Raw genomic sequence first — 72,089 nt, 5'->3', positions numbered from 1 at the left:
AAAAGGAAACTAGAGAGGGCACACATTAGCAGCTTGACAACACACCTAAAAGCACTAGAACAAAAGGAAGCATTCACCCAAGAGGAGTAGACAGCAGGAAATAATCAAACTCAGGGGTGAAATCAACCAAGTGGAAACAAGAAAAACTATTCAAAGAATCAACCAATCAAGGAGCTGGTTCTTTGAGAAAAGCAACAAGATAGATAAACCCTTAGCCAGACTCACTAGAGGGCACAGGGAAAGCATCCTAATTAACAAAATCAGAAATGAAAAAGGAGACATAACAACAGATCCTGAAGACATCCAAAACACCATCAGATCCTTCTACCAAAGGCTATACTCAACAAAACTGGAGAACCTGGATGAAATCGAGACGTTCCTAGACAGATACCAGGTACCAAAGTTGAATCAAGATCAGGTTAATGATCTAAACAGCCCTATATCCCCCAAAGAAATAGAAGCAGTCATTAATAGTCTCCCAACTAAAAAAAGCCCAGGACCAGATGGGTTTAGTGCAGAGTTCTATCAGACCTTCAAAGAAGATCTAATCCCAGTTCTTCACAAACTATTCCACAAAATAGAAACAGAAGGTACTCTACCCAACTCATTCTATGAAGCCACAATTACTCTGATACCTAAACCACAAAAAGACCCAACAAAGATAGAAAACTTCAGACCAATATCCCTTATGAATATTGATGCAAAAATCCTCAATAAAGTTCTTGCTAACCGAATCCAAGAACACATCAAAACAATCATCCATCCTGACCAAGTAGGTTTCATCCCAGGGATGCAGGGATGGTTCAATATACGGAAATCCATCAACGTAATCCACTATATAAACAAACTCAAAGACAATAACCACATGGTCATCTAGTTAGATGCAGAAAAAGCATTTGACAAGATCCAACACCCATTCATGATAAAAGTCTTGGAAAGATCAGGAATTCAAGGCCCATACCTAAACATGATAAAAGCAATCTACAGCAAACCAGTAGCCAACATCAAAGTAAATGGTGAGAAGCTTGAAGCAATCCCTCTAAAATCAGGGACTAGACAAGGCTGTCCACTTTCTCCATACCTATTCAACATTGTACTTGAAGTCCTAGCCAGAGCAATTCGACAACAAAAGGAGATCAAAGGGATACAAATTGGAAAAGATGAAGTCAAAATATCACTCTTTGCAGATGATATGATAGTATATATAAGTGACCCTAAAAATTCCACCAGAGAACTCCTAAGCCTGATAAACAGCTTCGGTGAAGTAGCTGGATATAAAATTAACTCAAACAAATCAATGGCCTTTCTCTACACAAAGAATAAACAGGCTGAGAAAGAAATTAGGGAAACAACACCCTTCTCAATAGTCACAAATAATATAAAATATCTTGGCATGACTCTAACTAAGGAAGTGAAAGTTCTGTATAATAAAAACTTCAAGTCTCTGAAGAAAGAAATTATAGAAGATCTCAGAAGATGGAAAGATCTCCCATGCTCATGGATTGGCAGTATCAACATTGTAAAAATGGCTATCTTGCCAAAAGCAATCTACAGATTCAATGCAATCCCCATCAAAATTCCAAATCAATTCTTCAACGAATTAGAAAGTGCAATCTGCAAATTCATCTGGAATAACAAAAAACCTAGGATAGCAAAAACTCTTCTCAAGGATAAAAGAACCTCTGGTGGAATCACCATGCCGGACCTAAAGCTCTACTACAGAGCAATTGTGATAAAAACTGCATGGTACTGGTATAGTGACAGACAAATAGACCAATGGAATACAATTGAAGACCCAGAAATGAACCCACACACCTATGGTCACTTGATCTTCGACAAGGGAGCTAAAAACATCCAGTGGAAGAAAGACAGCATTTTCAACAAATGGTGCTGGCACAACTGGTTGTTAACATGTAGAAGAATGCGAATCGATCCATTCCTATCTCCTTGTACTAAGATCAAGTCTAAGTGGATCAAGGAACTTCACATAAAAGCAGAGACACTGAAACTTATAGAGGAGAAAGTGGGGAAAAGCCTTGAAGATATGGGCACAGGGGAAAAAATTCCTGAATAGAACAGTAATGGCTTGTGCTGTAAGATCGAGAATTGACAAGTGGGACCTCATGAAACTACAAAGCTTCTGCAAGGCTAAAGACACCATCAATAAGACAAAAAAACCACCAACAGATTGGGAAAGGATCTTCACCTATCCTAAATCAGATAAGGGACTAATATCCAATATATATAAAGAACTCAAGAAGGTGGACTCCAGAAAGTCAAATAACCCCATTAAAAAATGGGGCTCAGAACTGAACAAAGAATTCTCACCTGAGGAATACCGAATGGCAGAGAAGCACCTGAAAAAATGTTCAACATCCTTAATCATCAGGGAAATGCAAATCAAAACAACCCTGAGATTCCACCTCACACCAGTCAGAATGACTAAGATCAAAAATTCAGGTGACAGCAGATGTTGGCGAGGATGTGGAGAAAGAGGAACACTCCTCCATTGTTGGTGGGATTGCAAGCTTGTACAACCACTCTGGAAATCAGTCTGGCGGTTCCTCAGAAAATTGGACATAGTACTACTGGAGGATCCAGCAATACCTCTCCTGGGCATATATCCAGAAGATGTCCCAACCGGTAAAAAGGACACATGCTCCACTATGTTCATAGCAGCCCTATTTATAATAGCCAGAAGCTGGAAAGAACCCAGATGTCCCTCAACAGAGGAATGGATACAGAAATTATGGTACATTTACACAATGGAGTACTACTCAGCTATTAAAAAGAATGAATTTATGAAATTCCTAGCCAAATGGATGGACCTGGAGGGCATCATCTTGAGTGAAGTAACACAATCACAAAAGAACTCACACAATATGTATTCACTGATAAGTGGATATTAGCCCCAAACTTAGGATACCCAAGATATAAGATACAATTTGATAAACGCATGAAACTCAAGAAGAATGAAGACCAAAGTGTGGACACTGTGCACCTTCTTAGAATTGGGAACAAAACACCCAGGGAAGGAGTTACAGAGACAAAGTTCGTAGCTGTGATGAAAGGATGGACCATTTAGAGACTGCCGTATCCAGGGATCTATCCCATAATCAGCTTCTAAACGCTGACACCATTGCATACACTAGCAAGATTTTGCTGAAAGGACCCAAATATAGCTGTCTCTTGTGAGACGATGCCGGGGCCTAGCAAACACAGGAGTGGATGTTCACAGTCAGCTATTGGATGTATCACAGGGCTCCCAATGGAGAAGCTAGAGAAAGTACCCAAGGAGCTAAAGGGATCTGCAACCCTATTGTTGGAACAACATGATGTACTAACCAGAACCCCGGAGCTCTTGTCTCTAGCTGCATATGTATCGAAAGATGGCCTAGTCGGCCATCAATGGAAAGAGAGGCCCATTGGACTTGCAAACTTTAAATGCCCCAATATAGGGGAATGCCAGGGCCAAAAGAATGGGAATGGGTGGGTAGGGAAGTGGGGGGCGCTATGGGGGACTTTTGGGATAGCATTGGAAATGTAATTGCGGAAAATATGTAATAAAAATATTAAAAATCAAAAAAAAAAAAGAAGATTCTTACCTGGATATTGGTATGGCGATCTTTAAGACAGCTCCCTGTTCAAGATCATCTGGGATTAAAGGTGTGGAGCCTTTAATCTGGGCTACACCTTCTGCTGAAGACTATATAAGGACATTGGAAGAAGGGAGTCATGCTCTCACTCCTTCACCTGCTTGCCATGTGGGACTGAATAACTGCTAGATCCTTGGACTTCCATTCACAGCTACTACTGAACCATAGTTGGAAATTGTGCTGCAGACTGTAAGTCATCAATAAATTCCTTTACTATGTAGAGACTATCCATAAGTTCTGTGACTCTAGAGAACCCTGACTAATACACTTGCTTTTACTGTAGTAGTTAAAGAGGGAAATCGGGTCCTCAAGACAAAGCACCTTGTCAAGGGGAGATTAATTCACAATTGTGGTAAAAATGGCAACAACAATAATAAACTCAAAGTGAACACGCACATGAATAAGAGAATCCCAAATAATAAGACCTAGAAGAACAATGAATAAAATAGAAAATGAGGTATGGTATACAGACAGAAACTGTTGTAGCCATGGTGTCAAGTAATTGATATTAGAATTAATGATAAAGCTCTGAAATGGAAAATGAGACAATTTTACATGTGTTTGTTTAAGCACACCATATATACATGAATACACATTTTACATATTGACACATGCAAATGTGTTTATATATCATATATGTATATATATGAACATGAAAATATAATTACATACACACATATATTTTATACATTATTCATATAGTTCATATATATTCACACAAATATTCATGAACAAATACCTAAGTAAATGTAAATAAATGAAGATAAATTAACAGTGATTATATTAATGATATGAATAGCAAGACCAAAGCCTTGTGGGTATATTAGCAAGTAACTACAGTCCCAGCTATTTGAACGCCAGAAACTGGGGATTTTTTTAAAGCCCAGGGGTTCTGGCCAGTAAGATGAGATCTTTCTTTAAAACCAAAGCAAGACCAAAAACAATAGCCAACTTGAGTCTAGTGAGATCCTTACAAAGGAGTCCTGTCTGGAAAAGTTCTGGTAACCTGTTGGTATATACACCTGAAAAGCATATTGGGAGCAGGTCTCCCAATCACAGGGCATCAGAAAACATACTAAGTCTAAGATATTTTAAAATGTTGATTATTACTGTAAAGATTAGTGTTAATTGTTAAATTGGTACACCCTAGACTCTACCTGGGAAGAGTCTCAATGAGGGATTGTCTACATTGGTTTGGTTTGGTTTGTGGGCATGTCTGTGGTAGATTGTTTTATCAATCTAATTGATGTGAAAAAAAATCTAGCCTACCATGGGCACCATCATTCCCTAGGTGGAAGTCCTGAACTTTGTAATAGTAGAGAAATCAAGATGGATACAAGCAAGAAACCAAGTGATAGTGCCCACTTTCATTTCTCTGTGCTCTTGACTGTGTATGTGATACGACTAGCTATTTGAAGTTCCTGCCTTGATGTACCCCAAGCAATGAATTGAAACATGGAATTCTAAGGTGATACAAACTTTCTTCATTAGATAGGAAACTAGACTATTAACACAATTTTAAAACTTATGAGTAAACTGAATTGTAGCTTTTTCCCCTCTTTTTTTTCCTATACTTTGTTTGTGGGTTCTTTTTGTCTTCTAACAGTATCTTTTCAGGCTCAGCTCAGATTCTCCTGTCTCAGTTGTCACCAACTGTCTTTTCTTCTCATTCTGCTCTCTGATACTACTTCTTCTTGAACCTGAATCCAACCTCTCTTCTCTCAACTTCTGCTTGCTTTTTATATCCTGTCCTATTCCCAGAATTCCAAGAGGCAACTGACATCAAAGGACATAGGGTCCTTTAAAGGGCCAGGCACACAAAATAAATGATGCTATACTTAGTGCTATATTAATTAGTAAAATGAACCTATAAGTTAAGAATCAGACATTATGTTTCATTTGGGCAGGATTTACTGTAAGCCTAATATACCCGACACTGGACTGAACCCTGTGAGATATATGACCACAAATGAGAGTGGTAGTCTTCCTTAAACAAAGTCAAGCAGAGCACTCCTGTAAGCTCAGGATTGGGAGGTGGATACTAAAGATCATGGAGATTTACTGGCAAGCTAGTCTAGCAAAAATGAGAGCTTTGGACTCAGTGAAAGACCCTGGCTGAAAAAATAACGTATAGGTGAAAAAGACATATTACCTTTTGGCCTTTATATACACAAGCATATATATATATATATATATATATATATCCCCAAACATGAACACACACATACAAAATATATACACGCATGTATGCACACAAAGCCAAAATCTTAGGGAAAAAAGGAAGGCAAAAGTTTTCTAAGTGGCTATAATTTTAGATAGAAAGAAATGACCCTCTTAAAATTCTTATGAGGCTCAATGGAGGCAATCAATTCTGTGTGGCAGACAAAGACAAGATTTCAGGGAAGGCATGGCTTTGAGACAGATTTTATAGGTTTAGAAGGATTTGAACATGGACAGGAAGGAGGGCTTTCCAGGAGACTGGAGCCATGATACTAAGAATATACAGGGCTGTGCCAGCCACCAGCCCTACAAATACACTCTGATGGACAGCTAGTCATGTGGTAGTACTGTGACCCTGTGTGCTGGAAGCTCACCAAAGCCTCATGGTTTGCTTTGCTGAGCTTACTGATGAGAAGATGGAAGTAGGAATATGCACAAGAAGATGCACATTCCTCTGTGTAGGAACTAACTAACTAAATGCCTCAACTAGGTGCTGACTAGACCTGGGGACCATGGAAACATGAACAATGACAAACAAGCATCTGCCACCCTAAGGCAGTGAGCATTGAAGACAAGCAGAAGCCTCCCTTTGTCATAAATATATATAGTTTTAGATAACTGCTGTTTGGTAGCATATTATTTCTAGTGCATCAAAGTCAAAAAATACATATGTGCTTCAATGTGACATGTGCTTCAGATACAAAGAAACGTGAGCTCACAGTGACACTGGCATATGAATAATGACAGCAACTCTGAGAAAGCTCCAGTCACAGTTAGAGGTTCAAGATAGAAAGATATTTGCTGTATCACCAATAGGAGCACTAGAACACAAGATAGATAAGTGGAAAAGGATAGAACTAGAGGCTTACAGAATTTATCTTACTAGAAAGCTGATCAAATTATTGATAATGACAGAGTCTTAGATATTAAAAGGGTGATATTATCTGCCTACAAATTTAACAATGAAGTGAATCAGGGTTCTTCCATATTATCACTAGTGAAGAATGTAAATGACAAAATTTTCATAAGGTCTGTGTGTGTGTACATATACATACATTTACTTCAGCCAATTAACATCTCTGCCAGAAATGTTACCTACTTTATCTATTTTTTACTAATGTAGTTATTTTACTTCAGTTTAAAGTTGATGAAATCAACCAGATACAATGCATTGAGGAAGAGTATTTTCTGAAAAGATTTGGATGTGCATCTTAGACACACTCAGGAAGAGCTGGAAAGCCAGGCTTAGAGAATGGCAGGAATCTAGGCTTTCTGATGTCTTACTTAGTAGAACAGGCCTTCCTTTATGATGCTGCCAATCATGCAACTTAGCTAGAAATAACACTGTTTTTATCTCCTCTAGGTTAAAGCCCAAATTAAAAAAAAAAATAAATAGAGTTGTTTGGATCCAGAAAACCGTATCACACCGATTAGCTATGGTCTGAAGGCAGGATTCCACACCTTAAATATAAATATGGGACACCTGTTGGGGAGCAGGTGGTTCCCAGAAAGGAGTTCTTGGATGAGCAATTTGATATGTGTCCTAAGGGCATGTTCAGAAATGGGAACAAGGATATATGCAGAAGCTGTTTGTCTCAACATTATTTATAACTGCAGAAAAAAGAATACCTTTATCCTCACTGGAAATGGCAACTTAATAAAATGATGCCCAAATATTAATTAAGCCAGTTAAATTCCATTTCTACACAGTTTGGTGATGCAAGTAAGTGAAAGTAACATAGTTGCTTAATTAATTTTTTTATAATAATATTTAAGAAATTCTACCCAAACCTTCAACTATGAAGTCCAATATGAGTGGTAGCGAAGATTATCAAGTAAAATAATTCATTTTTCCTCTTTTCTCTAAGTGCACTACAGTGGGTACATATGCCTTTAATAATCATAATTTGGAATATTCTGGAGATGAATTTGATAGCAGCAGTGTTTTCTAGTGAATGAAATTCCAGAGTTAAGAGTTTTGATCATTTGGTTGGACTTACCATTTTCACCAAGAGATTTTACATATAATATCTGGAGAAGTAATACCTTTTATATTCTAGAGATTTGCAAGCTTTGCATTCATGTAAGCCTTTAGCCCAACACTTTTGAAAAGCTTACCAAAGGTGGCCCTTGTCTAAGTCTTTTCTATGTCTAGAGTCATACGTTCTGTAGGAGCCTTAGAGGTCCTCTTGAATAGTGTTTTCATTTGCAGAGGAAAGTAGACATGCTAGGTGATTTGTTCTAACCCCGTAGCTTGAATTAAGCTAAGATGAATTTCTGAGCTTCTGTTCACTTTATCATTTGCCTTGTCTTGAAAGTAAAAGGTGGTGCATTTATGTCTGGTTAGCAGCTAATGGTCTCCTGTAAGATCTTCTTAAGTCTATAAGCCAAGTGGGTCATAAACAGAAAGTAAAAAATGGGGCACAAATGGAATCTTTCTCATTCTCCTATTTCTCTAGTCCTCAGACAATGGTCCTCAGCCTGGGCTTCACATTAGTATCTTCTGGAAGGTTAGCTTTTATATATTAAATAAATATCACTGCAGTTCTTGTTCTTGGCATAGTAGTTAAGAATCTCTGGATAACTTATATTTTTAAATGTCTTAGAATTGACAATGCTGTGTGCAACTTGTTAAAGAAATGCCAGATTGTGTTTCCCAGTGGCTGCACCATTTCTCATTCTGAGCAGCAAAGCACTAGGGCTTCCATTTCTCTATGCCCTGAACAATGATTGTTAGCATCAGTTACTGTGATATTAGCCACCCTCTGTGCTTGAAACAGTATCTCACCATGGTTTGATTCACATTTCTCTAATCAGTATTGATGAGAATTTGTTTATGTGCATAATGGCCATTCATATGTCATTTTAGGTATATGTCTAGTAATATTACCTGCCCATTTCTAAACAGTCCCTTATCATGTACACCATTCGCTTGTATTGTCTTCCATTTCCTGAGTTGTATTTCTCATGTTTATGATAGTGAGTTTTGAAGATGAATTTTCAAAACTTCTGACAGACTGGCATTTATGTTTTGCCACTTGTATTTCTATTGTAATATCTAAGAATCTGTTTATATCCCAAAGGCTTAACATCATGTTTTCTTCTCTGAGCGTTATAGCTTTATCTGTTTCACTAAAGGTTTTAATTTATTTTGAGTCAAACTTGTCTGTAGTACGAGCTCTACTCCATTCTTTTGCTTCCTTTTGGCATAGGACAATATAATTCTTCTTATTAATTGAAAAGTCTAATCTTTATGCACTGGATAATTTTGATGCTGTTATGAAAGTATAGATTAATTCAGAAATCCACTTGTCTGGAATTAGATAGTAGTGTTGATTGAGAATGTAAATATATCAAAATGTATTTTTAAATGGATTTTATGAAATGTTAATTATATTTCAGCCAAAATATTTTACCCATTAATTCAGTTTTATTGACCTTCTTGAGCAAGCATCTCAATCTGGTAGGTTGATTATTTTTTGAATACTTATCCTTTAGTAAGCCTCTGTTATAGCTTCTCATATAATTATTTGTGAAGTTTTCAAAGGTTTAAAGGGTGTAAGTGAGATGGATGTTTTCTATTCAGAAAGTCTATTCACTAAGACTCTGTACAGGCAGTATTGCCACAGAGAATTTGCCCAACCCATGATCCCAGTCTCACTATTCAGAAATTCTTCCCTGTCAGTGTTCCAGAGTCAATGAAACCTGACATAAAAATCATAAACTCACAAGAGCAGGACTATGCACCTGGAATTCTATTATATTAATTTAGCGTGAGATCTGTTGACCAGTAGCCATGTGTGGTCCTTTTCCGTGTATGTACTAAGAAGAATAGTAAAAGACAAATTTGTATGGTCAGTGCAATGCTGTGATTCCAAAGCTTGACACAAAAGATATTCCTGTCAAAGAGGCTTCTCTGCAGGGCTACATCAGACAACACAATTGAATAGCCTTTGTGCTGGGCCTTCCTTTCATCTGAGAATCCCTTCGTACTCATCGATCTTGCTTCAGAACCAGGAAACGTTCTATCTATAACCAGACTTTTTACAGACTTCTGATCAGGCTCCTGGTCATCCCTCATGTGCTGATCTTGTACATTTATCCTAGAGAGCCACCTTTCAGTAGCCCCAGACAATGCTTGATTTCCCCCCTGAGACAGTGAACCCTATAAGACAAAGATTGATGAACTGATCTTTGAACATTTTCCAGGACCCAGAATAGACTTGCATGTTAGAAGTAAAGTGAGCCGAACCTTTTGGTCATTTATCATCTTCAGAAGGACTTTTTCCTTTGTGTTGGTTTGTTTTGACAATATCAGAGATATAATAGTTGAGCAATGTAACTAATGCAAATTTCCTGAATTAGAATGATAGTCTGTCTCTAAATGAAGTCCATTTATTCTGAGGAATGCACAATTGCCTTATGTAAAGCAATTCAAATAGCTGTGACTCAGAAGCAGTTAATACATGGGCACTCTTTTCTATTTGAATGATTGTAAATATAGGTCCAAATCCTTTCAGGGGGTTGATAATGTGAATACATGAGCCCCACCAGAGCTTCTTATTAATATATCTGGGATGAGAGACACAGGATTAAAAATCTGACAGGCTGGTTCTCAGCAAATAATGATATTGGTGGTTGTGCTCATGTGCAGAGAGCCACTACTTTTTATCTTTCTTAATCTTAGGCCACTGAATCCAGAGTGTGGTCTGTGGGTCCCTGGCACCGGCAGTAACTGACAGCTTGTTTGAAGTAAAAGAGGTTGGGCCTTACCTGTGCTCCTAGGTCAGGATCCTCAATGTAGATAGGTCTCTGGTGATTTATGTGCAGTCGTTAAAATTAGAGAAAGCACTGGCTTAGAACACTGGGAGAGGTCACTTTCAGGACATGACAGAGGGGACTAAAGAGAAAGATGATCTAATTAAGACAAACAGACACCATACAGGAGTGCCGGTTTGTGCATCTTTGGACAAAGCTGAGATGACTAAATTGGGCAGAGTCCTACCACGACACAGACAGGACTACTCAAAAGCGAACATAGAAAAAAAAATAAAACTATTTGCAATGGTGTGGGCAGCATCAAACTGAACTTTAATGAGCAGAAACACAGTTATCCACTAAGAACAGCAATAAGGGTCAGGAAGGGACAGGAAAATATCCAAGTTATTATATTCTTTCCCACTTTAAATATACCTATATGTCTTCTACTGTACAGACCCACCCGGAGCATCTAAGGCAGGAAGCCTAGCTTATACCATCTGTAGAATCCAGTCTATTGGGACCTACAGAAAAACATGGAGTATGGTGCAGACTCCTTCCTTTGAAAAGGCAACTTACTATGCACATGCCAGTCAGTGTAGGTCAGGTTGAAAGTCATGCCCTCTCTAAATTTCTCTAGAAATGAGAGCTTGTGGGGAAAAAAAAAGACACAGGAAACCCTAATGTCCCCTTTTCACTTTTTTTATTAGGTATTTTCTTCATTTACATTTCCAATGCTATCCCAAAAGTGCCCATACCCTCCTCCCACTCCCCTATCCAACAACTCCCACTTCTTGGTCCTGGCGTTCCCCTGTACTGAGGCATAGAAAGTTTGCAAGACCAATGGGCCTCTCTTTCCACTGATGGCTGGCTAGGCCATCTTCTGATACATATGCAGCTGGAGACATGAGATCCGGGGGATACTGGTTAGTTCATATTGTTGTTCCACTTATAGGGTTGCAGATCCCTTTAGCTCCTTGGGTACTTTCTCTAGCTCCTCCATTGGGGGCCCTGTGATCCATCCAATAGCTGACTGTGAGCATCCACTTCTGTGTTTGCATAGCTTAAGCTATATCAGGGTCGTTTCAGCAAAATCTTGCTAGAGTATGCATTGGTGTCAGCGTTTGGAGGCTGATTATGGGATGGATCCCTGGGTATGGCAGTCTCTAGATGGTCCATCCTTTTGTCTCAGCTCCAAACTTTGTCTCAGTAACTACTTCCATGGGTGTTTTGTTCTCAATTCTAAGAAGGGGCACAGTGTCCACACTTTGTTCTTCTTGAGTTTCATGTGTTTCCCAAATTGTATATTATATCTTGGGTATTCTAAGTTTCTGGGCTAATATCCACTTATCAGTGAGTACATATCATTTGAGTTCTTTTATGACTAGGTTACCTCACTCAGGTTGATGCCCTCCAGGTCCATCCATTTGCCTAGGAATTTCATAAATTCATTCTTTTTAATAGCTGAGTAGTACTCCATTGTGTAAATGTACCATAATTTCTGTATCCATTCCTCTGTTGAGGGGCATCTGGGTTCTTTCCAGATTCTGGCTATTATAAATAGGGCTGCTATGAACATAGTGGAGCATGTGTCCTTCTTACCGGTTGGGACATCTTCTGGATATATGCCCACGAGAGGTGTTGCTGGATCCTGCTGTAGTACTATGTCCAATTTTCTGAGGAACTGCCAGACTGATTTCCAGAGTGGTTGTACAAGCTTGCAATCCCACCAACAATGAAGGAGTGTTCCTCTTTCAACACATCCTCGCCAGCATCTGCTGTCACCTGAGTTTTTGATCTTAGCCATTCTGACTGGTGTGAGGTGGAATCTCAGGATTGTTTTGATTTGCATTTCCCTGATGATTAAGGATGTTGAACATTTTTTCAGGTGCTTCTCAGACATTCAGTATTCCTCAGGTGAGAATTCTTTGTTTAGCTCTGAGCCCCATTTTTTAATGGGGTTGTTTGATTTTCTGGAGTCCACCTTCTTGAGTTCTTTATATATATTGGGTATTAGTCCCCTATCTGATTTAGGATAAGTAAAGATCCTTTCCCAATATGTTGGTGGCCTTTTTGTCTTATTGACGGTGCCTTTTGCCTTACAGAGCTTTGTAATTTTATGAGATCTCATTTGTTGATTCTCCATCTTACAGCACAAGTCATTGCTATTCTCTTCAGGAATTTTTCCCCTGTGCCCATATCTTCGAGGCTTTTCCCCACTTTCTCCTCTATAAGTTTCATTGTCTCTGGTTTTATGTGAAGTTCCTTGATCAATTTAGATTTGACCTTAGTACAAGGAGATAGGAATGGTTCAATTCGCATTCTTCCACATGATAACTGCCAGTTGTGCCAGCACCATTTGTTGAAAATGCTGTCTTTTTCCCCAGGTTGGTTTTAGCTCCCTTGTCGAAGATCAAGTGGCCATAGGTGTGTGGGTTCATCTCTAGGTCTTCAATTCTGTTCCATTGGACTACTTGTCTGTCACTATACCAGTACCATGCAGTTTTGTTTTTGTTTTTGTTTTTGTTTTAATCACAATTGCTCTGTAGTGCAGCTTTAGGTCAGGCATGGTGATTCCACCAGAGGATCTTTTATCGTTGAGAAGAATTTTTGCTGTCCTAGGTTTTTTGTTATTCCAGATGAATTTGCAGAATGCCCTTTCTAATTCCTTGAAGAATTGAGATGGAATTTTGATGGGGATTGCATTGAATCTGTAGATTGCTTTTGGCAAGATAGCCATTTTTACTATATTGATCCTGCCAATCCATGAACATGGGAGATCTTTCCATTTTCTGAGATCTTCTTTAATTTCTTTCTTCAGAGACTTGAAGTTCTTATTATACAGACCTTTTACTTCCTTAGTTAGAGTCACGCCAAGGTATTTTATATTATTTGTGATTATTGAGAAGGGTGTTGTTTCCCTAATTTCTTTCTCAGCCTGTTTATCCTTTGTGTAGAGAAAGGCCATTGACTTGTTTGAGTTAATTTTATATCCAGTTACATCACAGAAGCTGTTTATCAGGTTTAGGAGTTCTCTGGTGGAATTTTTAGGGTCACTTATATATACTATCATATCATCTGCAAAAAGGGATATTTTGAATTCTTCCTTTCTAATTTGTAGCCCCTTGATCTCCTTTTGTTGTCGAATTGCTCTGGCTAGGACTTCAAGTACAATGTTGAATAGGTAGGGAGAGAGTGGGCAGCCTTGTCTAGTCCCTGATTTTAGTGGGATTCCTTCCAGCTTCTCACCATTTACTTTGATGTTGGCTACTGGTTTGGTGTAGATTACTTTTATCAGGTTTAGGTATGGGCCTTGAATTCCTGATCTTTCCAAGACTTTTATCATGAATGGGTGTTTGATTTTGTCACATGCTTTCTCTGAATATAATGAGATGGTCATGTGGTTTTGTCTTTGAGTTTGTTTATATAGTGGATTAAGTTGATGGATTTCCGTATTTTAAACCATTCCTGCATCCCTGGAATGAAACCTACTTGGTCAGGGTGGATGACTGTTTCATTGTGTTATTGGATTCAATTAGCAAGAATTTTATTGAATATTTTTTGCATTGATATTCATAAGGGAAATTGGTGTGAAGTTCTCTATCTTTATTGGGTCTTTCTGTGGTTTAGGTATCAGAGTAATTGTGGCTTCTTAGAATGAATTGGGTACAGTACCTTCTGCTTCTATTTTGTGGAATAATTTGTGAAGAACTGGGATTAGATTTTCTTTGAAGGTCTGATAGAACTCTGCACTAAACTCATCTGGTCCTGGGCTTTTTTTGGTTGGGAGACTATTAATGACTGCTTCTATTTCTTTAGGGGATATAGGACTGTTTAGATCATTAACCTGATCTTGATTTAACTTTGGTACCTGGTATCTGTCTAGAAACTTGTCCATTTCTTCAAGATTCTCCAGTTTTGTTGAGTATAGCCTTTTGTAGAAGGATCTGATGGTGTTTTGGATTTCTTCAGGATCTGCTGTTATGTCTCCTTTTTCATTTCTGATTTTGTTAATTAGGATGCTGTCCCTGTGCCCTCTAGTGAGTCTGGCTAAGGGTTTATCTACATTGTTGATTTTCTCAAAGAACAAGCTCCTGGTTTGGTTGATTCTTTGAATAGTTCTTCTTGTTTCCACTTGGTTGATTTCACCCCTGAGTTTGATTATTTCCTGCAGTCTACTCCTCTTGGGTGAATTTGCTTCCTTTTGTTCTAGAGCTTTTAGGTGTGTTGTCAAGCTGCTAGTGTGTGCTCTCTCTAGTTTCTTTTTGGAGGCACTCAGAGCTATGAGTTTTCCTCTTAGGAATGCTTTCATTGTTTCCCATAATTTTGGGTATGTTGTGGCTTCATTTTCATTAAACTCTAAAAAGTCTTCAATTTCTTTCTTTATTCCTTCCTTGACCAAGGTATCATTGAGAAGAGTGTTGTTCAGTTTCTGCGTGAATGTTGGCTTTCTATTATTTATGTTGTTATTGAAGATCAGCCTAATCCATGGTGATCTGATAAGATGCATGGGACGATTTCAATATTTTTGTATCTGTTGAGGCCTGTTTTGTGACCAAATATATGTTCAAATTTGGGGAAGTTCCCGTGAGGTGCTGAGAAGAAGGTATATCCTTTTGTTTTAGGATAAAATGTTCTGTAGATATCTGTTAAATCCATTTGTTTCATAACTTCTGGTAGTTTCAGTGTCCCTGTTTAGGTTCTGTTTCCATGATTTGTCCATTGATGAAATCGGTGTGTTGAAGTCTTCCACTATTATTGTGTGAGGTTCAATGTGTGCTTTGAGATTTACTAAAGTTTCTTTTTTTAAATATTTTTTATTACATATTTTCTTCAATTACATTTCCAATGCTATCCCAAAAGTCCCCCATACCGCCCCCCACTTCCCTACCCACCCATTCCCATTCTTTTGGCCCTGGCATTCCCCTATATTGGGGCTTATAAAGTTTGCAAGTCCAATGGGCCTCTCTTTCCAGTGATGGCCGACTAGGCCATCTTTCCATACATATGCAGCTAGAGACAAGAGCTCCGGTGTACTGGTTAGTTCATCATGTTATTCCAACTATAGGGTTGCAGATCCCTTTAGCTCCTTGGGTACTTTCTCTAGCTTCTCCATTGGGAGCCCTGTGATACATCCAATAGCTGACTGTGAACATCCACTCCTGTGTTTGCTAGGCCCCGGCATCGTCTCACAAGAGACAGCTATATTTGGGTCCTTTCAGCAAAATCTTGCTAGTGTATGCATTGGTGTCAGCGTTTAGAAGCTGCTTATGGGATGGATCCCTGGATACGGCAGTCTCTAGATGGTCCATCCTTTCATCACAGCTCCAAACTTTGTCTCTGTAACTCCTTCCATGGGTGTTTTGTTCCCAATTCTAAGAAGGGGCACAGTGTCCACACTTTGGTCTTCATTCTTCTTGAGTTTCATGCGTTTAGCAAATTGTATCTTATATCTTGGGTATCCTAAGTTTTGGGCTAATATCCACTTATCAGTGAATACATATTGTGTGAGTTCCTTTGTGATTGTGTTACCTCACTCAAGATGATGCCCTCCAGGTCCATCCGTTTGGCTAGGAATTTCATAAATTCATTCTTTTTAATAGCTGAGTAGTACTCCATTGTGTAAATGTACCATAATTTCTGTATCCATTCCTCTGTTGAGGGGCATCTGGGTTCTTTCCAGATTCTGGCTATTATAAATAGGGCTGCTATGAACATAGTGGAGCATGTGTCCTTCTTACCGGTTGGGACATCTTCTGGATATATGCCCAGGAGTGGTATTGCTGGATCCTCCGGTAGTACTATGTCCAATTTTCTGAGGAACCACCCTTGCATTTGTAGCATAGACATTCAGAATTGAGAGTTCCTGGTGGAAGATTTTACCTTTGATGAGTATCAAGTGCCCCCCTTGTCTTTTTTTGATGACTTTGGGTTGGAAGTTGATTTTATTAGATATTAGAATTGCTCCTCCAGCTTGTTTCTTCAGACCATTTGCTTGAAAAATTGTTTTCCAGCCTTTCATTCTGAGGTAGTGTGTGTCTTTTTCCCTAAGATTGGTTTCCTGTAAGCAGCAAAATGTTGGGTCCTCTTTTCATATCCAGTCTGTTAGTCTATATCTTTTTATTGGGGAATTGAGTCCATTGATATTAAGAGATATTAAGGAAAATTAATTTTTGCTTCTTATTATTTTTATTGTTAGACTTGGCATGCTGTTCTTGTGTCTGTCTTCTTTTAGGTTTGTTGAATGATTACTTTTTTGCTTTTTTTAGGACATGGTTTCTGTCCTTGTATTTTTTTTTTCTATTATTATCCTTTGAAGGGCTGGATTCATGGAAAGATACTGTGTGAATTTGGATTTGTCGTGGAATACTTTGGTTTCTCCATCTATGGTAATTGAAAATTTGGCTAGGTATAGTAGCCTGGGCTGGCCCTTGTGTTCTCTTAGTGTCTTTATAACATCTGTCCAGGCTCTTCTGCCTTTCATAGTCTCTGGTGAAAAATCTGGTGTCATTCTGATTGGCTTGCCTTTATATGTTACTTGACCTTTTTCCCTTACTGCTTTTAATATTCTATATTTAGTGCATTTGTTGTTCTGATTATTGTGTGTTGGGAGGAATTACTTTTCTGGTCCAGTCTATCTGGAGTTTTGTAGGCTTCTTGTATGTTCATGGGCATCTCTTTCTTTAGGTTTGGGAAGTTTTCTTCTGTAATTTTGTTGAAGATATTTGCTGGCCCTTTGAGTTGAAAATCTTCATTCTCATCCACTCCTATTATCTGTATGTTTGGTCTTCTCATTGTGTCCTGGATTTCCTGGATGTTTTGAGTTAGAATCTTTTTGCATTTTGTATTTTCTTTGATTGTTGTGCTGATGTTCTCTATGGAATCTTCTGCCCCTGAGATTCTCTCTTCCATCTCTTGTATTCTGTTGCTGATGTTCATATCTATGATTCCAGATTTCTTTCCTAGTGTTTCTATCTCCAGCATTGCTTCACTTTGGGTTTTCTTTATTGTGTCTACTTCCCTTTTTAGGTCTTATATGGTTTTATTCATTTCCATCACCTTTTGGATGCGTTTTCCTGTTTTTCTTTAAGGACTTCTACCTGTTTGGTTGTGTTTTCCTGTTTTTCTTTAAGGACTTGTAACTCTTTAGCAGTGTTCTCCTGTATTTCCTTAAGTAAGTTATTAAAGTTCTTCTTGATGTCCTCTACCATCATCATGAGATATGCTTTTAAATCCGGGTCTAACTTTTCAGGTGTGTTGTGGTGCCCAGGACTGGCTGAGGTGGGAGTGCTGGGTTCTGATGATGGTGAGTGGTCTTGGTTCCTGTTAGTAAGATTCTTATGTTTGCCTTTCACCATCTTGTAATCTCTGGAGTTAGTTGTTATAGTTGTCTCTGGTTAGAGCTTGTTCCTCCCATGATTCTGTTAGCCTCTATCAGCAGACCTGGGAGACTAGCTCTCCTGAGTTTCAGTGCTTAGAGCATTGTCTGCAGGCAAGCTCTCCTCTTGCATGGAAGGTGCACAGATATCTGGCATTCGGACCTGTCTCATGGAAGAAGATGAAGGCCGAAAAAGGGTCTGTCCCAGAAGCTGTTAGCTTCTGTAGTCCACACTCTCACCTGTGCAGACTAGTCCTTGGTGGGATCCAGGAACAAAATTGGCTCCCCCAGGTGCTACAGCAAAGCCCTCCCGGGTGGGGCAGACACCTCTCCTCTGGCAGGGAAGGTGCCCAGATGTCTGGAACCCAAAATGGTGTCTGCCTCAGGAGCTCTGTGGCTTCTGCCTGTCCCAGAAGCTATTAGCTTCTGTAGTCCACACTCTCCCCTGCACAGTCTCAGTGGGATCCGGGAACCAAGGTGGCTCTCCCAGGTGCTACAGCAAAGCTCTCCCGGGCAGGCGGACACCTTTCCTCTGGCAGGGAATGTCTGGAGCCCAAAACAGGGTCTGCCTCAGTAGTTCTATGGTTTCAGCCTGTCTCAGAAGCTGTTAGCTCTGTAGTCCACACTCTCACCTGTGTAGACTAGTCTCAGTGGTATCTGGGAACCAAGGTTTCTCCCCCAGGTGCTACAGCCCCCTTTTCACTTTCAAACTCAGAAGACTCTTAAAAACTACCACCAGTGGAGGAAGCACAAACATAGTGAGTAATAGGAACTTAAATTGTGTGCTATGTTGCAGTTGATCATTCTTGCTATTCAAGTTGTATGCAAAACTCACCTGATCTTCTGGTTAGTCTTTGTTGTCAACTTGCCATAACCTCAAGTCATATGCATGGGAAGAAGGATCCTCAATTGAAGAATTGCCTCCATCATATTGGCTTGTGGCCATGTCTGTATGTGACTATTTTGACTGGTTATGGATGTGGGTGATGCTATCCCTAGGCAGGTGAGTCTAGGGTATAAAATAGAACTAACAGAGCCACTGATCAGAATTCCTCCATGGTTACTGCCTTGGGATCCTGCCCCAACTTCCGTCAATGATGGATTATGACCCTAGAAGTTGCTTTGGTCGTGTGTTTTCCACAACCACTAGAATATCTTATAAATAAAGGGATTATGGGTAAATGATTCTTTCAGGTAATTGACCATTTCATTGACTAGAGAAAACATTTATGGAAGTTGAAAGTATGCCTTCCAAGTCATTATACCACTAAGAAATATGGTTAATAGACATGTACAATGTCAGACCTAAGTCACAATAAAGTTGAAAAGTCAGTATGTGCATCCTTCCTCAGTAGGGTGACATCAACTGTCTTTCCACAGTTTACTCTTTCTGTATGTGAAGCCCCTAACAGGTTGAGCCTGTTCTATTGGTATCAGATTCTGCTTAGAAGCATCCTTATTGTAGCATGAATGAGAAGTTTCCTCTTTATTTTCAAGACTAAAATCCCCTTAGAGCATTCTATTTTAATGTAGTACCAATTAAATTTAGAACAGATAAACAGACTGGAGAAACAGGTTAGTAAATATTTTACTGAATTATGATAGTTTTGTTCACAGCATCAAAATATGTATGTGTGCTTTTTAACCTCTTAATTTTATTTTCTTTCTCCCCAAACACTTCTAAAGCTAGTGCTACAGTTTGAGAGTCATTGGTGGGTGGCCTAGAAAGAGTCAAAGGTTTGAGTTTTGAGTGGCATGGTACTAAAACCTCATATTTCCTAATAAACCAGAACAGAACAAATCCAAGTTTGTATGGAAGAAAAAAACAAAAACCAAAAGACAAACAACAGAAAATCCATGCAATGATCCATGAAGTTGACACAAGTGCTAATGTACCCATTACAGTGATTGAGGAGAATTCCCAGGCTGATCCTGCGCACAGCTCATCAGAGGCCACATCTGTTCTTCTCACCACAACATGACTTTGCTATGGTCTGATCAGCTGTCTCAAGGCTTTATAGTCCTTTAATCCTTTCCCAATATAAATTGCTAGGGGAGGCCTTTTGACTTCACGTTGGTAACTGTCAAAACTCAACAGGTGTAGACCTTTGAAGACCTCTGGGGGGCCCTCTGGCTCTCAAGATGGGGACTGTCTGCTCTTCACCAAAGGGATTGCCCATAACCTGATACCACAAGATGACAGCTGGCTTTCCAGAAGACACATGTCAGCCAGGAGGAAACCCAAGATAGGATAGCAGAGAGTGCGAGGCACCAGCCACCCTTCCTCATCAACTACTCACCAACAGGAAAACCCCAACAAGCAAACTAATCTGCTAAGAATATTGGGCTTCGTATAAATGCGATTAGATAAAAGTGAGAGATCATGGGAGTTACTTGTACCTTCAGGAAACTCAATTTCTTAGATATAAAGCTAGTTTTTTGAAAACTAAAACTGCAAATCAAAGTTGTTTAAAAACAAAACAAGAGTTTGTGCAGGAAGGCTTGAGATGGAAAGGCCACCTAGGTGTTTTGGTTCTGAGCTCTTGGTCCCCAAATTAGACTTGATAGCAAATAGAGGATGCTCAAGGAATCTAATCTGAGGTATCTCCTGACATATGGGAGGGGCTACAGGCTTATGCTAAAACACTGTTTGTTGTGCTACTTGAAATGCAAATTTAACTGGATGCTTTATGTTTTGCTGAAAATACACTTCTAAGTCCAACAACCTGTTTGGCTTCCTGATTGCTGATTGTCCTTGAAGCCAATAGCATTGCTTAACTGCCAAATGAGAAAGCTTTTGAGAAAAACAAGAAACCTTAACCACAGGTTTCCAACTGTGTAGCTGGGGCTGCCCCTCTGTGTCAGGCTTCCTACTCCTCCTGCTGGTTCTAATTTTAATATGAACATAAAGAGTTGGTCTGTTGTTTTAGGCTAATTAAAAACGAGAACTATTTTGTCCTGAGTCCTGTGAGAAGTATAGTATATCATATTTAGTTTAATTTGATCACTATCTGTTCCAGTCTGAGATAGGCATGATTTGGAAGGCAAGAGGCTAATGAGGAGATCTGTCAAGAATGCTTTGTTATTCAACCCTGGATGGGCTATGATTACAGGAAAGATACAAAGAGAAAACAGTGTGGCTTGTCAGTCAGCACAAACCCATAAATACCCACTGCTCATTTGACAGCATCTTCGGTACTAGGTGCTGAAGGTGTAGCAATGGATAAATCATCGCCCCAGTGCTGGTCCTCTGCATCAGGAAGAAAAGTTAAATTTATTTGATAACACTCAAAAAATGCTTCAAAGAGGAGGTTGAAGAAACGGAGGAAAGTGTGTCTAGGACCACAAGTGTCAGAGCTGGGCAGCAGATAATCCATCATCATAGGATCCTCCAGGATTTCTGCTTATCCTGTAGGTACAACAACCCCGCTGTTGTGCTTGCATGCAGTCAACATTTATTGGTACATTTTTAAAAATCAAAGAAGCATAGAGAGCAGGGAATCATGCAAGCCTTTCTCTGGTCCAAGGATGACTGTTTAGGAAGGTACAGTTTCCTCTGAGATGTTTATAGCCTGAGACTGCTCTCCTACAGAGACCTCCCATCAAGACTAGCTCCAACTGCCTCTTTATTGTTCAGCTGTAGACCAGAAACTGGCCTTCTCAGTTCAGATGTAAACAATAACTGCATCATGGAAGTTCTGGTTTACAGTTGGTGCCCTTAAAGTAACACACCTCACTTCCACATTTTCTCCCCCTCTGTCTGTTTCTTTCTTTTCTTTCATTGCCTTCTTATGCCAGTCAGGTTTCCAGGACTAAGCCAGGCAGAGCAAGGCAAATGGTAGATTGTGACCCAGAAGCAATAGCCAAGTCAACTCTTTCCTTGTCAAGTTGTGTTGCTTACTGTTTTGTCCTAGAAACCAAAAGCAAACTAGAACACACACAAATTGAGTACATTTATAAAATCTAAGGCAATATACAAAATATACTCAAATGTACCCCTTCTCCTACTTTTAATTATTTGGATTTTCTTCCTGATATGAGTCTAAAAGAGGCAATCAGTTTGATTATTGAAACAACACCAGGAGGCACAAGATTTTATTTGATACATAAAGATGATTGAGACTCAAAAAAATTAAGTTAATTCCCCAAGGAAAGAAAGAAAAAAAAGAAAAAGAAAGAGAAAGAAAGAAAAGATTTTTTTTCTTAAAAAAAAAGAAGATGTTTCAGGCATTGATTGTCAATTCTGATGAAAGCAGGTGCATGTGCCAGGGCATGGAAGCATCTAGGTTGAGCAGAGGACTTGAGGGGAGTTGTTATATTGACAATCTGATCACTGCTGTCTGAAGTTTCAGGTCTTCAGACAACTTCCTCCCATTCACTGTGACATACGTTTCAGAAGTTTGTTATCGCTAGCTTGTTAATTTTGGGTTGGAATATCCCAGTACTGATTATTTTGGGGCCACTGTTAACATATACCACATAAACAACTCACAGGGAAGACAACATGCAAACATCAGAGGGCTCATTTGGACTGATGCTGCTGATGATGGTGAGCATTCATGGTAGTGACTGTTCTTCATAGCTAACCAGGAAAAAGAGAAAAGTGGAATCCAGGAAGGAACCAGGGAATCCTGTCTTAGTAACAGAGGCCAAGAGAGCGGGGCTGCTATCCCTTTATCTACCTGCCTCTTGCAACTGCCTGGTCATTTCAAACATTTCCCCATGAACATGTCTCTACATTTAAAAAACCTAACAGTGTCCTCATCCAGTACCTTCCTTATGGAAACAAGACTGCTCTATTTCTCTTTTAGACAATGATAAAAATATTGGCCCTCCTTTTACTTTCCTTCTATGCAAGTTACAACCACACGGAGCAACATCGAATAAGCTCACTCCTAAGATTAGGGGAAAGCCTGCCTGCTTTATGAAAAACAGCTAATGGCATTTTAAAGTTTCTTCTGGGGATAGCATTCCTCTCGAAAATAAGTTGCTTTACAAAAAGACTCCTGTATCTGCTTTGAGCTAGATCAGCAGCTCTCAGCTTCTTCATGACCCTTCCTAGTTTTTTGCTTCTGAACGTTTTCTTTAGGTCTCTAATACAACCACATTGTTTAAAGTGTGCTTTTACATAGTTGCTTTCTCTTAATAGCACTAATTAATGTGACAAACCAAAGATGGCTGATATGGCTAAGCAAGCCTGAGTCTGTGGAGAACACATCTGTGTGGTTTCCAACAAGAACTAAGATTCAACAACTCCCAGAGAAAATGTCATTAAGTTCGAGGTTAGGATGAAAACTGGAGAGTATGGAGGGGAGCAACAGTGAATAGAAGTCAGGAAGGTCTTGAGACTCAGGAAAACAGTGTTGTGGCTTCCAGGTAGAAAGGAAAGGTCCTGGGAAGGAGAAAGCAAGGGAGGGAAAGAGAAATAAATACCGGCCGTTGTTTTCATGTTGTAAGCAGCAAACCCTTCACAGGAAAACCAAGTGAAATAGAACACCAAGCTCCTGTGACTTGTTTTTCTTTGCCTATAAAAATAGATCTATAAAACAAACAAACAAACAAACAAACAAAACCAAAAACCAAAAAACCAAAAAGACCCCAAAAAAACAAAAAAACAAGACAACTAAACATAAATCGCCCCAAATTGGTTTGAAGGTAGATGAACATTTATTGAATTTCCAGTAATTAGTTAATATTAGTCAGTAGGGTATAGTATTGTTGACAGATACACACACACACACACACACACATACACATATATATACATATATATCATATATATATGTTTATATGTACTTATGTGTATGTGTATATGTATATCAGACTGGTTGAATGTATGAGATATTTAATAAGGCAGAATTATGATAAAATACTCAGTATTTTTAATGTCCACATAGTGTAGATCTCTTAAACCACCCCCTAACACTCCCATCCCCCACCCTCTCCCTCTTCTCATCCCCATGGCTCAGAATCTGCTGTGACCTGGGGTCACTCTAAATCAAAGCTGTCTTTTAGCTCTTTTCTTTAAACTCCACTTTCTCCACTCCCTTGCCCTCTGGCCTAGTCTTTCCCTTCACATCATCTATTCCTCCCCAGAGGCAACATGGTCTGCCATCTTTGAAAGTATTTCAAAAGGCTAATGCTAAGCTGCTGCACAATTCTTCAATGCTGGCATTAGCAAACCAGAAGGTTTTGTAAGATGCATGCCTATTCTCCCTCCAAACCAGCACTATATTCTGGAAACTCCCTATGTAGTAGATAGCAAGTCCTAGGAGTCAAGGGCAGATCCAAATTAGCTCCTCCCCGTCAGAGAGGACATTTAGGTTGGAAACTTCAATCCAGAATTCAAAGTGTGTGTGCCACCATTATAAGAGAAGCAGTGCAGGTGAGACCCTGGAGGGGTTGTGTCTTAGAAGGAATCATCCCATACTTCATAAGGAGGATAGCAAGTTAAGTAGGAAATTGAATATGGATGTGACTTACTGTCTGGTCTGTGGCATTAGCTGTGGTGGGTCATAGAAGCCTTGGTGTCCAGTTGTGTAATGAGAAGAAAGGAAGGAAGGGAGGAAGGAAGGAAGGAAGGAAGGAAGGAAGGAAGGAAGGAAGGAAAGAAGGAAGGAAGGAAGGAAGGAAGGAAGGAAGGAAGGAAGGAAGGAAGGAAGGAAAATTGCAAAGCAGGTAAAGAAAAGTCATTAAACACTTTACCTTTAGACAAAAGTGTCAGTACTGTAGGCTTTCCATAGTTGGCCATTGGCAGGAGACTGGCAACCGAGATTTAGATGCCTGGGTATCTTCTGCCATTTGGGCCTCTGTACAGTAGAGGGACCATGGGTGGCCAGCCCCCATCAAAAACCAACTGTGCTGACTCACCTGTCTGTGTCCCCAGTACTGTAACATTTCACATATGTTATCAGAATCTGTAGCTGGAGGTATCAGGTAGGTCTAGATCACATGGCAGGGAGAGGACACTGGGACAGTTGTTCCATATTCTACCACACTTAACTCTACATCTGATGCTGTGTATCTTTTGCATTTATAGGTGATAACCACAAACATGACAGTATTCTGACTCCTAAGAGTGCTAATAGATCTTGCTATGGTCAGAGGCAACCATGATATATTAGCTAAATCACTAACTATGGTTTTTTTTTTGTTTGTTTTTTTTTTTTTTTTTTTTTACAATCACACACCAACTGTATAATCTCACCAAAAGACATTGTAATTTTTCTTGTCTGGACTCATCCATTCTGAGTTTACTTGAAAACTGAGATGAAAAGACATACCCTAGAAATATTTGGAAGACTAGACCAGTGGGTGCTGTTAGAATTCTCTGGTTTGCATTGTCAGTTAGTAGAAAGTTGACAACCAAAATATGAAAAGTGCAATGCCAACTGAACAACAAGCTGAAGGTGTCAGAAACTTGGATGTGATGCTTGGCTTCACTAATTCTAATTTTCCATCACATCGAATGCAACACCCAAGAGACGTCATTTTTAGACCACGTTTGTCTACTAAAGAATGAGCCTACCCATTTAGGGACTTGCACTATTTCCATCCCAAGCCTCCAATCCTCAGCCCAGCACAACTGCAAACCTGCTACTAATAGCCCTGTAGCCAGCTTCAGGGAGCAGGTGGAGGCTGAAATCCTTTCCTTTGAAGAGTAGTAACCCAGGTAGAGTAACTGAAGTGAAAACAGGTGACATCAACCACATGACCATGAGAAACCTCGTTGCTTTGCCCATCAGTAATATATTAATTTAAAGATCTACTCTTTTTTTACATTCTTTGGCATTTGTGAGAAGTCTGCAGATAATATTGTGAAAATGCTTTGCAAATTCGCAAGGGCCAACATAGAACACTCCCAAAGAATTGTTCTGATTGCTCTGTTTTTCTAGGTGCCATATAGGTTGCTTGGGTTTACCATAGAAAGAAAGAGGCAGGAGCCTGAGATTCACTGACCAAGGAGGTTCTCTGCTATGGCATTCCTTTTGAAAAATATAGACTGAGACCTGGTATTCATTTATGTTCCATAAGGTCTAAATAATGAGATTGCCTTACAAGTATAGGTAAAGACAATGAAACAATCGCTGCTGTATTTAGTTGCAATAACCGATACTATCATGCTTTCTGTACAACGAAGCAGCACAATTATGTGGGATTGATTTATTGCTTTGTTGTGAAAACTTGGTTTTTATTGATTTTCCCTTTGTCAGCACTCTTCTTCGCTAATTGATTGATTTGATTGTTAGAGCTGTGACTCCATCTCTGAAGATGGAGTGGAATAATTATTGCAGCCTGCTGTTTAATCATTCTGCCACACAATTACCGCTACCATTGTGCCCTACGCCAGCGCTTTATCAGCTCCAGTAATTGTGGTGGAGTTTAATAATTTAATAAGACACCTGGAGATGATAGCTTGGTCATTATTCAGGGATAGCTTTTGTGGAACCTGCAGGCTCCTGAAGAGATGAGAAGCTCAGGGCCTTTTAAGGAGTACTTGAACATTCTACCTTCAGATCAACTGGGAGTTTATAGAGGTGGACAGAGACATTTCTGGAAGTCATTTGTTTAACATCCTGACCCTGGAAGATGATATCAGGAGGAGGGATGAACACTATTGTTTGCTAATTGTGCATCCTGGTGCTATTTTGATAAGCTTGTAAAGCTATTTCTTTCCTTAAAGTTCCTTTCTCTTTGAAATTAGCATTAACAGAGCTACTCAGCAGCAGCAGCAGGGGATGCAGCATCTTTCTAATACCCTCATCCTGGTACAGGGATGAGTGAGTTTTCTAATCATCCATGGTCCTTGCACAAAACTTGACCCTCACACTTCCTTGGAAAGACACATGGGGCATAAGACCTAATGGAGGAGCTAGAGAAAGGACCCAAGGAGCTGAAGGGGTTTGCGGCCCCATAGGAGGAACAACATTATGAACCAATAGCCTCCAGAGCTCCCAGGGACTAAACCACCAACCAAAGAGTAAACAAGGAGGGACTCAAGGTTTCAGCCGAGCATATGTCCAAGAGGATGGCTTTGTGGGACATCAATGAGAAGAGAGGCCCTTGGCCTTGTGAAGGCTTGATGCCCCAGTGTAGGGGAGTGCCAGGACAGGAAAGTGGGAGTGGGAAGGATAGTGAGCAGGGGGATGTGATAGAGGGGTTTGGAGGGGAAATGAGGAAAGGGGATGGCATTTAAAATGTAAAAAAAAGAAAATGTCTTATAAAAAAAATGAAAAAAAAATATCAGACCAAATCAGCTTAGAATCTTTCTATGCTTAGTGGTTGGCTTTCAAAGTAATGAAGACAGTTGAACTTGGTTGTACAGATGTTTGAGGTTTTCACTAAAAGTCATTTCTTACTGTTGAGTTGTAGTAATAGTCTGCGGTATCACTGCTGCCTAGATGAGAAGCTGATTCTAATTTCCCTCTTTGTTCTTTACTTTAGTCGAAACTCTAGTATTCACTAAATCAGTTGAAGATGGCTTTTAAGAAGCACTCCTATCTAATAACGCTCCCTCCAGCACTGACTTCATCATGTATTCCAATTGCCTCATATATCAGAACTGTCAATTTTGAAGCCTGTGATTTTGAAAGGTGACTTTCTTGCAAACAGCAAGGAATAAACTGCCTAGACTTGCTTTGGAATTGGGAACTGTAAAGTCACTTTGATTTTTTTCTTTTTCCTCTTTCTTTCTTTCTTTCTTTCTTTCTTTCTTTCTTTCTTTCTTTCTTTCTTTTTGGTTTCACATTGAACCTGAGGGAAAAAATGAAATAAAAGATTTTACATAAACTCCTTTAAAAGTAACATAGAAGTTGCCTTTGCAGTTTCTTTTATGGCTATAGTCTCTTGCTGATTTTTAGTATGCTTAAAAATTATTTCCCAATCAAAATCCATCACTATTGAGAAATGAATGTTGACTGGAGAACAAATTGATATATTTGTAAGAAAATGCCAGAAGCCTGGAAATAATCCATAAACAGGACTAGAAACCTCCCTTTCTCCTTCCTTCTCTCCCTTGCTTCATCTCTCCACCTCTTCCTTCCTTTTTTCCTCCATCCATCTCTCTCCCTTTCTCTCTCTCCTCTGAAAGAAACATATTTCCTAGTTTCCCTTCATCAATAAGGTGGCATACAAGTAGATACTGCTGTGGTTTCACTATGTAAAGAAGAGAGAGGGGACAAACCTTCTGAGCACTTCTGACCATGCCAGGTAGAGGCTCAGAAACTGTTACCTTCTCTGTAGTGAATAACTATCTCCTGGCCTTCCTGAGGACTTTCACTAATTTTTAGAAAATATCACTGCCTCTACTCTAGGAGAACAAAACATGTTCTTGTTCTTTTGAGTGAAGTAGGACTCGCAAGTTCATTCTTGTTTAGTGTATACTTTTAGCGAACACTCAGGCTGTGAGGTTTTCTTAGTCTGTGGCTATAGACTGCAAACACTGCATTTTCTAGAGATATTATATACTCTGGGCATTTTGTATATTACTACCAATTCCATATGCCACTCCATAATTCTAAAGGATCTTATTCTCCCAGTACCTTGATTTTAGTCCAGTAAAACCACTTTGACTTCTTCTGGCCTCTAAGAAGAGGAAGAAAATAAAATTGTGTTGTCTTTAGCCATCAAGGGAATGGTACTTTATTACAGCAGTATCAGGACAGGGCTGTAACTGGTTCAGTAATAATTAAGAAACATTAACCATAACTCTTTTACTTCAAACACTGATGAGTATTCCACATGGATATTTGTAAATTTATACCCACAAGGCAGTGTAAAGTAAATATCAGAATTATTCTCATCTTATAGAATTTTAGAGAAGAGCTAAGCTAAGTCCATTTCTCTGCAAATTTAAAACCATATCTCTGAACTTACATCCAGGAGTATGTGTCCACAGAAGTTAATGATCCAGGGAGCTCCCCCAGATACCTGTACCATTAGAGTTCAATCATGCTATGGTCAGAGCTTCTGATATCTGAGGCAGGAGATTCTGAATACACAAATACAACAAAAAATCCACATTTTCTTGCAGCTCACAATCTTTGAGGGCAAACATAAGCAGATTAGTAGTTGAGACTTTCATAGGATAATCTCAGGGTTATACCTGCTGTGTTACCCACAAAGAGACAGAACACATGGCAAGCTCTTGATGGAGATGTTAGTATGTGAGGATGGGAATCGGTACTAGACAGGCATTTTGAGGTAGTTGACAGAAACTGAATCTTGAGGGACAGATTGGAGCTATTCATCTTAAAGAAAGTTGAAAGATCTTCAGACAGCCATAACAATAATAGGCAACATAGCCAGACCTGGGGCCAGAATCCAGGGTACAGAGGTCTTAAAAGCATCAGTTTGACTGCTTTTTATTCTTTATTGCATTCTCTCATTAAGTTCATCTAACCTGTGGTTCCTCTCCTTGGTTTGATAAGCTTTTTCAAGCATCAAGAGGTATTGTTTATAACCCAAGGATTGTTCTTTGAGCACTTGGCTATTTACAGCTGGCAGCAACGTCTATAGTGTGGGTGGTGAGAGAGTAGATTAAGTGAAGGAAAAGGAAGTTCCTATCCTGCTAATCACCTCCAGGTCTACAAGACATAGTAAGGCTGGGTACATTTGCAGGAAGCTTACATTTACTGTATAGTCTTAACTAATAGCATTAGGAGTGGATTTAAATGGAAAACATTAAACCCAGTTTTTAAGGAATCTCTGTAAAACTCTACAAGGCAGATATTGTTGAGTGATTATGTTGAGTGGTCATATACAACGACTTTCCTTTGCCCTAACATCCTGAACTTGAGAACATAATAATTTTCCATCTCTTGGCTAATGCATGTACCTGTCATTAACAGGTTGGCTCATGTTCTCCCTAAAATGTTAGCCCACGCATGTGATTTTATTTTCAAGTAGGGTCTTCATGTTTATTACCTAGTTAAGATGGGTTAACTAAAGTAATTCCTATTCGAAAATGATTGATGGCTGATAACAACACAGAGACTGTAAAAAATACAAGGGCCGACAAATGCCAAGGACTGATTGCTGCCAAAATAAATAAGTAAACACATAAATAAATACATAAATAAACAAATACAATAGGCAGAGTAAAGAAAGGGTAGTCAGGGAACGAGCTTGGCATTGCAACACTTACTTTTTGGACTTCTAGCTTTCAGAACTATGAGAGAATAAAGTGTCTTGCTTTTCAGTAACCCACTTTGTTATAATATCCCTGGGAAATCAATATACTATCACTTTCAGAAAAAAAAAAAAAAGGAGATCAATGGGTCCAAATTTAGCAGCCTGCAGAACAGAAGCAGGAAAGATAAAAGCTTTTGTTCCATAAGCCATAAAGCCTGAAAAAATATCCTTTGCAGAGTTACTTCTGTATGAGTCACTGTTCTATTGTTAGGAAGAGACACCATGACCAATGCAACTCTTATAAAAGAAAGCTGTCTCTTGTGAGACTATGCCGGGGCCTAGCAAACACAGAAGTGGATGCTCACAGTTAGCTATTGAATGGATCACAGGGCCCCCAATGGAGGAGCTAGAGAAAGTAACCAAGGAGCTAAAGGGATCTGCAACCCTATAGGTGGAACAACAATATGAACTAACCAGTACCCCCCAGAGCTCGTGCCTCTAGCTTCATATGTATCAGAAGATGGCCTAGTAAGCCATCAGTAGAAAGGGAGGCCCATTGGTCGTGCAAACTTTATATGCCTCAGTACAGGGGAATGCCAGGGCCAAGAAGTGGGAGTGGGTGGGTGGGGGAGTGGGTGGGGGAGTGGGTGGGGGAGCGTGTGGGGGACTTTTGGGATAGCATTGGAAATGTAAATGAAATAAATGCCTAATAAAAAAATTAAAAAAAAAGAATTTAATTGGAGGCTTGCTTATAGTTTTAGAGACTATTATTATCATGGCAGGGGCATGGCATGGTGGTACTCCTAGCACTGGATAAGTAGCATAGAGCTACATCCTGATTCATAGGGAGGGAGGGAGAGAAGGAGGGAGGGAGGGAGGGAGAGAGAGAGAAAGAGAGAGAGAGAGAGAGAGAGAGAGAGAGAGAGAGAGAGAGAGAGAGAGAGAGAGAGACTGGACCTGGTGTGGTATTTTGAAACCTCAAAGCCTGTCTCCAGTCACAAGTGTGGCCTTCCTCCAACAAGGGCACAATTCCTGAACCTTCTAATCCTTTCAAATGGTTCTGCTCCTTGATAACTAACCATTCATACATGAGCCTATACAGGCAGTTCTTATTCAAACCACCACAACCAGGTTGCCTTTTTACTAATTTACATGTTACAGTGTCTTAGCTGCTTGTTTTCTGATGAGCCTTGACCCTGGCTTATTCGTGACTCTCCTCTGTGCAATGCAGGTGCCTCCATGTCAAATTGTCTACAGCAAGGGAGCTCTCATGTTTTTCAGAGCATCATTTGCATTTTTCATTTCCATAGAAACATATCCACTGACTCTGAACCACCTCTGTCTTCTTGAGGCAGAGACGTTTATTTTTCATACCATGGAATATTTGTGACATAATATAGACAGAAAGCAACTCTTCCCCTGCAACTCCCAACTTGTAAGACTCCTCTTTCAAGGAATTTATGACAGTCTACCCTTAGGTTATTTATTTATATTTTCTTCCATGACCATTTTTCCAGTAATGAGTTTAAATATAAGCAACATAAACCCATCTGGAAATAAAATTATGCACTAGCTTCATGACAAAAGATAATTACATTATAATCAAACTGTCATTTTGGAAAATAGCAGGAGATGAAGCATGCTATAAAGTAAATATGAAGTGTTCCTTTGAATTCGTTGCACAGTGGCTGGGGGTACGAAGGGTCCCTAGTACAGAACATCAAAATTTGTAACTGAGAAATTTCTAGGCATTAGCAAGCATGCAGTTTCTGAAGGCAGCGGTGCTTGCACCTGGCACCTGGGGCCTAAAGACTTTGAACTTAGATTGGCTGCAATAAAAACTGCTTCCAGCACAAACCGTGCACCTTAATATTTTCATTTTTTTCTATAAAGCTTGTCTTTCCCCTTAGGCTATTGTCTTACATTTTAGTTTACTAGGCACATGGCATTGGGATTTTCTGACAGAAATATGGATGGTTGGATAGCATGGCAAAGGAAACTGATATTTTAGGGAGGAGGAGGACTGCCATTTTTGTTATCTTCTATCAAGTTCAGTTTTCTCTTGCAAGAATAAGGTGGTTCACTGATTGTTTCACAGCTGGGATAATTTTCCCCCTTTCATGAGCTCTGCATAGCTACTGAGATAAAAAGAATTCTTTCTATATTCAATGTTGAACTTGGTTAACTATCAATAAGAGGAGAATGGTAACCAGAGACAGATACAGAACAGAGACAAGCCTGTCAAAGGAGATGAAGGTAATGTTATCTTCTGTCAGGGCTTTTGTAACAATGGAGAATCCACACCTCTCAGCAATCTGTTGGTTTTGTAGTGCCAGGAGAGTTTCTTGTTTACTTTCCTTGAGTCCCTTCCTCACTGTGCAAAGGGATCAGCTTGTGTCCTATGAGGATGCCATAGCCAAAACCCACAACTCCTGGAAATCTGATCTCTATTACACACACAAACACACACATGAGTCATAACATTCCATTGCATTCTGTTGCCTCTTGGAATTCTGGGATTTTTTTTCAGTCTTGAATAGGAATCCCTACACCAAGCCCTTATTCTTACTCTTTGGTGAATCCCAAACAAGCTAGGAAGTGCCCTGCTATTTAAATGGTAATCCTCAGCACAGCAGAACACCATTATTATCTGAAACCTACAAGAAATGCAAGTGACACACCCAGAGATATCTAGCCATTGTCAGAATGTGTATTTTTAACATCACCAGGCAATGTGTGTGCACATTAGGGACTGAGATGAGGTGGTGTAGTGAATATGCTCAGATGACCAGATATAGTTAGACTTTGGTCTTGCTGAACACTTTTATTAAGCCAAGCATCTGGTACAATGGGACATATCTCTGTACACTGGGTTGTGCCCAAGTTTCTATTGTACCTAGAACACTACCCAGAAACCCAGGTTCTTTGATGGGGTCTGACCTGCATAGTTCTTCACACTATCTATGGCACTGTATTTGATGGTCCCTCATAATAGCCAGGTGAATAGAGACAGTAACTGCTACTTAGTGGTCTTCTGATAGCATCTGCCATCTGTCACTCTCTTATATGACTGGCTCAACATTGGTCTGCCTTATATTTTGACTGCTGGTGTTCAAACTAAGCCTGTCCTCATAACACTGAAGTATTATGACATTTTGGAAGGGTGGTATTTCTGGTTATCCTGTATTAATGGTCAAGCCAATATCTTCTATATAAAATTGTGTCATCCTTGCATCATTTTTCTTCAAGCCCAGAGCAGTTAATACATCAGTAAGCCTCACATATATTTCTACTTCAGTTTGGCCTGCTAATCTCCTGAAAGTCTATTGTCTTCAAGTGAAAGGTGGGAACACCTGGCCTCTGTAGCAGATTGATAAATATGTATTCCATTATGTTTTTGGAAGATGAGTTTGAAATAACCTTACATGTAAACTATTTTACTAAGTGACCCCTATATATGCATTATAATTAGTAAATAAATGTTGTTTGAACTAATGATTCATCTGTTTATAAAAAGATAAAGAGAAATAGAATATGTTCTATGGATGTGTGGTGAGGTATGGGGGAAAGGGGTGCCTTGATGGGCCCATGCTAAAGCATCCCTTCCTCCCAGAGACCAGCCACACTGTGGTATAGTGTAGACTAGAGTTTATTCAGGACATGGAAAGGAGAGTTAAGAGGGTAGTAGAGTCAGAGAAAGGCAGAGAGAAAGAGAGAGAGAGAGAGAGAGAGAGAGAGAGAGAGGGAGAGAGAGAGAGAGAGAGAGAGAAGAAAAGAGAAAGAGGAGAAGAGAAGAGAAGAGAAGAGAAGAGAAGAGAAGAGAAGAGAAGAGAAGAGAAGAGAAGAGAAGAGAAGAGAAGAGAAGAGAAGAGAAGAGAAGTAGAGGCTGGCCATGAACACATGGAGAGAGGAGGAAGGGGAAAGGAAGAGCAAGAGAGAAGCAAGAGGGAAGCAGGAGTAAGGGAGGGAGGAGGGGGCAAGCAGCACCTTTTATAGTGGCCCAGGCCTACCTAGCTGTTGCTACGTAACAGGAGGAGCATACCTGGCTGTTGCCAGGTAACTGTGGGGTGGAGTTTAAACAGAATGCTAACAATGGTGGAATGATAAAATACTTTAAATGAAAAGAAAATGAGAATATTTATTAGGCTCAAACAGACCTGTGGTTTTTTTTCTTAACATCTTTTTGGTTACAACAAGGTTGTGGAGCAGAAGAGATGCACAGTTGATAAGAACACTTACTGTGAAAGCAAAGAGACCTGAGTTCAAGTCTTTAGAAGCATATCAACAAAGCCAGGAATGGTTGTTTATGTCTATAACATCAGCATTGAGAGATGGAGACAGGCAGATCCCAAGTACTGGCTACTTAGCAACCAGAAATTATGAACTTCAAGTTCAGCAAGAGAACCTGTCTCAAAAATTAATGTAAAGAGTAATAAAGAAAGACCCCTTAATGAACTGCTGATATTCTCCTGTGGGTTCCACATGCATATGCATAGGTGCATGCAACACACACACTCACACACACACACACTCACACACACACACACACACTCACACACACACTCACACACACACACACACAGAAAGAGAGAGGAGGAGAGGGGATGGGAGAGGAGGGGAAAAGGGAGAAAGAGAGAGAGGAGAGAGAGAGAGAGAGAGAGAGAGAGAGGAAGAGAGAGAGAGAGGAAGAGAGAGAGAGAGAGAGAGAGAGAGAGAGAGAGAGAGAGAGAGGAAGAGAGAGAGAGAGAGACTTTAAGAAACGACAACAAGCCGGGCGTGGTGGCGCACGCCTTTAATCCCAGCACTCGGGAGGCAGAGGCAGGCGGATTTCTGAGTTCAAGGCCAGCCTGGTCTACAAAGTGAGTGCCAGGACAGCCAGAGCTACACAGAGAAACCCTGTCTCGAAAAACAAAACAAAACAAAAACAAAAAAAAAAAGAAACGACAACAAACCTATTAATATGTTATGAAAGTCCCACCCTGGGTGAATTCCTACATTGCCCCTGGCTATAATGTTTCAGAGCCAGATGAGATGAGGCAGAAAGAGCCACACAATCCACTCTTCTCCAGAGAAACTGTTGGAATGAAGTTATTCACTGTATTAGCACAGGATGGCAAGTACCATGGCTGACCCCAAGGTTCCTATTACTTGTGGTTCTCATGGATAACTCCTCATATTTTATTAACCTATCATGGCTTCACTGGTGATAAAAAGTAGAAAGAGAAAGAACGAGAGTATGCTGGGTGAACAAGGCAAAGTTTTTAAAGCAGCTATTTAAACTGAAAGGAGCCAAAAGAAAAAAGTCAAAATTTCTAGTGACTGAACACAAACACATTTGCACAAATGCATGAACACACACATGCACACACACTCTCATATACCTATACACATATAGACATACTCTTACACATACACAAACACATTCTCACAAATAAATACACATGTGCACACACAAATACACATGCAAAACCACACATATACACTTGCACACAGACATAGACACACACATAGGCACATTCACAAATACACACATAAAAGTACACATATCAAAAAACAACAACAACAACAACAACAAAAAAACCTGCTGGGTGTGGTGGCCAGCACTCGGGAGGCAGAGGCAGGCGGATTTCTGAGTTCGAGGCCAGCCTGGTCTACAAAGTGAGTTCCAGGACAGCCAGGGCTACACAGAGAAACCCTGTCTCGAAAAACCAAAAAAAAAAAAAAAAAAAAAAAAAAAAACCAACAACAAAAGTACACATATCCATATTCATAATACAAACACACATATATTCACATATAATACAAATACAAACATACATGTACACACACACATACACACAGGAATGCCCACATACAAATATATAACATACATATACTTTAACAAACACACACAAACAAATAGACACAAACATACAAAATATGCATGAATACAAACATATACACATACATATTAAAATATGTACAAATAAACGCATATACACACATAAGAGAAATACATATGTATTTGTATATATGTGTGATCACGTGTATAAATTTATGTGTGTATGTGTGTGTATACATATGTGTGTTCATATGTATATAGTTATGTGTTTACATGAGGACCTGTACATATGTATACATATATATATTTATTTGTGTCTCATGTGAATTTTTATGTGCATATATTTATTTATGTATGCATACATGTGTATAATTATGTGTTCATTCTTATGTATATTTACATGTGTATGTGTATATGTGTGTGCATGCATGTATATTTATGCATCTGACTACATGTATATATTTATGTGTGTGCATGCATATTTACACACACAGATACATACACATCCAGAGAAACACATGTATATATTCACAGATATACACTAACCTACATATGTACATACATTCACACACATATATATATGTGCATGCATATACACAAACACATTCATACACATACACATATACAAACATACACATATGTGCATACACATGCACACATATACACACAAATGTACATAGACTCATCAACCCACACATATACAAACTCACATATACACACATGTATGTATATTAACATGTACATATGTTAATATGTATACAAACACACACATAACATGCGCACATGCAAGATATGCATGTACACACACACAGAAGCACACTTGCATACAATTGCATACAAATACATACAATGTGCACACATAAATGCATATACACAGAAAAACATACACACGGATAAAAATATTCTTGCACACATGTATACACATACAAACATACATATACACACATGTGCATATATACACAATGAAATAAATATAACATATGCACATACACACACTTGCACAATCATAAACACAGATAGTCATACACAAACACACACACACACACACACACACACACACACACACACAGATTACAGATTTATAGGTAGGAACTTAGAAGTGATGGGGAGATGGGAGAGGATGCATTGCGTTCCTGCATAACAAGCTCTTGTCTCCATGAATGGAGTATCATTGAGTTGCCAGCCAAAGACTTATGGCAGAAACTAGGGAGAGACACAGGGAAGGGATGAACCAGTCAATTCAGTCAAGGTGGGGTCTCCTCTCCAGTAGATCTCCCATAGCAGGATAAGGAATAACAATGTACTGGAATAGAATTCTCTTCTGGAGTCCTGGCCTCCAGAAAGGTCATCAGGGAATTTTGCTTCAAGATTCCTGCTCTATCTGACCAACTTCTGTCTCCAGTGCTCCACATACAGACATAACAATAAAATGAGATAACGTATACAAATTACCTGGAATACAAGGTGAACATAAATGTTGTAAAGAGCAAAGCATACAACAAAAGCTAATGTTCTTTCTGTGTCAGTTCCAGACACTCAGCTAGTTAGATAAGATACCTATCAAGATAATTGAGTAAATTTTATTTTTGGACCTCATTAAACTAAAAGTTCCTTTCTATCTTAAAAACTTCAACTTGCTGAGGATGATCCATTAGAATTGCAATTAAATCGCAGTCGTCTAAATAATTAAACAATAGGGTATCTATGTATAGCAACTACTAGACAGTCTTTATCTATTTTAAAGACTGGTGGGTATGCAAATGACTTTGCAAGGATTATTTTATTAGCATAAATAGTCTGAAATTTAAATAACTTAAGCTATGCAGACACTGTGAGTCATAGTATTTTCATTTTCCTTCTACCTCTGAGTTCTATGACAGCTCCTTTTCCGGAACCCAGGAACAATGGGGCCTTTGAAGAACCCCAGAGATTTGAAAATACCTTTCACAGAGCCTTTGTTGTTGCCTCAGATGCTTGGAACCACATGGGACACAATCCCTCTGTCTTGGGATACACCCCCCTCTGCCCTCAGAGTCTAATGAGCTGAAGGCCTCTTTTCCTGTTCTGCATCATGCATAAAACTGCAGCTTTCTCAGACTGACTGCTGAGCGTTCCTCTTACCTGTAATACTAGGCAAGAAGTTTGTCTACTTAACTGACTGATAATTCATAATCAGGATGTCTCAGTGCAGAGTTCTGATGGGGGCTGTGATCGGGACAGAGGTCAGAATGCAAAGCAAATGCGTTTCTCTGAGGCCTCTGAGCAGAAGGTAGACTGGGAGCTGCTCCTCCTGACACTGTTTTACTGTCCTACTTATTTTAGTGACAGTGTGACCTATATCTGAAGAACCATGCAAGACAACAAACACACCTAGCCTCTGCCTTTCCTGCCCTTTTTTCCCTTCCTTTGTGCCTTTTCCACAAAAACTTGAATCCCCTAAAATGTCCCCATTTGGTTGACATAAATTAAATTTCCTTCAAGAGATTCCGTGTTCTCGTGAAACAATTGTTATCTCCCTGCACTACAAAAAGGAAGTACAATGCACAGAAAAAGATGGCAGTTTGCTAGTGTATCAACCATTTCACAACATAACTTTAACAAATACACTGAGCAAATGAAGACCCAGGAACTCTTTCTTTGCAAGCTTCCGTCGAGCTGCAAAAGTTGCTTGACGACCCTTTGTTCTTGCTTTGCTGGCCCATGCTTATTTCATTCTTTGGTCCAGCAGCTCTTTGAGGTCTTCCTGATTTCCAAACTATTTTGTGACCACGCTGTTCTAATGTTTGTGAGATGCATTGACATATGTATTAATTTGTGAAGGTTGGTGCAACACATAGCACAGATTAGAAGGCTTAAACTAGAGAAGTGTAAGTTTTAGAGTAATAAGAGTTCTCATCCTTGGTCAAGTCTCTGGCAGATGTGGTCTCTTCTAAGGGTTCTTCTGCTACAAATGGATGCTTTCTTTATGCCTCTTTATATGGTGAGTAACTGAATAAGCTCTCTAAGTCTCAACCTCCTTTATCTCTCTATGTCCTTTATTGAGTCTCTCTCACTCACTCTCTCTCTCTCTCTCTCTCTCTCTGTATGTCTGTGTGCATATGAGTGTGTACATATATGTGTGTATACATGTTCATGTTCTTGTGCACACAGGTACATGCATACATACATGCATGGGATCCAGAGGCAAATCTCAGAGTCTGCCCACTTTACTTTTTGGAATAGAGTGAGACTTGTGGAATCACAGATTACTCATTGCTGGCTGGCCAGTGAGCCCTTGAACCCTCTTGTTTCTCCTTCCCAAACACTAGGATTACAAGTTCAAGCTACCATGCCTGGTCATTGATTGGAGATTTACTCTCATGATGGATAGGAGAACGTAGTTTCTTAGTTAATAGAGTCCTCGATAAACACAACAGAATAACCCAGGCCAGTTGGTTGGGTGAAAATAGAGGAATTCTATGCAGTTTCTGAAATTATTTTAAAATTACATACATACATACATACATACACACACACACACACACACACACACACACACACACACTAGTTCAACTTTTAAATTTCATCTTTATCTTTTAACTCCTTGATGGTGTCATGCATGGATATAATGAATTCTAGCCAGTTTCACGCACCTTTAAGGCTCTTGTCCCTTTTCTCTCTGGCTGATCCCTTTCTTCATTCCAACAAAACTTCTCTCACTTTCCGGACTTTTTTGTGTGAGCCACTTAGTCTGGTTAGGTTTGCTTGCATGGATATGAGTGAGGCTCTTTTACTGGAGCGTGGGGAATCTTTAGGCGGTGGTTATGCCACTGAAGAGAATGATATTCCTTTCCCTTCAACCACTGATCGCCAATAGTTCCCCAGCAAATGGCCTCATGAGCCCTCTTCCTTCCATGATGGAATGTTGATGGACCCAGCCTTGTGCAGGTAACTGCTACAAGTTCATGAGTACAGCAGTCGTGCCATGTCCAAAGAGCATCTTTACGTAGCTCAGATGCCTACCCTCTAGCTTTTATGTTCTCCCTATCCTCTCTTCTCTCTTTGATCCTGGAGGGATGAGAGAGGTGTCATATTAAGTGCTGATGACTCCAGTGTCAGTTAGTAATGACACTCTAATCAGTTAGGAGTTTCTTCACTAACCTAGTTGTTTCTCACGCAATAAGATAAAGGCATAAAGCAGCACTTATCTGTGGGTATAAGCATACATATTCCCAGGGCAGTTTAACATTGTATCCATTTAGCATAACAATAGCAGTACCCTTAGGGCCTTTGACCTCATCAGGCACAGGCTCTTGCCTGGAATTGCTGCCTGCTTAGCTTTTACTTGGGTGCTGTAGGTTGGTTGAATGGTGGTCCTTCTGCCTGACTGGCAAGCACTTTAGCTACTGAGCCATCTCCCCAGTCCCCTTCCAGTCAGTGTGTTTTTCTTATAGGACACCCATCGGTTTGGGTTGGGCCTACCCCATAGTCTCATCTTAAAGTCATTATCTTGTTTAATGTCCTGTTTATGAAAGTAATCACATTCTAAGGTTTGTGACTAAGGTCTGTAACGAATGTGGTTTAGGCATGTGCTGCATATCCCCAAACACATGGATTTGGGGTGTGTAAGACACCCTTGTTTTGTTCATGGAATGATTGTCTATGGGTATCCTCCCTAGCACCCCATTCTTCCCCCAATTCTGCATTCTTATTTTCCATTTTATCTTGCCTGACTCTGAACATGTTCATATTCTAGTTATCATTTGGTTTTAGCCCTCATCACTGAATTCTGCCTTGTTTGTATAGTGATTTCTTCAGTGATTTAATGCTTTCTGATGTTTTCCTCCTAATTACTCATGTCTCTTTCAGTTTAAAACCCCCCTTTAGCATTTCTGATAAGATGTGTTCAGCAACGACAAACTCTCTCAGGTCCTTTGCCTAGAAATGGCCTTATTTACCTATCATTTCTATAGGAAAGCTCCGACAGGCGTGGTGGCTTCAGCTGATGGGTTCTTTTTCCTTCATAACCGTAAATACTTCGTTCTGTTTCATCTAGTTTGCAGGGCTTAGGTTGAAACATCTGCCATGAGATCACTCTTACATTTTATTTGTTTCTGCTCTTACACCTCTTTTAAACCCTTCTCTTTATCTTCAGACCACCGTAGTTTGATCTTTATATGTTTTAGGGCAGACTTAGTTGTACTGAATCCAGGCTACCTCGCGCTACTTTGGTGATGTTAACCTTTGCTATTCTGGGATATTATTTAGGCATTTTACTTAGGCTTGAGGAAATGTCCATTTTGATTGTTGCACCTCTTTGGCACTCTCCAGGACCTCGTCATGTCACCTATTTGTTTTTTTAACATTGCCCCAAGAAGCTGTCTTTATTTATTTTGAATATTTTATCCTCGTGCTATGTATTTTCAAATTGTCTTTGAACTTGTGGATTCTTCCTTTTGCTGGATCTTTTAGGAAATTTATCTCTTCTATCAGACTTCTCATTCGGTTTAGTGCATTTTTTTTCCATTTTAAGGGTTGGTTGCAATTCTTTTTAAATTCAGATTCACAGAAATTCGTTTTAGTTTCCTGACTTGGTTAGTTTCCTTAAAGCCTTTAAATTCTCTGTTCAGAAACTGGAGAGATAGTTCCATGGTTAGGGGTGCTTGCTTTTCTTCCACAGCACCTACTTGGGTTCAGTTCTCACCACCCACATTGAGTGTCTCACAACCTCCTATATCTTCAGGTTCAAAGGATTGGGTACTCTCTTCTGACCTATATAGGCACCCCCACACATGACATGACCACATAGACATATACACATAAATATAAATTCAGACAAATATTTAACCTCTTAGTCCAAGGATTCACTTATATAGATTGCTACATGATTGGTCCCTGGTGCCTTATTTACCTGTTAGGTAAAGTCATATTTCCCTACAAGTTATCGAAGCTTGTTACATATGATGACATTGACATACTAAGAGATTAGTTTTCCATTCTGTTCTTGGCAATATCTTTAATTGTGCCCATCTATCCAGAAATTCTAAGCATGCTATTTTCTCAGGCTCAATGATTCCTGCCTCTATTTCTGTACTAGATGGTCTCTAAGTCTAGGTTGTGTACCTTCTGTGGTTCTCACTTCGCTGTGACCTAACTGCTGCTGAGATATGTGTACAAATATGGTTCTAGATTGCCATAGCCAGCTACAGGTTATGTTGAATAGAATCTAAGTCTGCCAGGAGCCTTGGGTCTCAGCCTAGCCCAGGGAAAAACTCAGAAGTTCTACCAGTAGTCATAGTCTTGAATAAGGAACAGTTGAGCACTGATGAGTATTGGATTTTATCTTATCAGATCTGGTACTGGGCTGAGCATCTAAAGATGCAACTTAATTCCCTCTCCCATCCCTAGTGAGAGTCAGTGGATTCAAAAAGAGGGGTGAGGAGGAGGATAGAGATGAGATTCTGGAAGAATTGAGGGGCAACAGGGATATACATTTATATTCACATATACACATAAATATACATATGCACACATATATGCATATATATAATACATACATATATGCATATACACATATACAAATATACACATAAACATATATATATACACATATCATACATATAACATACATATAAGTATCATATATGTATGTATATATATACATATACATATGCATATACATAAAATACATATAAATACATATATGGAATGACCAAAGAATAAAAAGAAGAAATGGGGAATATTTTTACCTCTCTGGCATTCTATAAGAGTTTCTGTGCTAATGAATTATTTTAAAGCCCACTGTGGAATTCATTAATAAAGTATTTGAATCTTAGTTTTCTTTGTACTAAGCATGAAAGAACAAAACTCTTTGTTTATCCAAAAGCAACTTTAGGTTCACAGAAAAATAGACAACCTACAGAGATTTTTCATATCTGTGTCCCCACCTACACAACACCTCTGTTTACATTCCTCACAATTTCTTACCTAATTAAGTCAGTATATTATCACTGCAAATCCATTCTCTCTCTCTCTCTCTCTCTCTCTCTCTCTCTCTCTCTCTCTCTCTCTCTCTCTCTCTCTCTCTCTCTCATCAATAGTAATCCTCTGTCTACCTATCTATCTTTACATTAATAGAACCCAATTCCTTGTAAAAGAAACTCTAAGAGCTACCCGTCTAGATGACCACATAAGAGTCCACAAGGGAAGTGTCTTTTGGGAGCTAGAGTAGTCCCCAACCAGATTTTAAATCTTCTGCCATCTTACTTTGAACTTCCCAGCCACCAGAACTATGAAATAAGTTTTTGTTTGTTTGGGTCAGCATGGTATATGATAACTTAATGAAGCCATATGAATAGATTAACACAGGAATGCACTTAAAATGTTGGTACCATACAGACCATATCTACTGTTCTAAACATCCTTTATATACCTTCTATCTGCCCCTCTTTCAATCCATAGCACACACTACTAATTGATAGTCTCTCCAGTTATGTCTTTTTCAGAATGTCATATATTCAAAATCATACAACATCCTCAGATTAGATTTTCCTTCAGTTAATACAGTGAACTTGAGTTCCTCCTTTTCTTCTAGTGGTTTGTTGGTTCATTTCCTCTTATCTCTGAATAGCATTCTATGGTCTACTTGTATCGGTTTTTAAATCATGTTCACCTACTTAAGGACAGTGTAACTGCTTCCACGTTTTGAAAAAAAAAGATAAAGTGATTATAAACACTGATGCCTAAGTATGAGCTTGCGGTAAGTGTTTTGATGACTTACTTCTAGATTATATGATAAGAGCACAGTGGGTTTTTTAATAACAAATTTCAATCTGCCTTTTAATAGGGCTCCACTCTCGTGCACTCAGTCACTGTGAGTGACTGAGGGTTCCATCACAACCTGATGCTAATGCTCCAAGTCTGGACCACTGTAAGTTGTGCAGGGCAATTTCACTGCTTTAACCTTCACTTCCATGGTGTCATGCGAACGCAGCATCTTCTCAATCTTCTCATGCACCCATCTGCACTGTGTGCATCTTTGTAGACGAAGTGCCAGGTTGGCTGCATTGACAAGTTCTTTGTATATTTGGGTGGCAGTATTTTATCTCATAAATCATTTACAAATATATTGTCTAAATCTGTGGCTTGTGTTTTCATTCTCTTGACAATACATTTTTCTTTTTATATTTAGCATACTGCTTTTAAAAAATGAAGTTCAATGTTTAAATTGCTTCTTCTTTGGGGACACACTTTCTAAAAGGTCATGCTAACCACAAGGTCAATTATGATTTTCTCTGTCCTATCTTTTGAGGAGACTTATACTTTTGCACTAGACATTTGTCTATGACCCATTTGGATTTTAGTTATTGAAAGGAGAAGAATCTGGGTTTAGGTCTTTTAATGTGTGGAGTTATTCTTGCCACAAATGATGCAATTTCTCCAGTATCATTTGTTTTAAAAAGTTGACCTTCTTCCTAGGGTATTGTCTTTATTCCCATGTCAAAAAAAAAATCAACTATACTCATGAGAATCTATTTCTGTACTCTATTTTATTTTACTAATTTATTTGTATCTTCTTTTGACAATAGCACATTGTTTTTATTGTATCTTTTTAATGTATTATTCTTGAGGACAGTAGTCAGTCTTTCAAATTTATTCTTGCCTCTTGTTATTTTTAGTTGTTGTTGTTATTCAGTTAGCCTATTGAAATGCACTTTAAAGTACATTTGTTAATATCTAGAAAACTACTTACTGAAACTTGATAGCATTGCTTTGAATTTGTTATAACAGTAAATGTAAATGTTTTAATAGATAAAGGCCCAGTACATCATCTGTTTCTTCTTGAATAAGCAATTAAGTTCAACTATTTAAAGAAACCCATTTCATCGAAGTTGTAAGTTCATTTTATCTATTTGTGTGTGTGTGTGTGTGTGTGTGTGTGTGTGTGTGCACATAAATGTGTGGAAGTCAGAAAACTAGGGGACGTTGAACTCTTCACCACATGGGTCCCTGACATTGACCTCAGGTCCTCAGGCTTAGCAGCTAGAAACTTTATCCCCTAAGGCATTTCACAGGTTCTAAGTTGCAAATTTCTTGCCACTGGATGGCTCTGTAGATTCTTCACTATATCTAGTGTCTATAGGTTCTGAAATGGTGCCAGCAATACGTTCTTGACATTTATACTTTTTCTCTTGGTCTTAGCCATTCTGACTCATGGCTGTTGATTTTTTGAAATGTTTTCCTGTTACTTATGTACACTCTAATTTTTATTTATTTTATTTTGATTATTGTTTCATTTTATCTTTCTTCACTTTCCTGCATTAGAAAATGAAACCATAGTTTTGAAATCTTTCTTCTAAAACATACACACAATCGCATAATGTCCTCCTCAATATTTATTTAGTTGCAGCCCTCAAATTTCTATGTTGAATTTTCTATTTTCATTATTTTCAAATATTAAGCTCTTTTTATTTTTTATCTGATTATTCACAAATATGTCATTTAGCTTCCAAACATTTTGAACACTTTCAATACTCTTGCTAGTTGTTGATTACTGTATGGTCAGATATTATATCTTGTATGAGTTAAATCCTCTTAAGTTATTTGAGATCTTTTATAACTGAAAGTAGACTATACTTAGTCCATGTTCCATGTGATTAGGAGAGAAGGCTAGTGTTTGCTGTTTTGGAAAGTATGTTTGTAGTAGACAGTTACACCCTGTTAATATACTGTTAAAATACACCGAATCCTTACAGTATTCTACAAATTATTAATGGAGTACTATTGATTGTTTTACTATATTTGTTTGATTATCTATTTTCCTTTGCAGTTCTATCAGTTTGGACTTCATATATTTTGATGTTTTGATAAGTTTAGAATAATCACATAATAGTAAATATCTATATATTGTTATGAAATAGACTTTATCCTAATGATATTCTTTTCTTTACTTTATGTTGTATTAATATTAACATAGTCAGTCTGTATCAATTTTCTTTTGATTGCTTTAACTGGAATACCATTTGCATCTTATTTTCATTTTTAATTGCACATGTGAGTGAACATCTATGTGCTGAGATGCTTTCTGTGGTGTCTGTGGAGGTCAACAAGGGGTATCAGAATGCCCAGAACAGGAACTACAGTTGGCTGTAAGTTACTAGACATGGGAGATGGGAACCCAGCTCTGCTGTGAGCTATTAACCATTGAGCTATAATCTCTTCAGTCCCACAGTGTTTCCATTATTAGCCTATTTTGCATCTTCATATTTAAATTGGGTTCTCATAGGTAGTATACACTTGTATCTTTTTCTTTTTTAAAATAAAAAATATATCAAATAATGTACAATAATATTATTACCAATTAATTTAAGTCTAAAGTTATCAACTATTTTCTCATTATTTCATACGGTTTTTTTTTCTGATTTTTTTTTTTTTACTTTAAGTAAGCATATTTATACTCGTATTTTATTTCCTTTTTGTCTTATCAACTGCATATGTTTTTTTTTTTTTACTTTTTATTAGTTCTTTGTGATTTTTACATCATGCACCCAAATCCTGCTCATCTCCCTCTCCCCTCGTACCTGCCCTCTACCCTTGCAACAGTCCCCATAACAGAGTGAAAACAATATTCTTGTGAGAGCTGTAGTGTGTCACAGTATGTCCCACAGTGTACCCTTTTGTCCACACTTCTTTGTTTGCAAATGTTTATTGCAAAGATTCATTGGTCTGGTACAGGGTCTCCAGTTTCTGGAACCTCTTAGATATTGTTGCTCTGTGTCATGAAGATCCTGTAGTTTTTGATCTATAGAGCATCCCTCCACAAACTCCAGTGGTTTATCCATGGGGTAGATGTTGGGGTGGGACAGTTCAAAGCCCTGGATGTGGGTTTGACCATGTGCAGGTCATCTGCCTTGGGCTTGTGCTCTCTTGATGCCCTCAGTCCCATGTGGGGTTCTAGCCTCAGCTTGCCTCTGGTTCTGGGAATCATCAGGACCTTCACAGGACTTGTGTTAATCTCAGGCCAGATCCCTGTCTGAGCTGGGCTGGTGATCATCTCAGGAACACCTTTTTCAGGAAATGTTATTCTACTAATCTTTCAGTTGTCCATTGGTCAGAACATTGAACTTATGTATAGCCTCTCTCCTCTCTTCTACTTATTGATGCACAAGACACACAGCGGCCACACGTGCAACACGTCTAGGGGCAGGCTGTTATGCTTCCTTAATGCTTGCTCAATGGTCTATACTGCATAGCCTTGTCACTCTCTACCTTAGAGTGATGTTTACAACTCTACATAATGTTTAGAACTCACAATAGCACATCATACTCTTTTTCTGTATGTTGCATAAATCCCATAGTGGATTATTTTAATTTAAATTGTTAAACTTTTAGTAAAACTTTTTACATTGATCTCTGGAGCTTCTTTTCTTTCATTTTTATCCAGATTTCTTTCAAGTATAATTTCTAGTGTCCAGAAAGATTGTAAGCCAGAAGTCTGCAATGAGTTGGTCTTTTATATATGACAGGGAGCTGCACCCATGCAATCTTAGCAGTATGGCCATCTAAACAAGACCTGCACAATGACAGCAGCAGTTGACATCCCATTCCTTTATTTTTGAAGAATTCCTTCAATATCTCTTTTGCCTCAGGTCACTTTTTGATGAATTTTTCTAGTTTTCATGTGTCTTAAAACTATTTGTTTCACCTATGATTTGAAAGATTGTTCTAGAATTAGAGATGTCAGGTTGCTGTTCATGCCCTTCAGTACTTTGAAGGTCCTTTCCACTGTCTTCTAGCTTGCTTTGTTAAGGAGGAAAACTCTTTCTCATTCTTAACTCTCTCCTCTGCATACATGCTTCCAGTGACTGCTTTTAAAATACCAACAGATAGGCTAGCACAGAAGGGGGGAGTATCAAGAGGCTCCAACCCTAGATAAAGAACTATAGGCAACTAAGAGAGCAGGAGAAAATAGTCTTGTTTATCCAATACCAAATAGTCAGCATTGAAATCATATAAATGAAAGTAATATTATATGAAATGAACAAGTAATATTAATATATTTAAAGCATATATAATTTAAAAGGCATTATTAATATATTTAAGCATTACTGGATAAGTAATACTAATTGTATTATACTTAAGCATATATATACTCTATCTATCTATCTATTTATCTATCATCTGTCATCTATCTATTTAACATCCTATATGTACACACACACACACACACACATGCATGCAAGCACGCACAATTCAAGAAAAGGGGAGGAGTGGCTATGAATTTGAGAAAGAGCAGGAGGAGTGGTCAATAAGTGCCACCACTCTAGCAGAAATGAGGCATGGGAGAATGAAGCTAAGAAATGAACCAAACTAATGAATGCCTCATGCAAGAGCCACTGTTGCTGGGAGCGTCAAACAATTTGCACTCTGAGACTTAGCTGCATATGTATCAGAAGATGGCCTAGTCAGCCATCATTGGGAAGAGAGGCCCCTTTGTCTTGCAAACTTTATATGCCTCAGTACAGGGGAATGCCAGGGGCAAGAAGTGGGAGTGGGTGGGTAGGAGAGTGGGGGGTGGGGAGGGTATGGGGAACTTTTGGGATAGCATTGGAAATGTAAATGAAGAAAATACCTAATTAAAAAAGTCATTACTCCTATCCTTAAAGTAAACAAATCAGTTAGAAAAATATCTAAAGCTAATTATGTTTGTCTAATTTATCAGAAAAATTATATTTCAAATTGCTACTACAAAATATGACTGAACACAGACAGACCTGAAGCTGAATATTTTGTTGCATAAATGTTACAAACCTGTTTGTTATGTAAGGAAATGTAGGTTTCAAAAATGTGGACCCATGTTTTGTTAGGAATAAAATAAAAAAAGTCTAAGTAGAGATAAAATATGTGATTTTTCTTATTTTTATTTAGACTAAAACATTATTCAAAGCAAAAAAAAAAAAGAAAGAAAGAAAAGAAAAGTCATAGTAAAGTTAACAGGAGTTCAAACTAATCATAGCCCCAAGGACAAGCCACCTCTGACCCAAATATATTTTTCCATAGAGGCATATAAAGGACAGTTAAAACATTTATTTGGATAACAGTAAGCAATAATGAGTACTCTGAAGTAAACTCACTCCTACCTGCTACACCTAGGAGTGAAAAACACTTTCCAAGAACAGTTCTGTGTTTTGAAGAAATTGAGGTCACAAGATTCTTGTTTTCTTCAAGTGTTCTCACAGGCACTCAGAACTCCCCTCACAAGATTCCATTCCTGGATGATGTTCCAACCCACCAGAGGGTTGGCTGGAGGAAAGGGAGAGAGGAGAAAATGATGTAATTATATTTTAATTAAAAAATAAATAAATTCTGTTTGTGAACAGTTGCTTATGGAGCCTCAGTCATGCAGCTGGTTAAACCAGCCAAATTTTCTGAGTTATTCAGAAACACTTAACTTTCTCTTTCTCATTTTTTAAATTTCTTTTTCCCCCTCTGGAGTCTTGCTTGCTTTCCCAGGCACACTGGGCTTTCTTATTCTTCTCATGATGCTGTCCTCCGCCCCTTTCCTCCCTGTGTCATCTTACATGGAGCATGGGATGATTTCCTTTTCTTCTTCCTCCTCCTCCTCTTCCGCCTCCTTCTCCTCTTCTCCTTCTCCTCTTCCTTCTCCTCCTCCTCCTCCTCTCCTATCTCTTCTTCTCCTCCACTGCCTTCCAACAGCAGCTGGGATCTGCCGTTTGCCTAACCTCATTTTTTTCTTAAACTCAAATAAGATTGTCCCCCAGTTTCAAAATAAAATTTCACTTTATGAGACTTTAAGTAAAATTTGAAACATTTCAACCATCCTTGAAGGGGTTCTTTCTGTTCCTAATGCATTTTTTTCCTCCAGTAATTCAAACTGTGTACATCAAACAGCAGGAAGTCACACCACAGCTTACTGACAGTGTTTCCTGATGTTCTTAGGCATTATCGGCCTTTTGTTTTTGTTTTTCATATGAGAGTGTGTCTGTCACTACACACCTATGTTCCCTAAGCTTTTGCAATTTCAAATCTACTATTAATTCTACCTCGTCTAATTTTTACTCCAAATATTGCATGTGACATTGGTACAGTTTCAATGTTTTCTTCTTGACATGCATGTTTTTGGTTACCATGTCTGTGATTTCCTCTAACTCTACCAAGTATACAGCTGCTTGTGAATCTCTTTCTATCCTTGTGTTCTAATTTTATTAGGTCAGCGTTAGTTTTGACAGATTCTTGCTTCCATTAGTCCTGAGCAGCCTCCTGGAATGCGGCATTGACTAGGAAAGGACACCCCTCTCTATTTCTCTTCTGTGAGCCTCTGCTCTGTGGGACTCTGCCTGATGATTCCTGGCCCCTGCGCCTCAGCTCTATCATTTTAACCCTTGGGAGGTGATATAATCTATTTGAGTTCCACTCCATGAATGGTGACTCAAAAGCTTTCTCTGGGTAGGAAGGACATCAGGTGAGAGTTGAAACCATTCATTTCATGTTTCTTGATGACCATTCTCCCTGACTGATGTCCAATTTCCAGAAAACCATTATATAGTTTTCGTTTAAAGTTTTATTTGTACCATAAAGCCATCTGACCCACGTATGAGGTTTGTTGTTTTGTTTTTAACTTCAGCACTTAGGAATTGTGAATTTTAACGTTCATCCTTTTATAGTTAAGTTTAACAAATGGTGATGGTGACAGTATATGCGTTTTACTGGTGATAGGAGGAGGAGATCCAGAGTGTGGGGACTCATTCTCTGAACTGCTCAGAATTATCTTTCAGTGCATCTTTCAGTGGATGGTGAAACTGAATACCATACAAGGGCATAAAGGAAACTATCTAACACAGGTAACATGTATCTTACATATGATTCAGTGTTACAGTTCCTCTTGAAAAGCTATAATGATTCTTCAAAACACCAAATTTAATATCCAAACCCTCATTTATAATGTCTTCCGTGAGCTATGTGTGGTGAATACTTATAATAATTGTACATTGCCTTTGCATTCATTTTTAATTATTATTTTTTTTACTTTTTGATGCTTGAGATTATAACATAATTAAATTTTTTCCCTTCCCTTTCCTCCCTCCAAACCCTCCTAAATATCTCTCCCCACCATCTCGCCATCAAATTCATGGCCTCGTCTTTCATTAATTGTCACTGCATGCATATATGGATACTAAATGATGTAATATATTGCTAAATACAATCTGTTCAGTTTTCATACTTGTATGTGTGTTTTCAGAGCTGACAACTTGATATTGGATAACCTATGCTCTTCCCTGTGAAAGATGATCTCTTCTGCTCCAAGTTTTTCTCAGTTGCCTATAGTTTTTGTATAGGTTGAGGCTTCATGTTTTTTTTTCCATGTTCACTTTGGCATATCAAGTGGTCTCACCATTTTTAGACATATAGACAGTCATTTTGGTGAGATTTTTATGGATATAGCTTCTGACATTATGAAGAAACATAATCTCACAGCAAGTTCAACAGTTGCTATCAACTAATTAATAGACACCTCATTCTCTATTTCTAACTGAGCACTCTATCTTGCTATTGTCCAGTGGATTGTAATATCTGTATTATTATTTTTTTATTGATGTGATAAAATGCCATAATCTAGGGAACTTATAGAAGAAAGGTTTCTTTGCCTTAATCTATCATGGTGGAGAGGAGAGAGATGTACTGGGTGGAGCATGAAGCTGAAAGCCCACACCTTTTGCCTCAAGCATGAAGCAATAACCTAGAAATGGGGCAAGGATTCAAACTCTCAGCACCAGTCCTCGGTGACAAACTTCTTACAGAAAGGCCACACCTTCCTGAAGTTTCCCGCAACAGTACCACCAACTGGCACCCATGTTTTCAATTGCAGGAGTCTATGAAGGACAGATGATCCGTGCAGTTTATTTGTTGTTATGTTGATGTAATCTCTGGCAAAAAAGACTACCCAGAATATGCATTCAATAAATTTTTGAGTGAATAAATTTAATCACTGTGGGAATGGGTAAATTGATCAGTATAATAAGAAGATAATTGAACCCAAAGAAAGTCTTTTATTGATGAGTAATAAAATTTTGATGTGCCAGGAGTAAAAGAGATGGAGAAGAAGTTGGCTAGTAACTGAGCAGATTAGGCTACCCAAGAAGGATCCCAAGGGCATAGCTAGAGCCAGGAAAGCAGACCGGAATGACATGCTGTGGATTGATGCATAGAACATGTCTGGGGACTTACCAACTTAAAAACAAGCAGCAACAAAATGCACACACTCAGATATTAGCTAAGGGAAAGGAAGCATGGGTCAGTCAAGAAGATAAGTGAAGGAAAGAAGACGCCCTACGAACTGCACAAAGACTGCAACTGTAATCAGGCTCTGCCATCAGCATTTGACAGCTGCTGTCATTTAGTGAGCTGGCCAGAAGTTCTGCCACTTTATATTTTAGTGCTTCAGTCATAATACAAGAAAGGTGATCACGCCCTCACCTTACTGGATTTTGTTAGCTTTTCCTGTAGCTTTTGGGACAGAGGCCACAAAGTGATTTACATCAAACAACTCAGTTTCTTGTTCATTCTTAGACATTCAGATGTTTTGTTTTGTTTTGCTTTGCTTTTTTCATTTTCTCCCTTGGAAATAAAGGAATAATTTAGCCGAACAAGATCCAGCCCTGGCCTTTCATTCAAGCCCTTGAGAATAAGAGCTGTGCTAAGCTTCGTGATGGTTCCCTACAGTGGGGCCATGACTCAGTGGTTGTACTCCTAGAACACAAAGATCTAAATGATAAGAGGCACAGCTGCAAATTTGTCCCCATGAGGAACAAATTAGCGATTGCTGAAGCAGCCAACAGGGTGTGATTCTGAGGACTCAACGCCTCAAGAAATGTTCAAATTATTAATTTTAGGTTTGGACAAGGACAAGCACCCCAGACAGACAAAAAGCACTTTAACTGAGCAAAAAAAAAAAAAAAAAAAAAAAAGGATCTAAAACAGATAGGGATATTTGAGGACTTGCCCTATGGCAGAATGTCTGACTTTCAGTTTCATTCTGAACAAAGACAGTTTTCTCTGTGTGGGAAGATAAATTCATAGCAATGGGAAAAATAATATGATTTTCTTTGTGTAAATCACCTTGGCTAGCTATGAACTCTGCCAATAACACCACAAACACCCTTACTTCAGATGGCAGGCACATTATCTGGGATGGTGAGGTAACACAGACAGGCACAGATGGCTTGGACCTTGGCCTGAATTAAGCCACAGTACTCAAATCTTTATAGACACACCATGGGAACTGCTGCAGTTGTGTTGAACAATCTCAGACCCAGCTTTCTCTTCGAAGACCCACCTGGATCTTAACAGAGCTGGAGAAGCCCATGGAGATCTGGCTAAAGGCCACTCAGCTTTTTCTCCTCCACAGAGTACTATGGGCTCCAGCCATGCTGAGCTAATCACTGCACCTCCTGATCACTGTATCTTTTGTGTTCTCTGCTAGGAATCTCTGCGCCTTTTCCATCAAAAACATGAAAAATTAACTAGCCTTGTAAGTCCTTCAGAGAGCATGCCCTGAAAGACTATCTTTGCTGAGGCTTCACTGCCTCCCACTCTCTGTTCTATGCACTACACAATTGCTTCAGTCAGGGTACAAACTACACTATTCATAATAGTCTAGGTACCCATCAATAGATGAACAGATGGAGAAAACATGTTTATGTATGTATGAATGTCTGTATGAATGTATATATGTATGTTATATACACACACACACACACACACCGGTGATTTTGTTTTTCAAAATAACAAAGATTTCAAAGAAACAATGCACAAACCACAACGTCTAAATATACTCACTACAAGAGCAGCAGGCTATCTGAGAGAGTCCCAAGGGTACCAGCTTACTGTTTAGTGTTTCCCTTTTAAAATACATTTTTGTTTTAAAAGAGAGATTTATTTGTAAGAAAGGCTGAAAGCATTTGCCGGGAACTGGGCAGAACTGGCGATCACTATGTTAAGCAAAATAAACCAGAAGCACAAACACAAGCATTTCATATTTTCTCTTATATGCAGAACTTAGATTTTTGGAAGTAGAAAGGGATTATGTCAGGGGAGGTCAGGGGTGGAAGGCCCCTTAGGAAAGGCTTTTCCTCATGTGTGCATACATGAAGGAGACATGAAAGCAGAAGAGACCTGAGAGGAAGAAGGAGGAGTCACGGGGCATGAAGACTCATGGGGGCTAACTATAATCACACACAATTATATAGACACACTTATGTGTGTGTTAAAATACTGTGTGGTACTCATTATTTTATACTAAAAAGTAAATACCTTTAAAATGCACGTGCGACAGCTCAGTGGTAAACCATGTGTTCAAACCTGGGACCTATGCACAGAAGGAGATAACAGACATCTGCCATTGTCCCCCCCACCCCACCCCACACACACACAACATACCACCACCAATCCCCCACACCATGGAATATGTACATACATACAATAAATACATTAATTTATTATATTAAATTAAAAATACTCAGAACTCTGAGAAGCTCTGCAGTAAAATTAATTATGCAACCTCCTTATTTGTAACTGCAAAAATATGTTTCATTAAATTCTAAAATCAACAGAAAGAATCCTAACGAAGCTCTACATTCCTCTTTTTTTTAAATGTATATCATAAGCCCTTGTGCACACAGGATGATGTCTTACCTGTTGTTGATTCTTATTTATCTAAGTAACCACTGCATAACAGGTCTTCAAAAGGCCTCTTGAGTGCAGTAATGACTCATTAGACATCATACTCAGATTTTAATAGGCTTCCAATTTCTTTTGGTAAAAGGTCTGTTTTCCAGCCCTTCTTTCATTATTTTCCTTCATATAATGCTACTTAATGAAGACAAAGTTCTTGTGTGTGTAATAGTATAAAATTTAACACGGAAGCACAAAATGAGTGAAAATAAAGAGTTGGGTAGATCAATAGCTTTAACTTCCAGGATCCAAATTTTACTTTATGTTTTATAGCCTTGAAAGTCAATTCTGGGATGAAGACTAATTCAGAGTTTCATACACATCAGTTTCCTGTGCCTGACTGTTCTCATCATTGTGATAACTACGTAACATAATTAAGGGGAACCTTCCTCCATTGGCTAGTTTTTATTGTCAATCTGTCACAGTCTAGAGTCAACTGGGAAGAGGGAGTCTCAACTGAGGGATTGCCCTGATCAGACTGGTCTGTGGGCATGTCTCAAGAGATCATCTTGATTTCTGATTGATAGATACAAAGTAGGGAATGGTTCAGTCCACTGTGGGCAGCACCATTCCTATGCAGGTAGACCTGAGCAGTAATAAAAAAGCTACCTGAGCACCAGCAACTGAGCAAGTCAGTAAGCTTAATGCCTTCTTGATTTCTGCTTCAGCTCCAACTTTAATTCCTGCCTGAATTCCTCAAAGATAAACAAAGACCTAAAAGTGTTAGTTAGTTAGTTAGTTGAAATAAATATTTTCTTCTACTATACTCCATTTAATCAAAGTGTTTTATATCAACAGAGAGACGAAGACACTCCCAGAATGTAAAATTCTGCTGATTAAAGAATAGTCCCTGGAGCCGGATGTGGTGGCACATGCCTTTAATCCCAGCACTCAGGAGGCAGAGGCAGGCGGATTTCTGAGATTGAGGCCAGCCTGGTCTACAAAGTGAGTTCCAGGACAGCCAGTGCTACACAGAGAAATGCCGTCTCGAAAAAACCAAAACAAACAAACAAACAAACAAACAAACAAAAGAATAGTCCCTAATGGCAAGTCAACAAGGGAATTGAGCATCTTTGGAATGAGTTGGAGAAAATGAAGAGGAAGACAGGCTAAATCAGGTGCACCTTGGACTTAGATTTTCTATAACAGACTTGGAATATGATGCTACAGGCTTTTAAAAGGAATCTTGAGATCAGACGTTGTGCTCAGACAAGTGCACAGTCCCCCTATTGTTCCCCGGTATGCAAGGGACTTGGGGCCTTACTGTGTACCAGACAGTGCTCCAGGCATTTTCTATATTGGGTTAATTTTTATCTAAAGTACCTGTAAAAGGGCATATTGCAATTCCAATTATACAGATGGGTAGAAAACTTGGTAGGTGGACTTTCACTTGTGCAACCCCCACATCATAAATTGGTGCTATGAGGGCTAGAGGCTGTATATCCCATCTATCTCCCCATACAGTTATGGACTGTGGTCTGCAAAGGGTTAATGGCTTGCAGAAGGTCACTCTGTGATGGAAGGACATGGATTTGAATGCAAGCAAACTGAGAGAAAAGCCTTTGTCCATACCTCTGCAGGGACTGAAAACATAAGCTTAACTGACGACAGGCAGGAGTAGAGAGCTCAGGATGTTAGACTATCAGCTAAAACCCAAGGCCAGAATGGACTTGGATGTCCTCACCCCTAGACTAGCCTCCCACTGCATAGGTCTTCTCAGCACAAACCACTCAGATTCCATTCCAAACATGCCATGTTCAGTGGTTCCCAATCTGTGGGTGATGCCTTCTTTGCAGGTGACATATCAGATATCCTGAATATCATATATTTACATTACAATTCATAACAGTAACAAAATTACAGGTATGAAGTAGCAACAAAACAATTTTATCATTGGAGGTCACTACAACATGAGAAACTGTATTAAAATGTTGCAGCATTAGGAAAGCTGAGAACCACTGTTGTAGCTTAATTTCTGTTGCTGTGATAAAAATACCTTGAGCAAAAGTCACTTAAGAATGAAAAGTTTATTTGACTTAAAATTCCAGGTTACTATCCATTTTTTGAGGATAGGTCTCAGTGGCAGGGGCTCAGGATGGGTGAGTACATCACAGTCAGACCTAAAAGGAGTGAATATATTCAGGCTTGCTTTTGCTCAGCTGATTTTCTTCACTCATTAAGTTCAGGGTCCAAATAATGGAATGGTGCTGTCCATTTTCAGGATGAGTCTTTTCTTTCACATCAATGAAGGCAATCAACATCCTCTCTGGCTGGAGAGATGGCTCAGCGGTTAAGAGCACTGGCTGCTCTTCCAGAGGTCCTGAGTTCAATTCCCAGCAACCATGTGGTGGCTCACAAGCACCTCTAATGGGATCTGATGCCCTCATCTGGTGTGTCTGAAGACAGCAACAGCGTACTCATATTAAATAAATCTTTAAAAATAAATAGGTAGATAGGAAGGTAGATAGATAGATAGATAGATAGATAGATAGATAGATAGATAGATAGATAGATCTTAAAGAAAAAGACATTCTCCCATAGACACATCCACAACCCAAAGAGAGCCAGACAAATAAATCATCAATTGAAACTCTCTTCCCAGTCATTCTTATCAAGTTGGCAGTTAAAACTCACCAGGACACAACAGTTTGGATATTAGTACTCACTTTGATATATGAAGGAAAACTCAGTTGAGGATGGAATCTGTCAACGGGTACTTCCTAGAGATAAGCAGCAGTGTCGTGGAGAAACTGAGACTTGAATCCGGGTATATCATATATTAGTCACTTTTCTCATTGCTGGTACAACACTAAGTGGACTCAGTGAGCCTTAAAAACTAAGTACATGAAATTGGAAGGGAAAAAATGGTAAAAGAAAAGGGAGGAATTAAATCGTATATTTAATCAAAACACATTGAATGCATGTATGAAATTTTAAAACAATAAAATATGTAAGAAAATAATGCTTGAAGGAAAAGATCATAAAGAGTTGACAACGAAGGATGTCTTCTCCATTCCCCTGTAGAGTCTAAAATGCCTTTTGCAACATTAAAAAATGTGAAGAAAAATTATCCAATAAAATTATCAAAAGCATCTAACCACACTATTTGATCAGCAAATGGACTACACCAAGATGTCTGCTTGCAGGAGTTCTTTGATTTATATTTAAGGTAAAACACAGTTCTTTTACGTCGAAACCTAGATTATTTTAGTGGACTTCCATGTTCAAGAAAGGAAATTTTACACTTGTAGCTAGCCTCCCAGAAAGCAGGACATTTTATCACTCAGAAAATGGTATGTAGACTTATGAGCAGGAACTGTGTGTGAGGATGGGTTTTGCCTGAGAAGGAATGCCCGGAAATACCACCTGCTTCAGAAACTCCATAGATGAGAACCAGCACAGGACAAAGCTGTGAGTGTAAAGCTCATTTTGTTTATTAATTTCAAACAAGAAGTAAACTGGGGGTGCTGCTCCTTGACCGTGCTCTCAAAGCATCAGAGGTTTCTTTCGTGGCTCAGAACTATCTCCTAGCATCTGCTTTTTAGAGCCAAAAATCTCAGAAATCTCTGGACTTAAAAAAAATATCCTGTCTTTTCTGTAAGGCTTGTAACACGTATCTGAAACTGTAAAACCTCATGTTTTATGACTTTTCCTGCTGAGACATGAACAAATATCCACTCAGCCAAGACAGGGCACAGATGATAGGCCAAAGAATCGATTCCACCCAAGCTTAACAAACTAGTGAGTTTGTGAAGTTCCTTATAGAAGCATGGTTGAACAGTTACTGACAAGTACAAAGACTGAAATACAGATGAATCACCACAAAGCCCACCTGAGCCTGGGCGATGACTCACAAATGCTGCGTTTCTGGAGGTCCGTTCATGAGTTGTAGATGGAATAGCCCATTCAAATCCCTTCTTCCTAGCAATTGTTACTGCTAAGGATAGCCTTGAGGGTAAGGCCTGTGAGTTTTGTTACTTTGAGGATCTTCCTGGTCCTTAGAAGTTTCCATTATCTCTTGGGTCTTGTATGTTTTGTTTACTTCCTGAGTCTTTTTTGTTGTTGTTGTTTTGTTTTCTTGTTTGGTCTGATTTTATTGATTTATTCCATCTTCCATCATTTTCCCAGGGAGTTTTTGGCTTCTTCCCAAGGCAAAGCCAGCCTTGGTCCGCACAGCACGGCCCTCTTCCTCCTTTCCACTTCCCGAGTCTTATAAGCCATCTTGCTTCTCCAAAACTTCTGCCGTTTCCTCTTGTGTTTGCTCAGATTTGCTTTGCTTTATGCTATTTGAGATGAAGTCAAATAATTCTGTCCAAGAAATAACTTAATATATAGATGGTTCTGTTAGTTTTCTTCTGTGTCATTGTGGTTACTGTTCTGTGCTATCTGACAGTTGGTATTTTTTTTAATTTTGTATGAATTTTTGGTTGGTTGGGGCGATAGATAACTCAGAAACAATATTGGTTAGTATGGAAATGTCAAGAATATCCTCCCAGACACTACCTTTCAGATACTTTAACACAGTCACTATACAAATGACTATGACATCATTTTGAAAGTAAGACCAAGTCTACAACTTTAAGCTAAGTCACTCAATATTCCCAGCCTGAAAGTCTTGTTTCCTTATAATTGATGAGATTGGAATAGGTCAGTGATTGCTCAGTTCTGTATCATCTTCAGTATGGCTTAATAAAAACAAGAACAACTCATTATGGGAAATTCCAAGAGGCATGGGGAAGGTTGGGCTAGTGCCCCCCCCCTTTTTTTCTGTAGAAGATGGGATAAAGGAGTTGATGTGGAAAATGAGTCGTTGATGGATATACCTCTCCTGACACTCTCTGGAGTAGATGACCCAATCCAAAACTATGGGTTTGTTGGGTTATTTGGCAGGGGCCAATATTTGTAAGGCTAATTTGATAAATAGAAATAGTATAGAACATTTAGTGATGGTTTCCAAGGTTATTCTTAAAATGGTCTAAAGAGTGTCACAGTCCAGACAATGTGGAACTGAAATCAAAATAGCAGGATGAATTGAGTTAATACATTTCTTTTTAACATTTCATGTTTTTTTAAAGCATAGAAATTCAAGGATTTGATGTGGCACACTACATTGCCAATTAAATTCTGGAAGCAGGTCTTAGCTCTCTGGAAACTGGCAGGCAATATAGTCCACGGGGAAAAAAATGATTATAGGTCTTTTTGTGCTTTACAAATTTATTTTCAAGACAATTGTAAACTATGCAAACTGTTCTAAATATATCAAAAGACCTATATACCAGCTTAGTAAAAATTCATAGTTGATGATATTTATCCATAATTCATTGACTACAAATAGGAGCTAATTTGTGTGTGTGTTATGCTCTAGAGACAGTTAAACACTGACATCAATTCTTGCAGTGAGTTAGGATGCCCAGTAATTTTTCCACTTAGTAGACTTTTTTATTTCTTACCTACCCAAGCTAATATAATTAATGCATTTATGGATTAACTGCCTCGGACTGTGAAACAGTTGGTCTAGAAATCCCACTAATCACTAATTACTGTAGATTCTTTGGAAAATCATGCTCAATATGCAGACCCAGGGTTTTCTACTCTAGTTAAAGGCTTTTTGAATTAGATGTGCAGAACTTCAGCCAATCTGCACAAGTTGATGTTGGTGCAGGTAAGCGGCACTGCAGTTTAATCAAATTGTGCACCACTAGGGACCCTCAGATTTATCCACATGCTCTGAATGGGAATAAAAAGAACTGTTCCATTGTGATCTCCCAAAGACTGGCCTTGCTGACTAAGCCAGACTCACATCATCTCCCCTACCCTCCTCTTATACTTTACTATACAAGTGTATGGTTTCTTCCATGTCCTGATTCATTTTCTATGTTTTTTTCAATTAATAAGACTCTTTCATGCCATGAGGGAAACAGAGATCAGGTCTTAAAGAGAAATAAGGTCAACTTATATGGGGATCACAGGTCAAGCAGAGATGTGTCCCTGGTACATGTCCTGTGACAAGAAGATGATGTTTTGTCTTCTATGTGTCCCTGAATGACTTAATGAGGTTCTAATTCCAGCCACTAGAGAGTCTGATTTAACAGTTCCAGGGCAAGTCATGACTCTTTAACCAGCTACTAGTTTAATTTTGATGAAAGTGGCTATAGACTGTTTCTAGAGAAAGAATACAAGTGCTCTTTATTTTCTAAATTCTCACAGCTCAACTGTTCAAACTGTTACTTTGTTTAAAATTTAAATTCTTTCCTTTATATAAAAACTAATGCATGCAAATATTGTCATCATAAGTATAATACATTCTCCTGTCTTTCATCTACTCCAACACTAAGAGAATCTGGACAGTTAAAAAATTCTGATCCTGTGACATCCCCAGAATAAATGAATACACCAGTAGATAATCCAAAGAAAACAAGAGAGATTCACATTATCTTTTATCTTTTTAATTCTTTTTAAAAGCTTCTTTGTTTTCTTTTTTAAGAATTATTGATTTATTTTATGTATATGAGTACACTGTAGCTGTCTTCAGACACACCGGAAGAGGGCAGCAGATCCCATTACAGATGGTTGTGAGCCACCATGTGGTTGCTGGGAATTGAACTCAGGACCTCTGGAAGAGCAGTCAGTGCTCTGAACCACTGAGCCATCTCCCCAGATCCAATCTTTTTAATTCTTAATGCTATGACAAAATTCATCTTCCCCTTCCTTCTGGATTCTATACAGCAACATCTTCCCTAAGAGATGCTTCTGGGTTCTTCCTCCCCATGGAGGCAGTCTGATTAGCACAGGACATAGAGGCACAAGGAAGGAAGTATAGTAAAATTTATGATAGAGGAGCCAATTGTTAATGCCGCATGAGAACATTTGGAGCTGTTTGTGGGTTATGGCAACCCGTTTTGACCTCTCTTGACCTGTTTCCTCTATCATTCCTTCCTTCCACATTCCCACAGTGCAGGGAAAAATCAGGACATGTTCTTGAATGTGTTCAAATTCCCTTAGGTTCCAGGGTTAGATCAGCAGTGGAGGAAGAATAACTACAGATGCAGTGTTTCCTCATACTAAGCCCCATCCTTCCAATAGTCTTATGAGTAACAGAGATGATATTTTTACACTTGATCTTAGCCAAAAGGCCGAGAAGCGATGAGATGATATTTTTAAAATCCATATACCTGCATCTTTTTTCTTTTACTCAGAGCTTCTGAACTTCTATACTATTCTAGCTGTATTTCTATTGCTTTGGGAAAATACCCTGGCATAAAGCAACTTAGGGGAGAAAGAGTTTATGATAGCTCACAGTTCCCTGTCCATCATAGCAGGGAAGTCAGTGTGGCCAGAACTGAAAACAGCTGGCCACACCACATCCAGTTAAGACCAGATAGAAATGAATGCATGCATGCCTGCTTCTGCTTAGTTTACTTTTTCTACTCTTAGAAATCTCAGGACTCCGACACAGGGAATGGTGCTACCCACATTCAGAGTGAGCCTTCTCTACCAATGAACCAAATTAAGACATTCTTTCACAGATTTGCCCGCAGACGAACCTGATGTAGACAATGCTTCACATCCAGTTGACAATTAAAACTGCCCATCGCATGTATAGAGTATACTATATTTATTGATGCCAATCCTTTAGATTCCAGTGTTCATTGAACTGAAGACTAGTAGTACAGTTTTGCTATCAGCTTTACCTGAGGCTTCTGCCAGCCAATTTCTCTTTCATGGCCTTATAAACTTCAACAAATATTTTCCGCTCCTCACAAAATATAGAAATCACTTTAAGTTCTAATGGAAGAGAACACTTGGACACAGAAACATTCTAAATTATTGGGTAAATATGCCTAACTCTGCTCTCTCATATAGTATTTGAAACCATGGCAGCAAATTTACCTTAATGACATTCTGGCAACCCAAGAGACAGAGAAGCTGCCCGATTCCTTCTTCCTAATTTGTGGATTATTCTTATAAAACCAGCTCCAGCATGGCTAGGCCATAGTTGTGCAGCTTGGAGAGAAGAGAAACAGATGCTAAGGAAAACCCTCTCTGCATTCCTGTCACTTGAATCCATGAGGAGGGATTTCATGTGTGTGAACTATGAGAACTCTTCTTAACCTCCTGTGCTCTTTGCTCCAGCCTTTATTATTATTATATTATTATTATTATTATTATTATTATTATTATTATTACAAATGTCTTTCTCTCACCCAGACTAGAAATTTCTCTTCGGTATCATTCTACTTGAGGACTTCTCTCATGAATGCTTTCTTATCAACACAGCTTTCAGAAAATGCCCCTGGAAGATTCTGCATCCCTGCCACGATGTGCATTGTGTGATCTGGTTTACTTCACTCCAGAGTTGTACTCTACTTCATTCCTCTCCAACAGGCCGCAGGAAAGTGAGGTAGATGCTACACAGGCAGATAATGTGATATTTCTTCTGGCATGTGTGTGTGTGTGTGTGTGTAGGGGGGATGGCAGAACTGCTAGGAGGGTGGCAAAGGAGATCAAGGGAAAATGATGAGCATTTAACTTCAGTGAATTTGTGATTTGTCACCTTGGTATCATGGAGAATGCCCAGAAACCTGTTTATATGTGATGTATTAGCCTAACTCTCCATCATCCCTGCAAAGAGTTTGTGTTTTGGCATTTTTATGTTTGGTGCCCACTTTGATGAAGTTCATGGTGTTGTACCAGGCTTTGAAACAATTGTCTAGTCCTATGGCCTCAGGCTTTGTGGGGAGAGACACAGGCAAAGAATCTGGGCCCTGGGTCTGGGAGATACAGCACACATGCTGCAGTGTCGGGAAACACAGACTACATGTCGATCATTACATTTCATATCATCTGCACATTGTCTCGGAACCTGATGTGTCAACACACACACAGGTTCGAAAACACAGTGTTCAGCCCTCATGCCTACTGACATCCTCCTCCTTATATGCTCTGACTCGCATACATTTTAAACGAAAAAAAGTCAAGAAAAAAATTAATCTCCTTTCTGAATACCCCTTCTCCCCATCCCCCAAAGCAAGTAGCACACTAGAAAGGATCCTTCTACGATTTGAAGAACATTAATCAGTTTCACTGAGGAGTATTTTTAATGGACAACAAAATACTTGCCTAGCTTCTCATGGTTAAAATGGAGTGATAGGCTCCAGCCCTATTTAGTTGCATTATTTTGACTAGCTCTTTCCTCTTTTGTGGTTGCCATGATGGTAAGGGAACAAAAGAAGATTGTTTGTTATGTCCAAGGACACTGGGAGCCCACTAAGGATTCAAATGATGCCTTGTCCTTGTTTGTTTAGGCCAAAAGAGCTAAATCCCCTGAACCCTAAAAGGAAGAACTAATGCTTTACATGAAATATGCTTTTTAATTTCTGGGAAGTGAGCCTGTACCTGTAGGCTAGATATGGATCTGCACTTTTCCTTTCATCTGCAGCTTGCCTCGGAGCCTGATGTCCTACCGCATGTGTGGGTTCCAAAAAAACAATGTGGAGCCCTCCTGCATACTCAATTTCTTATCCGAATCATAAGCTCTTGAGTGCAATTAGACACTTCATTGGCAGAGTTCCCCCTTGAGAAGATTAATTTCACGGCACGTTTGTGCTGGGGAGTTCTACCAACTATACTTTCTGAAGTTAATGTGAGAACACGGGAAAGAGCAGTCCTACAATGAGACAGTGCTTTCCATCTCAACGACAGTCCTGATAACTATTGTTAATGCTGTGACAACTATGGAATCTCATACTTTGAATAGGTTATGAAGAACACAATTATGCACACCTGTGAAACCAGGTTGTAATGGGAAGGTTATTTCTTACTGAGGTCATTTCCTGTTAATAAGTCAAAATAGAGCTTACTCTCCAAAACAAAACTTAATATCACATGTCTGTGTGTGTCTTATAATGGTGATATTTGGCATGGAGATTGGGGCATAAAGCTGATAACAGCCCCCCCCCCGATTTTAAAAGCGTTCTAGTGATTTTCTCTTCTTATTTTGGGAGGGAAGCATGATGGAGGACTTATCGAGGAGCTTTGCTTCAGCAGATGCAAGAGATTCCTGTCTGAATAGGTCTGTGTCACACTACTTTACCTGCCCAGACAACCAATTACCTTACATCCCAATCCTGCTGTATAAATGTTACTTGACTATTCTCAGGAACCAGGATTTACAACTTCCCTTCTACTCTTTGCCAAACAGACTTGAAGAGTCTCTTTCTCCCTGACTGTCTCTCTCCATTTATCTCTCCCTGTCTCTCTGTCCTGTCTCTTCCTCTGTGTATCTCTCTCTCTCTCTCTCTCTCTCTCTCTCTCTCTCTCTCTCTCTCTCTCTCTCTCTCTCTCTCTCACCAAAGATCAGTGTAATTTCAGAGGGTGGAGAGACGAATCAGCAGTTAATAGTACTGGTTGTTCTACCAGAGGACCAAGGTTCGATTCTCAGCACCTACACAACAGTTCCCAACTGTCTGTAACCCCAATTCCAGAGGACCAGTCAGTTTCTTAGACAGGCATGCAGGTAAAATACACATACATGGTAATAATGTCAAGTCTCTCAAGAAGAAATCAAAGAAGATTTCAGAAAATGGAGAGCTCTCCCATGCCCATGGATTTGCAGAATTAACATAGTAAAAATGAACATCCTACCAAAGGCAAGCTACAGATTCAGTGCAATCCCCATTAAAATCTCAATACAATTCTTCAAAAACATGGTAAGAGCAATTCTAAAATTCATTTGGAAAGGCAAAAACTCAGAATAGTGAAAACAATCCTTAACAATAAAAGAACAGTTAGGGGAATCACCATCCCTGACCTCAAGCTTTACTACAGAGCAATAGTGATAAAAACTGCATGGTATTGGTGCAGAGACAGACATGTTGATCAGTGGAATAGAATTGAAGACCCAGAAATAAAACCACACACTTATGGACATTTGATCTTTTACAATGACACCAAAAATATACAATGAAAAAAAGAAAACATCTTCAATAAATGGTGCTAGTGTATGTGGCTGTCTGTATGTAGAAGAGTGAAAATAGACCCATATTTGTCACCTTCCACAAAGCTCAAGTCCAAGTGGATCTAGGACCTCAACATGAAACCAGATATACTGAATCTAATAGAAGAGTAGGTGGAAAAGAGCCTTGAACTCTTTGGCACAGGGGGAAATTTCCTAAACAGAACTCCAATGGTTCATGCTCTAAGATCAAGAATTGATAAATGGGACCTCCTGAAACTAGAAAGTTGTAAAACAAAGGACATAGTTAATCAGACAAATCGGCAACCTACAGATTGAGAAAAAAAAAAATTCACTAAACCCACATCTGAGGGAGCTAATATCAAAAATATATAAAGAATTCAAGAAGTTAAACAAACAACCCAATCAAAAAATGAGGTATAGAACTAAACTGAGAATTCACAACTGAGTAATCTTGAATGGCTGAGAAGCATCTAAAGAAATGTTCAAAGTCCTTAAGAATCAGAAATGCAAACCAAAATGACTCTGAGATTCCACCTTACACCAATCAGAATGGCTAAGATCAAAAACACAGGTGAGAGCGCATGTTGGAGAGGATGTAGAGAAAGAGGAACACTCCTCCATTGCTGGTGGGATTGTAAACTTGTACAACCACTCTGGCAATCAATCTGGAGATTCCTCAGAAAATTGGAAATAGATCTACCTGAAGACCCAGCAATACCACTCTTAGAAATATACCCAAAAGATACCCCAGCATGCCACAGTGGTTTGTGTTCCACTATGTTCATAGTAGCCTTGTTTGTGATAGCCAGATGCTGAAAACAACCTAGATGTCTCACGACAGAAGAATGGATACAGAAAATGTGGGTCATTTACACAATGGAATACTACTCAGCTATTAAGAATGAAACACCCATGGGAGGAGTTACAGAGACAAAGTTTGGAGCTGAGACAAAAGGATGGAGCATTTAGAGACTGCCATACATACCTGGGGATCCATCCCATAATCAGCCTCCAAACGCTGACACCATTGCATAAACTAGCAAGATTTTGCTGAAAGGACCCTGATATAGCTGTCTCTTGTGAGATTATTCTTGGGCCTAGCAAACACAGAAGTGGATGCTCACAGTCAGCTATTGCATGGATCACAGGGCCCCCAATGGAGGAGCTAGAGAAAGTACCCAAGGAGCTAAAGGGATCCACAACCCTATAGGTAGAACAACAATATGAACTAACCAGTACCCCCCCACACCCAGCTCGTGTCTCTAGATGCATATGTATCAAAAGATGGCCTAGTCAGCCATCAGTGGAAATAGAGGCTCATTGGTCTTGCAAACTTTATATGCCTAAGTACAGGGGAACGCCAAGGCCAAGGAGTGGGAGTGTGGCGGGGGGAGGAGAGTGGGAAGGAGGGCATGGGGGACTTTTGGGATAGCATTGGAAATGTAAATGAAGAAAATACCTAATTTTAAAAAAGGAAGAAGAAGAAGAAAAAAAAAAAGAACGAGGACATCCTGAGTTTTGCAGGCAAATGGATAGAACTAGAAAATATCATCCTGAGTGAGGTAACGCTGTCCCAAAAGGACATGCATGGTATGTACTCACTAATAAGTAGATACTAGCCAAAAAACAAACAAACAAACAAACAAACAAACAAACAAAAAACCAAACCAACCAACCAACCAACCAATCAAACAAACAAACAAACAAACAAACAAAAACCCAAAAAAACCATACAGAATACCCAAGCTACAGTCTACAGAACTCAAAAAGGTCGACAAGCTGAAGTGCACAAGTGAGGATGCCTCAGTCCCACTTGGGAGAGAGAAGAAAGCAATCACAAGTGGGAAGAGAGGGAGGGACCTGGGAGGGAAAGTGGACAGGGTTGGGGAAATGCAAGGGAGAAGTGAACCTGATCTGGTATTGGTTGACAAAAAAGGACTGAAGCCCTGAGGGCCAGCAGAAAGAATAGAAACAGGCAACCTCAGGAAATAGGAGATGTGTGGGGAGGGGACCCACTAGAATGCACCAGAGACCTGGGAGGTAAGAGACTCTCAGGAATCAAAGGGAGGGATCTTAGATGAAATGCTCGACAGTAGGGAGAGGGAAATTATAGAGCCCACCTCCAGCAGGAAGACAGGGCATTAAATGAGGGATGGGGTTGCCATCCCACAGTCACATTTCTGACCCATAATCACAACTCTGACCCAGTTCCTGTCTGAAAGAACTACAGGGATGGAAATGGAGAGGAAGAAAAGAAGGTCCAGCGACAGGCCCAAAGTGGGATCCAGCTCAGGGGGAAGCTCCAAGGCCTGACACTATTACTGAGGCAATAGCACTCACAACAAAAAAAAAAAAAAAAGAAAAAGAAAAATGGACCTATCATGTCTGCCCTCCAAAAGACCCAACAAGCAGCTGAAAGAGTCAGATGCAGATACTTGCACCCAACCAATGGACAGAAGCAGCTGAGCCCTGTTGTTGAATTAGGGAAGGCTGAAAGAAGCTAAGTAGAAGGGTGACTCTGTAGGAGGACCAGCAGTCTCAATTAATCTGGACCCCTGAGGTCTCTCAAACACTGGACCACCAAACACGCAGCATACACCAGCTGATATGAGGCCTCCAACACACATACAGTATAGGAGTGCTGGGTCTGTGTTTATTCAGAGATGATGCACCTAACCCTCAAGAGACTGGAGGCCCCAGGGAATTTAGAGGTCAGGTAGGGTGGGAACATCCACCTGGAGACAGGGGGTGGGGAAGAGGTATGGGATGTGGAACAATTAGAGGGTGGATGGTGGGTGGGAGTAAAATATGAAGTATAGAAAATTATTAATTAATTAATTAATTAAAAACAGCCATACATAAAGTAAATAAAATAAAATTTAAAACCACAAAATGGTTGTAATTTGAACTTTCACCTGGATTGGCTCAACCGTTCTACTGGTGGTGATATGAAGGGGTTTTGAAGTAAAGAGGACCAGCATGTCCTTTCAAGAGTTTACAGCATGAAGGAGGAAAGGGTTAAAAGGCTGCGTCTGATGCTACAACTATGGATGAGGAGTATTACATGCTTTGTCATCTAAGAAAGAGGAAAAAGGGGGTCCCCACATGATGCTTTTTATTTATGATAGAGAGGGATGTCTAATCTCATTTAAACATAATACAGTGTGTGTGTGTGTGTGTGTGTGTGTGTGTGTGTGTGTGTGTAAGCATTCCATGGCCCACAAAAAATGTACAAATTTAATATTTTCATGGATGAGAAGAATAGCTACAGTTTCCTTTTCAAAAGTTTGAGAAGAAGCAGTTGGAATAGAGTGGGAACGAGGAACGAAATCCACTGGTATAAAGGGATGTTCTGACATCGGATGGTATTGTGTGCACTGACACTTCTTCTACTGCCTTCAGAAAATCTGCCCTTTAAAATCTTCCTGTAATTTGGGGTCCTCAGAATTGAGTGACAGGCTTTTGTAGGAGAAAAATAAATGTATAATATTGTGGTCGTTTAAATTGCTGAGAGCAGCCTCAAAGTAGGACTGAAGCTGAAGAGGGAACTGTGTGAGGGCATCCAAAGTGATCCAGGTCCAGTGTCACAGTACTGTCTGCCTGCCTGTCTATCTATCTATCCATCCATATATTTGTTCATCTACATATCATGTATTTATCTTCTAACTGGGAAGGAATAAATAAACTCTGAAAACGGAACTAGAATAACACTTTCCCTACCATTTACATAGCATTTCAAAAATAAGATTTTTACAGCTGTGAACATTAACCCATCAAGCCATGATTTATTTGTATTGAAACAATGGAGGCAATTTCTGACTTGATTGATGGAGCATCTCTCTAGGATCACCTGCTCTATATCACTCAACCAAAGGCATGGGCTGTAGTTGTGAAGTCTTTCTTATTACGTGCTGCATCCCTCCCTCTTGCTCCTGGATAGGACTTCCCATACTTAAACATTTCAGCTCCTTCATCAGCACAGTACAGTCTAGGGTACAATTTTCTAGAGCTGTGACAAAGATCCAGTTAGATATATGGGCACTTCATAAGCTTAAATTTCAAAAGTTTGTGTATAAATCAATTATTTTGACTGTCGCTGCACTTTCCCCATTGAAACTATGTTATAAATTGTGGGGGAGACTTCATAAATCTCAGACCTAAACACTCTTTAAAATATATTCTCTTTATATGGTAGGATAGATTGTTCCCCCTTCTTCTGAACTTGGCATATATTTAGCTAGGTCAATGGGATTAAGCCTTTGGTATTATAAATCAACCCAGGGAAGGAGATCGTGTTGTAGTAATTTTATGGGAGATTCTGCCCCACTCTATTGCACTTAGCTCCTGAGTAAATGACATAGACACATCAGATTTTATTAACAAGCTGTTGGCACTATGCTGAGCGGGTTCTGAGCTATTCTAACTGGACTAGTCTGTTAATAACCAGATAAAGGCTCCGTTATTTGCCAACTGAGACTTGCTGTGTTCCATGTGTGTCGGTGAGGTGAGCTTCTCTTGACCACATGCTCATGGTTCATCCTCTTGGTTCATGCCACCTCATGATGACCTCCTTCTTTTCATCTCCTTTGATCTTCTCTCTCTCTCTGCATGGTCTCTACCTGAGATTCCCCCATTCTGTCTGCAGTCTTGCTTTCCTCTCTCTCCTGCTCAGTCTCAGGCTCCAGTATTTTTATTATCCAGAGATTAGTGCGGAGCATTCCTTACACACATTGGTCAATACAATGCCCATGTCCAGACTACAACCTGATCTTGGGGTACAGGACTCAGCATATGAATACACAGCACACAAGACCAACCCTGACAAGATCTTATTTAATAAATAATCTGAGATTGGAAGACACACACTGGAAGTGGTGCAGGAGCTATTCTATCTAATCCACCTTGGAACATAGGTTAGACCACAGCGAGACTTTTACTATGTCCCTTTGCCCTTAACTTACAATTGAATGTAGGCTAAAGATACTTTCAAGATGCTGACTGAAAGCAGGGTAGCAAAAGTGTGAAGTGGGGGATAGAGAAGAGGGCGGCTCAAGGAAAAGGGTCCACACTGTTGTCTGGTGATCTTAGTGTTCCTGTGAGAGACTGATGGTCAGTAGAGTTTAAAAAATACAATGTACAACTGCTGCCAAAATAGTAAGAAGGTACTTAGAAAATAAATTTATCCGGGGGGGGGGGGGCCTTTCCTGGAGCTTCCATACCTGGGTGAAAGGGGTGACATGAGGATGCTCCAGATGGAAAAGTGACATTCTGAACCCATCAGTTCATACACCAGCACTGAAGGACCAACATCAAAGGAGAACCACGGACCATAGTGTTTAGGAACGAAGAACAGCAGAGCCAGAGCCATGCAAGTTATGCACAAAGGAACATTCATGTGTGAGTGTCACACAGTGTCACACAGTGTCACACACATGTAGCCTAATTTAGGCTTCATGAGAAAACGGCAGACAACACCTTAGGTTCTGTTTCACCTGAAATCATCTTTGAAGGATTGACTACTGATGATTTCCAGTAAGGGAAACTTATACAGTTACAAAGGGGAAAAATCATCTATAAATGTCAGCAAATTTATCTGCCACCTTTAAAAAATTAAAATAGAGACATTTGGTTATAATGATAACTATAAATACATCTTAGGACACATCTCTATAACTATTCATGGAAATTCTTGACACTGATACTGTTTGGGGCTCTCCTGTAAGTGAATAACAGTAGGCAGAGTTTGAGGTATGGGAATTTACAATTTCTGTCAAATAGGAGAAAGCTATTGAGAAAACATACTTAGCCCCAGGGCTTCTATGGAGCTAAGTTTCCAAACTTCTTAACTTTAGAACCTAACTACCCTGGAAGTTTTGATCACACTAAAAGTGCATGTGAGGAAATCACTTTTTTTGGTAGTTTATAAATGAGAAAAATGCTATCCTTTTCAGATAAATTATTGGTTCATATTAAGAGGCCCCCAGATCTGGGTATTGGGATCCTGGAGAGATTTCACACAATGCCAATGGAGCATGTTAATCTTTAAAATTGACTGGAGATCAACATTGTCTGAGCTCATCTGTAAAAAGATCAATATGTCAATAATGCCCTCATTTATGGAAGATAAGCCGCTCCTTGCTTTTAAGGCAAGCATTTTCCTCAATACCTATAGTGAGCCTTCATCCCACCCAACCTTGGGAAGCCTGTGACTTCCTAGGAGGACAATGTGAGATGGTGCGGAGTACTGTCAGTGGCCACCAGGCTCACAATGTGAGAGTAATCTTTCCCCAAGACAAGTTTCAGGTTGCCATTGGGGACATAAAGGGTTCATCTCTTAGGCCCAAGTAAGAAGTGATATTGGACTCTATTCCTCAGGTGTGAGACTATCCTGGAGCTTCCATACTTGCTTTAACTGGA

General features: G+C 39.3%; 1 non-coding gene across 1 annotated transcript; it reads right to left on the bottom strand.

Annotated features, from left to right (window-relative positions):
• Positions 1-47,019: 47,019 nt before the first annotated feature.
• On the bottom strand, positions 47,020-47,151 carry LOC115029644 (small nucleolar RNA SNORA17). The gene has a single exon (XR_003835209.1). It is a non-coding gene; the product is annotated as a small nucleolar RNA SNORA17 (small nucleolar RNA).
• Positions 47,152-72,089: the final 24,938 nt, after the last annotated feature.

This window comes from Mus caroli, unplaced genomic scaffold, assembly GCF_978045245.1.
Source record: "Mus caroli unplaced genomic scaffold, Mus_caroli_1 scaffold_17, whole genome shotgun sequence".
NCBI classification, from domain to species: Eukaryota; Metazoa; Chordata; class Mammalia; order Rodentia; family Muridae; genus Mus; species Mus caroli.
Note: the sequence above shows the minus strand (reverse complement) of the source record. Positions and strands in the feature narration are given on the sequence as shown.